This window comes from Chanos chanos, chromosome 3 (genome assembly GCF_902362185.1).
Source record: "Chanos chanos chromosome 3, fChaCha1.1, whole genome shotgun sequence".
In the NCBI taxonomy this organism is placed as follows: domain Eukaryota; kingdom Metazoa; phylum Chordata; class Actinopteri; order Gonorynchiformes; family Chanidae; genus Chanos; species Chanos chanos.
The window spans coordinates 14,736,752-14,808,840 of record NC_044497.1 but is presented as its reverse complement, the minus strand read 5'-3'; the positions used below and the strand labels follow the sequence as shown (position 1 = coordinate 14,808,840).

At 40.4% G+C, this 72,089-nt stretch overlaps 3 protein-coding genes across 7 annotated transcripts in view; 1 reads left to right on the top strand and 2 right to left on the bottom strand.

Annotated features, from left to right (window-relative positions):
- Positions 1–25,263: 25,263 nt before the first annotated feature.
- LOC115806640 (pancreatic alpha-amylase-like) lies at positions 25,264–33,067 on the bottom strand. The gene is made up of 11 exons (XM_030767477.1): positions 32,985–33,067; positions 32,455–32,631; positions 29,223–29,369; positions 28,704–28,901; positions 28,287–28,517; positions 27,946–28,079; positions 27,654–27,776; positions 27,462–27,561; positions 25,978–26,099; positions 25,713–25,838; positions 25,264–25,524 (listed from the first exon to the last, which is right to left on the bottom strand). The coding sequence occupies exons 1-11, from the start codon at positions 32,988–32,990 to the stop codon at positions 25,335–25,337; spliced, it is 1,554 nt and encodes a 517-aa protein (XP_030623337.1). The 5' UTR covers positions 32,991–33,067; the 3' UTR covers positions 25,264–25,334.
- A 1,230-nt stretch (positions 33,068–34,297) lies between these two features.
- On the bottom strand, positions 34,298–43,164 carry rnpc3 (RNA-binding region (RNP1, RRM) containing 3). 2 transcript variants are annotated; one of them, XR_004025204.1, is made up of 16 exons: positions 43,009–43,164; positions 42,871–42,918; positions 42,642–42,751; positions 41,824–41,910; positions 40,580–40,691; positions 39,308–39,376; positions 38,967–39,112; positions 38,439–38,564; positions 37,909–38,063; positions 36,542–36,709; positions 36,047–36,141; positions 35,791–35,849; positions 35,468–35,600; positions 35,091–35,163; positions 34,508–34,839; positions 34,300–34,362 (listed from the first exon to the last, which is right to left on the bottom strand). XR_004025204.1 is itself a non-coding variant. In XM_030768797.1 (15 exons), exons 1-14 carry the CDS (start codon positions 43,162–43,164, stop codon positions 35,095–35,097), a joined length of 1,533 nt encoding a protein of 510 aa, XP_030624657.1. In that variant the 3' UTR covers positions 34,298–34,839; positions 35,091–35,094. The 2 variants fall into 2 exon arrangements, 1 of the variants encoding a protein (XP_030624657.1); XM_030768797.1 differs by having other exon boundaries at positions 34,298–34,839.
- A 21,684-nt stretch (positions 43,165–64,848) lies between these two features.
- The window catches only part of col11a1a (collagen, type XI, alpha 1a), a 68,105-nt gene continuing 60,864 nt past the window's right edge, over positions 64,849–72,089 (top strand). For 3 of the 4 annotated variants that reach the window (XM_030768582.1, XM_030768583.1, XM_030768580.1), the window contains exons 1-3: positions 64,855–64,969; positions 70,747–70,911; positions 71,854–72,067. In XM_030768582.1, the coding sequence (XP_030624442.1) occupies positions 64,855–64,969; positions 70,747–70,911; positions 71,854–72,067 (494 nt within the window). Of the gene's footprint in view, positions 64,970–70,746; positions 70,912–71,853; positions 72,068–72,089 lie in introns of all 4 variants that reach the window. The other variant, XM_030768581.1, reaches the window with a different exon arrangement.

The following is a 72,089-nucleotide window of genomic DNA, read 5'->3' as shown; positions in this document are numbered from 1 at the left end:
ACAGGCATTTGTAGAGAGATTAATATTGAATAGAACTGTTTGAAAGGCATCTCAAAAAATATCCTGTAATTCACACTGACAACAGAGAATAGACCCATTGTTTGTGTGACCTTGTCAGACAGGCTTGTAGCGTTGTCGCCAACACAGAAGGAAACACAAGTGAAACTTTTCTTACGTCTGAAAGTATGATTCATTCTACGAGACTCTAGTCATCTAGGACAGGCAGTGACTAAGGAGGTAATTGAATATTTCAGGATGTTAAAGACATCGTGCGGCATGCCGTTCATCATGTCTGCGCTGAGATGTTTCTGGGATATGAAGATGTATCTATGACCCATAATACTCAAACAAACGGACACTAAATATAGAGCAGTAAATGACTGCGGAGAGAAAAACAGCTTTTTAAATATTTTATCGATATATTTCAAGCCTTTGACTGGAGCAGACTGAAAGAATCTGGCTCTTGTCCTGAATTAGTGGTAAGATGAACTCTAAGACACTGGATCAATTTGATACTTTCTGATCTTGCTCTCCTTATTTCTTTTGCTTGCAGCTGAACACCAGAAAAGTTGCCCAGAACATCAGATGCTTCAGACCCACTTTTTATCAAGCAGACATAATTCAGGAGAACTTACTCGTGAACTGAATAAGAAGGTATACTGTGAGGGCTTTAAATGTATTTATTCATATAGAATGATAAAGGCAGTAAAGCTTGAGTAGATACACATATGCTAACACTGAGCATAACCCTAACCATAATCATATAAATGATATAATCATAATTCTGACTATAACCCTAACCATAACACAGTCACACACATTTCAAATGTTTATTTACATAAACCTTTTTTTCTTTTTTTTTGAACCAGTGTTTACCTATAGAGGGGTCACATTGTACCTTAATGTACATATGCATTTCACGCGTTACAAGTTTCAATCTGCAGGAGTTATGTCTATGTAATATTAAGGGATGTGATATTTCAGATGCTTTGGGGACAATGTGTCAGAGAGATGATGTTTCAGATTTTTTTGAAGTCTCTGTGTTTACTCTTTTGTTTGTCTGCTTAATTAGTTTATTTATTTTGTTTTGGGGCTGGGGGCGGGGTTTCTTACCATGTGTTGAATGGCAATGACAAAGTGTTCTCATATCTGATTTTTGGCACTTCATTATCTTCCCAAAATGAGCAATTATCATTTTCACTGAGTATTAATTTATTTTATCACTGATTTTGTCATCTTTGTCACCCATTAAATGCACTGAAACAGATTTTCTCAAAAACAATGTCAAGTGCCTCTACATATGCAACATATGGTAATTTTTTTTTACATTCATTAAACATTCCTAATTAATTCTTGTCATTAAAAGTGAGTCGTCAGTCTTGATTTATAACTGGTTTTTAACACAATAGTTTATGCTCAGGAAACTATTCTTATTGTTAAAACTAAATCACCTGTTACATTTGCTTATGTGCCAATCTCTAATGCAAACAAGTCTGCTGTTGTCTTAACATTGATATCCTGATAAGAGTAACAATGGATGGGCCTTTAGTCCACAATGAAGTACACCGCAAAAATGTTCAACTACTTATTTTTATCATTTTTTTAAAGTATAATCTTCCCCGTTACGGAGTGTAGAAGCAGGAAGAGTATGTGGAAGGGAGTGAATTAAGAGAATGTTTGACTCGGACTTTGTCCAACTTGGATAATGAAGCCAGGACTCCCTACAGCTACCTGAGCAGGTCCTATTATGCAACTGGAGGGCTGTGGACAGAGACAGTCTGGAGCCAGGGTGGGAATTACACCGGATCACACTCTCCAGACACAGTGCCTGATTTTCCGTGCGTTCCCCTTGCCTCAATTACAGCTAACCGCACCTTAGTGAAACACCCCCTTGTGCTGTGCTCTCATTATGCCGGCTCTCTCCCAGAACAGAACAGCAGGAGAAACTACTGCACCACTGCTGCAAATGAACTGACTGGTCTTAGCCATCAATCACCTGTCCAGTACTATGTAACATTTTCAGCCACTGCTGCATTTCAGCATCAACAGTTTCAGCCATCACATGGGTTTGTCCACCCCCCCCCCCCCCCCACACACACACACACACTCACTGACAAAAGAGAAAAGGAATGTTTTACTTGGAAAGTTGTAATTATGCAGATAACTTGATTTATCTGGATCATAACTTTGTTATGTGTTTTATTAAAGCATAACTTTTGGAAGCAAGAATTTTTTCATACCCAAATTTATTAAATAATCAGACGAATAAATAGACAATGAAAGGTCTTGTATCTGTTTATTCAGTGAAACAAAGCTGCTGATTGTTTTAACTCACTTTTTAACATCTGTTATCTTATTAATGCAACATTGTTGAATAGTTTCATGTTAACAGATTTGATTAGTATCCCTGTCTTAATAACTGTGTTACATGACGTTTTACTGGTCTGTTGCCACTCCACTACAGACAGAGTGACAGCTTAATGAACAGAACAAAGTAATCATGGCTTTATGAGTTTAATTTTATTGGTCTCCAAACTGAGTTGATTTTGGATACAAAAATTAGCTCACGAGAACAAGTGTGACACGGTGTGTCTCTCAAACTCTCTGAATGCGTGTCATATCTGACTCATCCAGGCAGTGAATCAGCACACGTATGTGTCAGCCCTGCAGGAGCTGTTTCATTAAAGCTGACCACTGTGTCGTTGTCACACATGCACACATAAACACACACATGAACACACACAGACATACAAACACAGACACACACACACACACAAACAGACACACACACACACTCCCTCTCTCCACAGGCTCCTGGCAGCCACCATATGGACCACACACTACCTTGCATCATGTAGCTTGGAGTAATGTGCTAACTCCCACTCATACCAGAGATGAAATTCACTCTCCCACAGTGAGGTAAGTACCCCCTCCATCCAACAACAATTAAATAACAAATAAAAAATATTCAAATAACATTGTGAAATCAAGGGTCACCACAATGCTTAGTGAGAAACACATCTATCTGTCTATCTATCTGTCTATCTATCTATCTATCTTATGCATTTTTGTTCAAAAAGGCAATTATGATACTGAAAAATAACATGCTTTAATAATCAGAATGCAGTTATTCTCAGTGGATTACGTTCTTTGACATCCACTATTATTCATTCATAAAGGTCAAACATTTTTCTCATGAATCCTATTTTTTTTTCCTCATAGATGCATGTTCGTTGTGTTGTGGTCTCTGGATGACCGCCTGACCTAGAATATGATGACCTCTGGCAATTTCCCTCCTGCAGAGTGTCAACATCAAACAAATTAAGCAGTGAAAGCCATGTTCATGCATTCAGTTCAATTACAGCATGTAGAAGCTGTACAAGTCAAATCACGATCAAATCACATTTTCATGCTGAATCTCTACTCAGCTCTATATCAGCTTTATCCAGAGGTTTCGGACTCTAAAAGGTGGATCGTGTTTGAAAGTCATGTAAGTGATCCCATGGAGATTTGGCGAGTTAATTACAATCTCACCCTATGACGAGTCATATGGAAGTCAATATGTCTCAGGCTAATACTCTGGCATCTCCTCTCTCTCGTTCATCCGTCCTGAGAAAAAGAAATAATTATTTTCAGTGTGTTTATTTTGTCAGTTCGTGTGAAATTTCTGTTCATGTCTTCATATGAGCTGAACATGGGGCCAGACAGGATTTACAGAGCAGTCAGACGGAAAGCAAACCAAGAAACTCTAAGGTTTGGTAATGGAGTGTGATCAATAGTCAGGATGGCTTGTTTGCAACGAGTGATGGGAGCTGCAGCATCATCAGTGTAACAGGATAAGATAATATTTCTAGCTCAAAATCATATGCTCAACATTGGGTCAGTTAAGCTTCCTCAGCTTGTGTTTGATTTTTCAGGCTAAAATCCATACTTTGATAGAACTGAAGAATACATCTTGTTACTCTGACAGAGGTTTACAGGTTCTTCTGGGCTGTGAGAGACCTGTCTTTTCTTTTCTTTTCTTTTCTTTTTTCTTTTTAAATCTGTTTATTTTGGATAACTGCTTTCTTATCAGTTCAAAGAAATAATTCTATTTACACGATCAGAGCTCAATGCAGATCACTCTCTCTTTCTGTGCAGACATTCAAAAAGATGCAGTTTATCACAGAGCAATCTTCGGTAAATGTACCCCAGGTTACATCCATACTGAATTAGTCCACATCAAAGAGATTCTGAATGACTGTAATGATTAAATTGCCTTTAATCTTGTGATTACATGAAAAGCCAGCATAAATAAAACCAATTGCGCTTTGTGGACTACACTGGGAGTGAAGTATGAGAGGCATCATCTATACAGACATAAACCTTGATTCAGCATGAAACATGTGCGATCAAGTGTGAGTTTTCAATAGAGTGCTTTGACACAGACATTTGCCACAATGATGCACAGATGCACAGATAATATAGATGGGCAAGTGAAAGTATAGCACTCTTTTTATTTTTCCAAACTGTTTTACAACTAAGAATTGTTTATCAAGGCAGGTAGTACTTAACAACAGTCAGTACCTGTATGTGATGGGGCAGAAAGGAAGTGAAGAAAGTCCTTTATGGTTTCTCAGCTGTCAAGGACAAACAAAAGACAAGCTAAGAAGGAGGAATGAAGGGAAAAAAAAACAGCTGTTGTTGTCATGCTCAAATGCTCTGGGGTAGCTTTGGACCTCACTGCACGCAAATCACGACGGTCCAAACCTGTGCACAAAGCTGACAAACTGTTTTGGCTTTGATTTATTATTCCACGAGGCAGGATTCACACAACCCTGAGGGCAGATGGGCCTACTCAAAGACTAATGCAATTACCTGCCTCTATGGGAGAAACACTGATACAGCTGTACAACAGAACATACATTCATCTTAAAGTTGGAACAGTTAACCTTCTAACTGAGTTCTTTTAGAATCTGTGAATAGTAACCATGACTCTATTTTTGATAGGTGTGCTGTTACATCTATGTAGATCATCACTATCCTGTGTTTGTATGTATATTCAGGGTTAGACTAGCTACTTATTAAAGACTTATAAATAAATGGATGCTTTGAGTTAAGCCTCAGAGATGAGCCCAGAGAATTCTAATGAATTACCCCTCTTTGATGCTAACAAAGACTTTTAAAGGGGAACCAAATTAAACATTGTACCACACTCACAAGAGAGAGAGAGAGAGAGAGAGAGAGAGAGAAAGAGAGCCGTTTTGGGCATCAGCTATCTGTGTTAAGATGTGGGCCTGAGTTAGCTTCTTTTCCATGCCGCTGTCATTAACATGCCAATCAGCTTGGCAGACTGCATCCAAAGACCTAATCAATCAATCTGATTGGTTGTGTCACAAAGTGGCTACAATCAGCACACAGGCCACACCTGTTGCTGTCCCTGGATCGACAAAACGTTGTAGCTGACGTTATTATGAGGTGTATGTCTGCATGCATCTAATACAACGAAACACACAAAGCCAATTCAGCAACATTTAACTGCATGGCAGACACAAAGGAGAAAGAGATAAAGAAAGTTTTTGCGAGGAGAAAGACTATACATTTATATTATTCATCCTTTTATAGGGGTTTGTGAGGCTCCTTGTACAATGTGTACTCTATGTAAAATAGTCAAGCGAGGCTCTTGCTCTCCCAAGGTGATGTAAAAGTGTTACTTATTCATATGTCTCTTTCTCTGGGCCATCCCAGGAGAGAGTAGAGCAGCAGTGGCCCAAATAGCAGACATGAGCATGGGGGGAGAGAGAGAGAGAAACAGGGTGATTCTAGAAAAGTCAGCCTGGTCCAGGAAAAGTGTGTCCTTAAAAATTGAACACACACACACACGCACATATACACACACACACACACACACACACACACACACACACACACACACAAACACTCCGTTTCTTTCAAGAAATCCTTTGACAAATGGCTGACAGGCACACATATGCTATGCTACTATGCTTCTCTCTGAAATACTCTCCAAACACCTCACCCAACAAAATGTACCTGCACTGAATCTGAAACAATATATTACTACCCACTAAGCACTATAAGTTAGTAGCTTGTCTTTGGAAAATGACAACACATCTATGCACAAACGGGAAAAAATGCAAACAAAGGTTCATTTGAATATAAATGGAAAGAATCTCAGCATGCCAGATGTTGAATTGTATGCCATCTTTACAAGGATTTGTGTTTAATGAGGTTCCATAGTTTACACTCAGCATAATATGAATAAAACATATGAACAGCCTTGTATGTACTGGTTTGCAGGAGGTCTACTCTTTCAGCTGATGATGTCAATGACCAATAGAAAGGAACTAAAAAGAACCATTCTTTCAACAAGGTAGAGCACTACGGTCCAGGAAAAAAAAAAGAAAAGATTGAGATGGAACGTGGCTGTTCAAAACATACTTGAATTCAAATCTTAACCAAACGAATTTAATGACTTGTAAAAAAAAAAAAAATCCTGCTGATTTCATATATTGTGATCTGGAATGAACAACATCTGCCAGAATGGTAGCATGCTTTGGTGGGGCTACATTTTGGCCAGAGTTGTCCCTCTTTTCACAATCCACCCACTGTTCAGATCAGGGATAGTATCCCCACCCTGAGTACACTGAAAACTTTCTCAAAGTGTTGGTTTGATTGATTGATTGATCGACTGATTGTTTGTATGGGGGGGGGGGGGGGGGGGGGTGGTACTCAGGGTGCAGTTTATTATAGGTTTAATTACAAGTGTTCAAAGTAAAGACCCATAAAGGAAACATTTTAGATCATGCTGGTGAAGCAATATTTTAGATCATACTGGTGAAGCAACGAGATAAATCAAGCGAGTTAGCTGGGATGGGATGTTGTCTTAACCCTTCATCTGCTAAAAGTGTCACAGTTTTATATATTGACTGCATAACACATATATCTTCATCCAAAAATGTAATCATTCAAATGTACAGGCCACAACCAGACATGCTTATTCACTACAACAACTCAACATTTATTGATTCGTGCAGTGAAAATTCTCCTAGACAGTGTGACAATCAAAGAAAAAAAAAATAGGCAGTAATAATTTTGAATATACATTGTATCTCTCATTTACTGACAGAGTTCAAGTGAGAATGGTGTCTACTCTTGTCTCCCACTTAGAGTGCAATTTGTTTAGCTATACTCCTCATCTGTCATTAGTTGTACCTTTATATATGACAAGTGCAAGAAAAATGTTAGACTGACTAAGAAAATTGCCTGAGCTAGAAAGGGACTCACAGTCCTTACATGAGATGAGAGAACTAGAATAGACTTTCTTTTAGGGTCATTTTAAGTGGTGTTTCAGAAGTAGCTAATGCTAAACACTCCCCCAGTTTATTTCTGGCAGTGGAGCTTTCACAGGCAGCCAAACTGGTGATGATTCAGCAGTCTTGTCATAAACCTCCATCACGTGGGCTCCAACAATTCACATTACCAACAGGTTCTCCCCATGCAGTGACTCAGCCACAGAGTGACCTCTTGAAAGATCTTTGGTAATTGGCCATCGTATTTTAAGAAACGTAAAGATACCAACATCAGTGACCATAGTTCAAGGTATGCCATGTGTCAGAATAACCAATGTCACAGCAAATTTAAGAGTTCTAAATATACTGTAACTTGACAACCATAACTATGCTTCAGCCCAGTCTGAATTCGGCAAGATAACAAAATGTATATCTGAACATCATGACTAAACTGTTAGCTGTCTGAGCGATGCCCTGAAAACAGTGTGGGTTATATTAATAATTAGGAAAGTTTCTGTGGTAGGCTTGGAGTTTTGAGGAGAGATGTTATTCACCCTTCCCAGGAGGGTGCAGTCAGAAATTTGCCCTGTAGTCTTAACAAACCAAATTATTGTCTCAGTGGAGCCAAGTCCAGAAAGCAAATAGACTTGCTAAACCAACTGTCTAGAGGTAAAGAGTTATTACCTAGGTGTTATTGAGACTCTGTCTATTTACCTTTCAATGCAAAAATAACAGCCATGAGTCTTACAGTAAGTGTTTGACAACATAATTAACACTAGTATAGCACAAACTGCAGATAAAACTAGTGCTCATACTAAGTTAAAGTTAGGATTACTTCATGTTACATCCGGATGCTCAGAAGGCAAATACAGACTAAATAAACTTTAAATAAACTCATCACTCTCATACAAGATACTGCAATAAGCATAACCCCTCTCTGACCCCCACCTCTCCACCCCCAGTCTCAGTTGTTGAGGGGGTGGTGTTGCTGCCATTTATGAATCTAGCTTTAGCATTACACCAAACTCTGACACTCATTTGAAGTACTTCTTTTCAGTGTTGCTGACTTAGCTGCTAATAGGGTACCTTGTGGTTGTTAGTACTGACAGGCCAGTGATTGATAGAGACTAACATTCAGATGGATGATAAAAAGTGACTTACCCAGAAAAGCCTTTTTTCTCTTCTCCTCTGTTTGGGACATTCAGGATATCCCAGGGCCCAAACATCACTGTATTCATACTCTAGACTAAATTTTAAGCCTTGGTGTTTGTGTGGAAAATGTAACTGTCTTTCCAGAGAACCCTATTATCTCAGATCACTACCTTATCACTTATGAAAAGGCATTTGCATCCCTTGCAGCATCAGCCCCCAAATATCAGTTGCTCTTGATGACAGATGACTGAAGGCCTAAATGCTACCTTACGTGATACCCTAGACACTGTTGCACCACTTTGGCAGAAAAGAATGAGGGAAAGGAGGATGTGTGCTCCCTGGTATACCAACCAAACTCAATCTCTTTAACATGCTTCATGAAAGCTGGAACAGAGGTGTCATGCAACTAAACTGAAAGCATTTCATACTGTCGAAAAAGAAAGTCTCTTAGAATACAAACAAGCCCTTGCTAAAGCTTGGTCGTCATATCGGTCTAATCTGACTGAAAACAAAAAGAACAACCATTGATTCTTATTCGATACAGTTTCAGAACTAATCAGGATTTAGAAAACAGCTAAGCCTCCTGGTCCACTGGGATTTAGCAATGACTACACAATTTTTTGAGTCTTCAAAAAATTCAGGTTTTCAGGTCTTCAACTTGTTTCTTGGATCCAATCCCCACAATACTATTTGAAAAAAACTGTTACCTTCAATTGGCAAACCGCTGTTATATTTGATTAATACCTCTCCTGGCCAGTGGTTCCCAGACTGCAATGACGTCTGTCGAGGGGTGACGCACAATCTATTTGTTTCAGAATTAGAGTCCTATTCAAAATTAATAGGCCCATCACAAACTTAATTCAATTCAATGATAAGCATTAAGAAGATGGACAGTGCACCTAAAAAATTTTGTGACATGATTGTCAAGGCAAACAATAAGCATGGCTTTACCTTACTTCCAGCGAGCCATTCACTTGCAAACTGTATAAATGGATAGCTTTGTAACAGTTCAAAGTACAAATTACTTAACCATCAACACCACCAACAGAACTGAGGCAGCCAATGGCATCAGACAATACAATGATAGCTACCTCCAGTACAGCCTCACATGCAGAGGTATTGTGATTTCTATGTGTGCCGCAATGGTGTCAAATGCAGCAAGTGGTGCCTAGCTAGGCGTACTAAAACAAAGCAACCAGGATGTAACACTACAGACACTGAATATTTCAAGAGACTGAAATCCCCAAATGAGAAATAGAGCAAATGTATGCTTTCATCTGGTTGTGTGTCTGACAAAGCACAAGAGGCTAGTGTTTAGGGGGTTTTTTTGGTCTCCAAAGTGACGAAGCTGAATCACTCATTCTACTGGCATGCAAGAAAGTTGCGGGGGCAATGATGAAATAGAGTCTGTCCTCAGCGAAAAACTACAGCTGAGTGGTGAATTTGCTCTGCCAATTGATGATTCAACTAACCCCAATGGCCACTGACAAACCCATTGCCAATGTGAAATAGTAGTAGTAGTAGTAGTAGTGGCACTAGTAGTAGTTGTAGTGGTAGTAGTAATAGTAGTAAAGGTAATATAAATACAAGGTGTTGCAAACCATGAATGCAGTTTAGGGGTGGCATGGACAGGAAAATTATTTACATGGTGCTCAGATTCTGAAAAGTTTGGGCAAAACTGCTCTAGGCCTTGAGCATGTGTGTAGAGTGCTTGAACTGGCTGTTATGAAATCACTTACAGAAAGCAGATCTTGACCCAAATTATCTTTCCAGCTAGAGGTGTATTTCAAATCTTCCTCTTGTTTCTAAATCTTAGAGAGAACTGTGACCAAGCAATTCATTCTTGCCACTATATATTTTTTTTTACAAAGTTTATCAGTCAGGCCTTGGAGTGTACTATAGAACAGAAACTGCTCTAGTTAAGGCCTTGAATGACTCACTCCTCACTTCGGATTGCTGTTGTGTGTGTTTGCTTGCGTTGTTAGATTTAGGTGGAGCTTATGATACTATAGATCATGATATCCCTCTTGACAGCCTGGAAAACCTCATTTACATAAGTGAGGTGGCACTTTCCTCCTCTTATCCAGCTGACTACTGGCAATTTGTTCATATAAATGAGACACAGCTGTATATATCAGTCAAGCCAGAGGAAATCTCTCGGTTCTAAAGTATAGAAGACTAGTTAAAGGACATCAGAAATTGCATTACTTGTAATTTCCTCCTGTTAATTTCTGAAAAGATGGAAGTACTGCTACTCAGTCTTAAGGCTGCGAGAAGTACAGTAACTTCCGTGTCCTATACAAAAGTTACAAGAATTTCAAAAGTTACTGCCGGCAGTAGACCATTCTAATTTAGAACTCAGAAATGCTCTCAATTTTTAAATCGAAGTGGAAGACGTAGGCTACTTGTTTAGACTAGCCTGAAACTAAATATGCTTACATCAGAAATTCTTCCTCAGTTAAAATTCTTCCATATAGCCAAAAGAGTGTAACAGGGGGTTGCTGAGTTTTCTTCAGTGAACTGGACTGTTATTGCTGTCACTCTTCAGTTGCATGTCATCGCTCCTTTTATTTGACTGCGTGTTGGTGGGGTATATGCATCTCAGGAAGCCATCATGTCTGTGTCACCCTCTGACTCCTCTTTTTAGCTGTGCTGTCGTACCAAGGTCTGCCAGAGTCCCATACTGCACTCAGTCAAGCATGCAACTCATACACCCCCTGCCTTACACAATCACTAATGCTCTTGTTTTTTCTCTTACCACCTCTGAGGGATAGGTCTTCCCTTAGACCCAGCCACACCCATTCCACCTCATCCCTCTCTGCATGTCCAGTCAGGACAACTGGGATCTCTGCCAGCCGCAATACCTACTTTTTGAAATCTGCCATTCATACCTATCTGTCATCTTTGACCGTGTACCGGCTGGCACCAGTATATACGTATGTGCAACTGTCCGTGTATTTCAGCCAACCCATCACACTAGATTATGTTATCAGATATACTGAATAACAGCACTGCTGCCTGTCTCTCTCTTCTATACCGCTGTGGCTCCCAGTTTGAGCCCCAGTCAGGAGGATGATGAACATTCCACCAAGGATGGCTGACCACAATCCTGGACCGACCTTATTAATCTGTGTGCCATCTTGCTTGCCAGCCTTCCTATATGTCTGCTTGTGAATCTGACCCTTCCTCTGTCAAACAACTTCATAAATGTTGCGATCCAACATGATCCCCACAAACTGTCATTCCTCTCAGCCCTCTTTGTCATCTCTCTTACGTTTTACATTTAATCTCACTCATAAAACCATTGTCCAATACTGTTCTTGTAATGTCTGCAAATATATGTCCTTCCTATCCTCTATGTCTTTTTTGCTTTCTGTTTCTTTCCATGTAGTAATCTATCAACCAATCTCACTCTCCTGGGCCAGCCGGAAGAGGATGGGCTCCCCCTCTTGAGGATTGTTTCCTCTCGAGGTTTCCTCCTATCACACAGTGTTTTTCCTTGCCACTGTCACTGCAGGCTTGCTCGCTGGTGGGTATCAGGTCTGGCATCCTATACAGCTGCTTTGTGGCAAAGTCCATTATGGAAAAGGCCCTACACTGAATCAAACTGATTACATTTGTTCCTATTTTCATTAGAAATGTGGTGTTAGACTCACTCATGTAGCCAATCACACCTTCAAACAACATAACTGAAAACATATTTCTTCCCAAACTCAAGCTTTAAATGGACAGTCGGTCTGTTTGATTGGCTATCCATGAAGCTGGCTTGTTTATCAGTGAGCATACTGTCAGGAATTCACTTCATCCACTCACGTTTGAGAAAGATCTGTGTTGGATTACAATGAGGTCTTTCAAACCCAAGCTTCGCCATCTCTTATTTCAAGCTTTAATGACTTTGTAAGTAAACAGCCATCAACTTGATAGTGACTATTGGTGTTTACTTTTCTTATTGTTGATTAGCAAACATACCTCTGTGTTTCCTCAATGAAGCTGTTGTAAACCTGAGTTGTAATGCTTGCAACCCATTAAATGGCCAGTAAACATTTGACAGAATTGAGAACCACAAATGAAAACCACTCTCTCATTCAGTTTTCTCCATTGTATCAATTAATATTGACCTGTTCCAGTTATTATAACACAAACATCCTGGTAACTATTAGAGGGCCTTGAAAAAGCCCATAAATTTCATTTATCTCGGTTGCTGACTGTTGACTTGACATATTCTATACAAATGTCTGTCGGTTCACATTTTGCAAGAGAACATCTCAAGTACACTAAATCCATAAAGAGCACTTTACATGTTTTGCATCTCCTCTAAACAATGCTGTACCACACCATTTTTATACCCTGGCCCTGCTACTGATTGCTCCTAGTTTGCATTCCACTGCACTCTCCATAAAACCCTATGTAATGAATTGATGAAAGTAGTTGTCGGATGCAGCAGTGACAGGCAGACTAAGTTACTCCCACCATGCTGACAGAGTAAAGGGCAGCTGGCATTGATCCTATTCTGGAACCAGCCACTGCAGGGGAGCCAACATTGCCTGTGCCATCCTCCTCTCCATCACTCTTCCTCTCTCTTTTCCCCTAAAAAACAATGCTGTCCATCTCCCACTATTGCCAATATAGCCTGATGGACCTCTTAGTCTCTCATCAATATTTAACCACCCCAGCCATTGACTCAGCAATTATGTCCTAATTGATATCAGATTGATCATCATCAGCCCGTGCCAATGATTGTGTAAAATGCCACTTAAAAAAAAAAGAAGAAAAAGATTGCTTAAAACAACATTATTGCCTTATCATGCATGTACTTACATATGCTTATTTGTGAAATTGATCTGTTTGTGCAGGAGGTAGGGACTGATAGTGTTTACATATGGAATTATGCGTGGTAGATGAGTCAGGTGGTTGAGCTGTTTGTTCTGAGGAGAGATATGTGCACTTTTTTGCACATGAAACAGGGAAAGCACTTCTGGGGGCAGATACAATTGCACTGGTATCTCCAAAGAATAAAAATAAAACAAGAGGCAAAATGAAAACAGTGTAACTGCGAGACCTGGAGGATTCACAACTCACCGGTTTCTCTTGAAGATTGTCGGCTATGGTATGTTGGTTGGTAAAGGGCTGTCAGTATGGATCATAACCATAATATTAAAAAATAACATCAGCATCCATCAGTAGCAAACATATCGTAAAGCCCTGCGGCACCAATGCTCCTCACAGGACCAGAGACAGAGATGGCAACAGAATGCTGTCCAGCCCGACCAATCAAAGCATGTTCTGCAGAGTCCTGTACAAAGAGGCTGAGCTTATGAGGCAAAACTCCTCTAGACAAGCAGCTTCCTACATCAGTCAAGCCCAGATTGGTCACTGTTGCTTCACTGAGACTGTGACATTCCTCTCAAATCCTCTAAAAAAAATGCAACATTGCCGCTTTATTTAGTCTTTTGAGGGTGTTTTTTTGTTGTTGTTGTTTTTTTTTTCATGATTACTGCCTGCGATATGAAGACATCGCTTGACACATCATCCTAGCACAACATGACATCCTCAGAGACTGGCTTTATTACATGGCCAGCTTCTGAATGATAAATCTGTCAAACTTTCAGATAGAATGGTCAAGAAAGTTTGTCTGAAACATATTGGATTGCAATTATAGTCACAAGATCAGTGCTGTCTATGTTTTTCACAGATTTTCCCCACAATTCAGCTTTCTAATACCAAGAGCAACTTCCCAAGTGAATTTGGAACACTTTGCTTTTCTTGGACCCTTATCCCCTCTATGTCTGCAGTAAAACCCTTCTTCACTTCCTTTCCCATCCCTTCTTCTTTTCCTCCTTTTCCCTCTTAACTGTCAGACAGCATCTCTAACCCATCATGAAAGCTTTGTTTCAAAGAATAATCTGATAATGAGGATTAGGGTCATCTCTAAAATAGATAAATGCTTCACAGTTGCAGGAAAGGGCATTACCACTACACAGAGCCCGTGTTTAGCCAGCCAGTGCCGTCAGATGAAAAATATCATATTTATTTCTCAAAGTATGCTGGTACAGAGGTTAAGAGCAGGACAGAAGCTATTCAATGCTCCACTTTGAACATGACAGCTTTGGAGAGGAGGGCGGCTGGGTGGACGGCATCGGTTCATTACTTCACTAAAATACCCATGGCTTAATTTGTTTCAGAAGTGATTATGGTTTCACGATTGGCTAATTAGGAACTCTCATTAAAATTTCCTGAGACTGTTTGTAAAGCATTAAGTCACAGATTGAATACAGGATCCAAGATGAGAGCTTGTTCGAGTAGCGATGGATTTGAAAGGAAACGTTTTTCTTGCAGCATGCAAATTCTACCACTGCATTTTCTTGTTCAATTAAATGAAGCGTGACAGAGTGAATGTGGTTTTTAGTGTGTGGATGTGTGTCTCAATTACAGTGCACAAAGCTGTGTTTTTCCCTCTTAGACATTTTGTAGACTGATGGCCCCTCAGTGCGTGTGTGTATGTGTATGTGAACGTGTGTGTGTGTGTGCGTGTGTGTGTGTGTGTGTGTGTGTGTGTGTGTGCGCGCTCGCACGCGCGTGTGTGTGTGTGTGAGTGTGTGTGTTTGTTTTCTTTGAATGACTGGGCGCAGGTTTACCCTGAGCAGTGTGAAGTCATGCAAAAATTGATCCCAGAGAACTTCCCTTTTTTCCTCTCCAGAGAGAAAACAAAGAAACAGACCTTTATTTATTTATTTTCTTGTTTATTTTCAGATTTCACATTGTGCACAACCTTTAAGTTATTGTGCTCTGGTTGATTGAATTTGTTTCTTTTACTTTCCTTATATTCTCTGCTTCGGTGCTATCGGTTACATGTCCCTTTGTTTTAATCATAGATTGTTGTGGACCTTCAGGGTCTGGACTCCAGAGTTTGCCTGTGTTACTTAGGGGTCATGGGCATTTATCAGCCTAAAACAATGAAGGTGCATTGTGAAGAAAGGAAGCACATAAAAAAAAAAAACTCTCTCTGTATGTGTATGTGTATGTTTGTGTGTGTGTGTGTGTATGTCTGTGTGTGTCTCTGTGTGCCTGTGTGTGTGTGTGTATAATATCCTACATTTCCACTGAGAGTGTGTAATTTGCCCCTTTGCGGGTCAAGCCTGGTTAATGTCGGCTACATTCTGTCCAGTGGCCTTGCTCGCTGGAGCTTGTAGGCCAGTTCCTGCGGGTGTTCATGAGTGATGACTTTACTAAGCCAATGAAATGATTCCAGTGCATGTGCATGGAAGCTAGCCCAGCCCCTCACTGAAACTCAGAGGGCAGTGCACAACAGTTAGGGAGAGCTCAGACTTGGTCATCTACTGTATATTTGGGCCATTGGGCCCAGAGGGGGTGTGTGTGCTATCCATCTATCATTGAGTTTGTGTTGAAATAATTGCTGTGACTGGCATCATCAGTGGGTGGGATGTAAAATTATAGAAATGAAATCATGGTGCAAATAGCCATGAACATCTTAGATGCATTTCTCTCGTGTTTATGTAATAAAATTAGGACACATTTATGTAAGACTCAGTACAATGTATAGAGGATGAGAAGTGGCATACCATTATCTTACAGCATTACGGTGCACTTGTCATTAAAGGAGAGGCATTGCTGAGAGCATCTGGGAACTGCAGAGCATATGCCCCAACCCAAAGCTGGAGTTAAACAAGTGACCACAGTGTTTCACTCAAACGTGTGTTCATTAAGCACAAATCTGACCGTGCAGCAGAAAACAAGTGCAGATCTCTTTTGGTGTTAAAGCAATCAGATTTAAGGAGGGGGGAGGGGTGGCTATTAAAAAAAAAAAAGGTTGGTTTGTAAGCAGAGCTAAAAGAGATGAAGAGAGGGAGGGGTTGATTGAGAAAGGAGAAGAGGCATATTTAGCTAGGAGACAGTTAGCCTGATTCAGCTTGGCTGGAGACCGGCCCTGGCTGTCTTGCACTATGTACCTCATCAATCACTGACTATTTCTGGAGACTCACCCTTTTTTTTCCTCAGTGCAGAAAAGAGAGAATTCAATCTTTCCCTGCCTTCCAGTCATTTCCACAAATGCATTTGTTTGCCCTTCACGCAGGGGCCTGCACCTGCCAATAATGGTGGGCTATGACAAAATGAATAGCCAGCAGAAGCCAGAGCCTTCTACGTGTATTCTGATTTCAATCTTTTTACCCTCCAGCGCAGGAGAAGAAGTTTCTCCGGGAGCTTTGGTATGTGCTTACTGGAGGTACGTAAAGAGTGTTAGTGAGAAATGGAGCATAATTATTCATACATCCACAGTTCAACATGTCACATTTATATGCGATTAATTCTTACCGCTGTTGGCTTCTGTTCCGCTCCTGTTGCTAGAAAAGATAAGAATAAATTTTGACTCCCCAACAAAACATGCAAAATCTGCATTTACTTTGGGCACTGGTCAGTTTACAATGACCAAAAAAAAAAAAAAAATTTCCTCCCACACATATATTCCTTTTTGGGGTCATAAACATTCTGCATGAACTCACTATTGTGCCTTGTGGAGGAGATACAAGCACCACAATAGAAATCATCTATGTGAAAAATTATACAGATTCTTAAAATATCTGAAACACGGTTCAATAGTGTGTGCTGTAGTGAAAAATTTGTGTATATTACAAACACGTTGTATGAAACATTTGGTTGTTTAGTCAGTTAAAAGATTACATTTAGTCTCTTATGGTCATTATTTCCATGCTACAGATGTATTTTTAAAGTCAAAAATGGTTATTCAAAGAAACTACTGAGTGAGGTTTGTGAAAATTTGCTACGAGTCCAACTGTTTTATAACCGAGGACAATATTTTATCATTCTGAGCTTCTTGGCACAAATGCAATACATTTTTTTTTGGTTTAATGTTAAAGAGTTTAGATAATCCAATATCAGATACAACAGCATTCATGCTGTTGAAACTGGTTACCAATAAAAGTTGAACTGTTGGACAATCAAGTTCATAAAAGCCAGTTTTTTTCTTTAGTTGTCATACAGCTCCTAAATATCATTAAAGAGTAAGAGCTCACTCTTGAGATAATGATGGATTTTGAGTTGTATAAGATGGTGAAACTGCAAAAACTTCATCTTGAATCTGGACACTGTCAACTGAATGTGGAAAACTAACTTTAAATTAACCAAACAACACGTTTTGTTCATGCTTTGCTCAGACATACACACACACACACATGCACACGCACATTCATACACACGCACGCAAATTCCTCTGGTCCAAAATTACCTAGACATCCAGTCAAAACATAACATGTCTGGGAAATAAGGTAGCCTGAGGTACAGAGTGTTCCTCTGTGGCAAACAACAGATTCAGAAAGTCTAAACCGAAATTACAAACCAAAAACCATGCTCAAGTCACACATTTCTCTATCCAGCACCAACAAGACTAGGTCTTTGTTTGCTTCAACACTGCCCCCAAGTGGAGTTTAGATGATCAGTTATAGATATGATGTGCAAAAATTTCTTTTTTCATCTCTTTTTAGTGATTTCTGTAATTCTATGTAATTATCATAAGTGATTGAGAGTTTGAGAGAACTTAAGGCCACAGTGACAGCAACATTATATGAAGGAAAGTAGATATTTAATTTCTTTTTCTTTGAATAACTGGAAAGGTTTGCAATGTCATGGAAACTCTCTCCTGCTGCATGAAAAAAAACAAAAAACATATTTGTACGGACCGTGACAGAATGGTGAAATTAAACCATGTTACAGGTTAGAACTGATAACATGTCTTTTGTTTTCATTGTGCCAAAGAAACGTAAGACTGCTTTCAATCCCTTTCCATGACTCACAATTTCTGAGTGACAGAGTTAGGAGACTGACCTCACCTCTGGAGTCAGTGATAAGAGGCTGTTTATTCCCCTGTGAGCCTGTGACCCAGCCCCCCCCCCCCCCCTCCCTTTTTCAGAGAGCTTAAGAGTGTTTTCTACTGCATGCACACTCCCACTCACACTCCGAGAGATAAAATAAACTCTGCTCTAGATCCGGAGTCTTTGTGATGAGGTCATTAGAATGGCTTAGGATGTGGCAGGGCTGTAAGGTAAGTGACAGAAGTTTGAGTCTGACCTGCTATGGTGACAAGCTGGGCTCTAATCGGTAGGTACAGCATTCGTTACGCTTCAGAACCCAGCCACAGAGTGGCAGCTAAATTATTTAGCGAGTGCAATATGTTCAGGCAAGAGAAACTTTCTTTAAAATGGCTGCCTTGTCCTCCGGTCCGTAGGAGTCATCAGACGTTGGTGGAAATGTTGAAGTGCTGCCCTACTCACCAGCAGTTCTTACTCTCAACTCCCCATGGTGAGTGGCAGTGATTTTTCCTCTCCCGTGTTAATCCGCCCCCCCCCCCCCCTCTCCCCACAACCCCACCTTCTTCAATTCTTCGCCTTTTTTTTTTTTTTCTGAGAAGATGTTTTATTGTTTTCCAGCTTTTCATCAAGATGAGGTTGCCATGACAACAAAGTGGAATGTCATGCTGCATTTCACCTTTGCTGTCTCACCTCATGTGGTGTTCCATGCTCAGTGCAAACACAGAGTGCGCGGCTGCAATACAGATGCCTGATTTCACAGAGGCTGTGGCTGGGGACTGACCTTGAGAGAGGTGGCCCTCCCGAGGTCTGGGGAGGAAGGGGGGGGGGGGGGGCACTTAAATCACAATCTGCCCCGCTCCCACCCCAACTGGTGGATGCCATGGCAGCACTCAAGTGAAACTGACAGTGCTTCGCCGTCATAGCCAACGGCTGTCTAGTAGGTAGAGGGAAAAAAAAAAGACAAAGGCTCCCTAATGCCACTCTACTTGACAATGTTTCACATCAAAAGGTTAGCCGCACGGGGACCAACAAGTCTGAAGTTCCTGTTCCTCACAGACCCGCAATTGACAAACTCTAAATGAACACATCAAACAGCCACGGACCTTCACTTTAAAATTTCTAAGGTATCATAAATGGAAACGAACAAAAAAAGAAAGAAAAAAAAGGCTATTTGGGGCACATCCTTGATTGAACTTCATTCAAAATAGCATTGTGCTAAAACGTCGGCACAAACGGCAGACGCTATTGTGTTCTGTCACTGCTGAGTGGCAGCGCGAATGAATAAGGCCCTCCAGAGAACGATGACAAAAAAAAAAAAAGGTAGGTTTGGGTCCAGTTTCTACAATGAGGAAAATCAGCAGAAGGCTGTCAATCCTCCCTGACAATGGCAGCAGATCAACGTGAGGTCTTAAGTGACAATACCGGGCAGGGCTGTCACGGCTGACGGCTGTGTTATTCACCTTGACTAATGTGTTTGAATAGGAAGAAGAGAGGGAGCCATGGATCAAACCATCCTGTAATCTAAATGGGCCACTCTAATCCTTACACTCTCAAAAAGTGATGGACAAGTTCATTATGGTCCTCCAGAGGCAGGGTCCCACTCATAAGAGAGTACGTTTGGCAGCAATGCTGAAAAATCTGTGCCTGAGCGTGGTAAAAAGGAGTCCTTGACATTTTTGACATCAATTGTTAAAAATTGGTTAAAAGAGGAAAAAAATCTGGGAGTTGGAAGAATCAGAAGGACAAACGTAACAATGAAATCCATTCTCTTGAGAAACGCTATGTTAAGTGACAAGTAGTTGGAATGTGAATTATTTTTTATTTTCACAATGTCACAGAAATTAACCACAGCCAACTCAGATGTTTGGAAAGGTTTTATTAACTAAACCACAGCATTTTGTACAGATGAATGGGTTCAGTCATACTTATTTAAAAGGGAGAAATTTCAATAGCTTGAGATAGTAAAATGGTTTTCTGTGTTGCTCTTATGTTTTCATATTTGCTGCATTTAGACACATAAACAAATCAAATCAAATGTTTTATCATTATGATCAACACTCAGTGGCAACAATAGCAGTATGATACTTCTCTGAGATTTTAGTTTCTGTTGGAGGGTGTGGCCTGTTTGAAGTGACCTGTGACCTCATTGCAATTGATGTCATCATGTCACTCATAAACTCGAGGATGACCTATTCCTGCCAAGTGTAGAGACAATCTCTTTCTTTCAGTCATTGCTCTGGAGACAGCAAAGAGTCAAATGCCGCTACCTCCAATGATAAAAAAACAACACACTGTCTTTCTCTGTTCTCCAGACATCTCGGTGTCTCCACATTTTAAACCCTTTTTAGCTGCAATCCAATTTCTCAACAGTGACTTCAACAATAAGTAAAAGAAAAAGAACCATGAGCATAGCTTTCTTACATTCAGTAGGCCTATAAGATCAGTACTTTGCAGTAATATATTTCTGTCAGTTTCGATAAAACAGAGGGAATAGATTATGTGTTAGGTGAGGCCCTCAGGGTAAACTAGCTCCTGTTAGAATTGGTTAAGTCAGATAGCCCCTATGGATTATCTATGTTTCCTGGACTGCCGCTCAGCCTGCCACCCTGACAGGTCATTACTGTGCCTCAAGCTGGTACTGACTGCAGGGTGAGCCACGAGAGCATGGCTTGCATATCATACTCCCTTGCCTCCCCACCAGCATCCTGGACTAAAGGGGAACTCAGCCTTCTCACCTTAGTCAGGATATCCAGCAGAGGAACCCTGTAGGAGCTTTAGACCTTCTCTATTTAGACCTTAACTATTTTCCCAGAACAAGATCAAGCTACTCCTCATGCTGTGTTCTGATATGTTGTAATAATTCAGCCGGTTTAAATGCTGCCAAGGCATTGGAGTGACTGAGGTGGTATGTTCATAAATCCAACAGTGCTGGGCGCAGTGCACCAGCTTCACTTAAGAGCTTCATCTCTGCACTAGATCAATGAACTTCATCCTGTAGCTGGAGTTTTGATAACAAAACTTGTGTTAGTGGGTTTGGCTGTGCTGTGCTCAGATGCTATCTGCCACCTCACGGGGACAAAGGATACACTGGAAAAAACACAGAGAAGATAATAAATGCCCACATACGTGGACAATCGATAGGACCTGTGTGTGGGTTAATATTAACAATTGACAATGTCAGGGAGCAGGTTGTGGTGTTGGGGGGGGGGGGCAGACTAGAGTGGGATGAAGGCAGATGGTATTGATTTGCTCTCCTGTTTAAACAAAGCTCTGTAATACAATTCCAAAAGGCAACTGACGAGCTCAGAAAAGCTATTATTTCTCTATATTGCAAAACAAATTGTAATTAGACTTTGGGGCTATGGACTGGGTTGAGAGACACCTCACTAGGAATTGATCAGCTCTATTTCACTTGACCCTTCATAAACGGTCTAGATTAGCAGGGACGTTAAACTATAAACCCAGGCCCCTTGATGCATTTGATTGACAGGCCTCGTGTAAAGGGACACTGGACCTAAAGAAATGAAAAAAAAAAAAAAAGACAGCTTAAGCCAAAGACTGATATCAGCTTCTGTTCATCCCAATAGCTGCAGTGGTCCCTTTCTAGAGCTGACTGCCCAGCACTTCAATAATAAAACAGAAAAGACCAGGATTTATGTGCCGGTCATTTGGAGTACAGCAGAAACCAGCTCTCTCAATCAGACAATAGTGAAGAGGGGATTAGTGATGAAGTTGCTCCCCTCTGAGACTCACCAGATGAAATTTCCACAGGAGCACACTGTTCATATTCATTGCAAATTAGCTAACATAGGATGCCTGTCAGTCAGGTTGATGAGTTATGAAGTTAAATCACCAGAAGAATTCAATGAGATAATGCCACCAGAATTGATTAAACCCTCTAAAATAAAGTGGGCCCACTGTTGATGTTAAAATCCATCAGCAGGTAAGTATCTTTTCAACAGATCTGTGTGGCAGGCATTTTGCATCCACGGAATTTGTATTAGGACATTTAATATTAGCATGCAAGCTGGAGTGCATCTGCTAACAATAGAAATGACTCACAAGACACGAACAGGATACTGTCTAAGATTTTAAAGCTCAAGGTCACCATTGAAGTTTGACTTTAATTGTTCCTGATTTAAGGATCAAAAACCTAATTCTGCCATGTGTTTTACATGATTTCCTTGATATATACTTTATTGAAACACTGGGGATTACAATCATTTAAGCATTTAGCTCTTGGATTACGGCTGATTGCACACAGACCTACTGAGTTTACTCATTGCATGGACTCCCTGGACAATATCTGAATGAAGAATGTCCAACATTCCCAATCTTCACAGCCAAAACTCTATTAAAGTTTGACCAACCATATTCCTGTGGAAGATGGGATGAAACAGTCGATGGGAAAAAGGTAAAAAAAAAAAAAAAAAGTACTTCTTGGGTGTGTTAACATGCTTAACATAGTCTGTGGCATTTGTGATTTTGCAGCTATGGTCATAAATTGTGGTAATCAGGAACTTAAAGAAAAAATGATTATTGAGTTATTGGGGGACAAAAACGCAAATGGAGGACATTTCTATGAATTCTGGATCTGTTACATTCCAGTTTGTCAACTCTGTTGGACATTAAGGCCACATTGCCCGTCTGCCGGATCATTTTAATGCTGGAAAACTAGTGTGATCAATTTTACATGAAGCCATGTCAATAAAAATTTTATCATAATTACTGATGTGACTTCAATATTAAACCTCTTTCTTTTGATGGACTGGTTACTCTTTTAAGACTAGTCAGCCAAGAGGACTGCTGGTTCAGGTGTTATGTACAACATACACCATCTCATCTCTGGAACACAAACATACACACACACACACACACACACTCAAAATTTACCTTAATCCTGTTGGTACGCTACAAACTTAGTTTTTCCTAGGAGAATACCTCCCACACTTTGAAGGAGAACGACTAGAGATTAGGAGGCACACTGCATTCTATAATTTATTGCATTAATAATGAAAGCTGGGGTTGTTTTAGAGGAGGAAAAACATCATCTCTTTAAACTCAAGGATATCATGAGACTGTCACGCAACTTGAATATGCATTTATTGAATCATATTACATCCATAACATGGGTCCTTATCCCAAATAAATAATAAAAATCAAATCCAAAAATATAGCTAAGGTAATTATAAGCCAATATGCAACATAAATTCAAAAAGCACCCCTAAGCAATCAGCTTCACCCGAACCCACAAGAAGAAAACCATCAGAAGTAATCAGCCTGGTTAATAAGATGATTTGATCCTTCCTCGGGAACATGCTACATACACCACTGACGACAGACAACTAGAGTTGGGCCAGAGAGATGTCTTTGGCTGGACAGCTAGTCACCACATGGGCTCACCGTCTGGTATTCTGTGTACACCGTAAACACCCTCTAGCCTCATGACGCCTGAGAGCCCAGGCTGGGTTTACAGACGCCGGGCAAAAGGGGAAAAGCTAGATCCCCTCCCAGCTGCAGACTCAATACTTAACACCCTTCCTCCCTATCCACCTCCCCCTTTCCAAACCCACCACCCTGGCTCAGACCTCAGTCAGGCTTTGGACATGAACATACACTCAGATGAGAGGGATCATTGCATGCACACACACAAAGCATCATGTCTCCAGAGGGGGGGGGGGGGGGGGGGGGGGGCTGTTTCAGTAGTATCATAGTCACAATGCCAGTGCTGTAGGTCTGTTTGACATACAGTGGTGAGGTGTGACAGCAGTATAAGTCACAGTAGGTCCCTCCGGGAGATCTTCTCTCGCACATCGTGATCACTTTTCAAAAAAAGGCCTGGAGAGAGACAAACCTTGAGACTTCTGTATTTTTCTCAGAACATCTCCGGTTCAGGTTTTACGGCCATAAATTCTTCACAGCTACTAAAATGGTACTGTGGGAAATAAGGAAGGTTAGTGGAAGTAAGAGGGAACTGAGGTTCAGCCAATGCGTTCAGAGAGAAGAAAAAAAGAGTGAGAGAAATGAGATCAAGTTTAGGGTAGTCATGGATCTCACTACACTAAACTAGATGTGAATCCTCTTTGAAAGGGAACCATATGGAATGGAGGGCTTCACAGATGTCCTATGTGTACATGCTGGGGTACGCATAAGTTTTAATATGAAACAGACCAAACATTCAACACAAATATGTTTATTAATGCCTAATTTGCCATAGCAGCTGGAGAAGTATGTTATATAGACTTCATGACATATTGTAGTTTGCTTTTTTCCCCACTCCCCCCCCCCAAACATGAGGTCAATGTAATGCCCTTTCCCTTACACTAATGCCATTATCACAGCGTAGGCATTTTACTACAGAGAGGCAACACGATTACCACTGGCTCCCAGGTCAGAACAGACCGATGACCTTCGTGGTAACTCTTATCAAAGACATTAAACATCAATTATTCAAATGAATTGCTTCAGTTCAGTTCTAAATGTTACTCATTTGGACAACTTCATAAAACTTGCAAGATTTTCAGGCATGAAATATGTATAGTAAAGCCATCTCTCACTCTATAATGAATAAGCACACCTTAGGACTGACACATTTATTCTTGGAAAAAGAAGGGAAGTGATTACCCAAATGACATTTATTTGAAAGGATATTGCAAAACTTCAGATATGTTTTCACCTGTACACTGACTTATTCTTTACAGAGGACAGAAAAAAATTACACAACATGAGAACATTCCACATTTTATAACCATTATTCATCCAAATGAATGGCAGTTCTGCATCTTTCAGAACAAATGTTTCAATTCCAACAAGTGCTACTGTACATAATATGCAATATATGTACACATATACTATATATATATATATATATACACACACACACACATACACACACACAATCACGTCTAAATACATTGACTGAATGTACATTGATTGTACATTTAAGAAAAGAAATTTGTATTCACCATTTTTCTGTCAGTATCCTTTCATATGGCACAAAAGACACATTAGTTCCTATCACAAATATCCGATTCCGAGTTTCATAGTATGCTCATAATTTCGACTGTGTGTGAATAGCAATGACAGGGTCAGGATCGGCATTGCTGATGCTGAAATGTGCCTTTCCATCTGCATGAACTCTGATTGTCTTCCCTGTGCAACGCCCTCTCGTCTTTAGGCCAGAGATCACGTCGCAGTAGGTCCCAGCAGGCATGCCAGTGCTCAATGTGACGTCTAATGGACTGGCAATGAGAAAGCCATTGGCACCACCATAAGAATGAGAGAAAATTGCATGGGAGAGAACAGAAGCTATCACTTCCCGTAAAGATATTTGGAAGACACTAATCACCAAAGGCCACGACCACAGTTTAAACTGCATTTTCATGTTCAAACACGTTTAGGGCAATTCGCGAGGCCATGATGTCCTTACCATTCATCATTATTGATGACTACGAAGCCCTGGCCACCTCTTCCAAAAGCGATTTGGTTTGCTCTGTTGTCCCACCAGTTTGTCAATGGCTGACCGCTGACAACTTTACGAAAGGTGACCATATTTCTGAATGGCATGGGACAAAGGAGTATTACAAGGCTTAGCAAGTGATTTTCTTACGATAAATAAAACAAGAAATTGTCTACAAATGAGAAGAGAACATTTAAAGACATTAGCTGCAATTTCAGTGCAGAGACTCACCCACCTTATTAGGGGCCATCTATGTTCACACACCCACCCGTCTCCACAGGTCCCATCTGGACTGATGGGAACAGACTTGGTAGAACCATCCGGATAGCTAGGAGGCCCCATCCAGTCATTCTGATCCTGGGCATAGAGAGGGTGTGTATGGGGAAAAGAGCACAGGGGAGGAACCATGACATGAACCATGACACGAGTTCTACATGTCTCACTTAACAGTGGTCAATAAAAATGACATTATCATATTGGTTTTACAGTGTATCATGTGCTGTATGTTTCCATACAACGCGAAAAGCACCCAGAAACTGTGTAATGACAAAATATAATTCTTCTGTCAGAAGCAGCACAATGTCTTCTGAAATAAATGTTGATAACACCATTATTCACAGCTCGAAGTCAAAATGAGAGTAATATAAAAGAAATAAAAAAGTTCTTGAGAGCATTGACAATGACTTTTGTCAATGTCAATGACAAAAGTCATTGTCAATGATTTTGGATGGATGAAATTTTGGATGAATGAAATTTTAACTTTGGATGGAAAATTTTTGAATTTTTTGAAATTTTACATTTTTGAACAGATATTGTATATCATCAATAATACTGGTGTTTACAAGTCAGAGCAAACATATGAAATATATAGGGCAACCAATTTCAGTTTTCACAACAAATTATAGCAATGGAGACATATTCAGCCATTATGAACTACACTTTACCATGAGGACAAACAGGAAATGTTTTTTTTTTTTTCATTTTAGGATATGATTCATTTTCACTTTCAGTTTTGAATGTGTATGTATGATTTACTGAGAGATAGCAAGTGGTGCAAAATACACTGTGTGAGTAAAGTATCTAATGAGTACTGTTGCAATTTTTCTTTCCAATATATGATCTTAGGTAGGGATATTCTACAAGTCCTGAGTGGTGCACCCTACATCTGCAACTGTCAGCTATAACACACCTGCCCACTCTGGCTGTGTATCTTTGAATGGATATGTGGGGTCACGGACAATCCATCTACTTGTTATAGATCACTGATTGTCAAGCACCTATGTACTTGCAAGTATTGTCACGTAATTGGCATGTTTCTAGATGATTCTAGAGATGATACTGTTCTCTGATTGCACTCCTCTCGACTGAAGTGGTTGACAGTTGAGGGGCAGAGTTAATGGGTAATTGGGGACCATCTGAATTTGCCAGGTGGCTGCAGCAATAATTTAAATCAATGATCATTCAGAGTCCGTAGCTATGGACAGAGAATGGCTGAAAAGCAACAGCTGTGTAGTCTAAATAAAGCACAATTATGAAGTGAACAGGAAAAAATAAAAATGAAGGAAAAGGTTCATTAAAAACACTGTGGGATAAAATTCACACCAGTGGTGGCATATGGGTCAACTGTCTCAGGCTACTTTTCAACCTACTTTTAAATGTCATTTCACAGCTGTAACATTTTGCAACAGCGGACCCCATAGAATGCCCATGCCAACCCACCTTTCCGTCCACGATATGTCGGTCCCACCGGTAGCTCGACATTACTCTCGTCATTCCATACGGATGAGCAAGCATGAAGGCGGTAGCTATTTTGTACATTCTGGGTAAATCCATGTTTAACAGATTGGTTACATTCATAAAATTCTATTTGTAAAATTTATTAGCTTTAGCAACAAATTAGACAGCTCCTACCTGGGCTCCCAGAAAGTAAGAATGGATGCTCCACCGGCGCCATGGCCTCTTTGGTTGTCATGGTTATCGACAAACACCAGAGCTTTGTCAGAGGGCATCAAACCCCACCTCTCACCCAAGCTCCTAAAAAGAAAAAAAAAAAAAAAAAAAGGAAAAGCATAGCCTGTCACTTTCTTATAAACACAGGCAAACTCTTGAGAAGTCAAAAGAAGGGCAAACATCAAAAGTTCAGTAGTTCTGTGTTCTGTGTGTAGTCAGATGTTTGTTTTGATGCCCTTGGAGCATGCTTTACTTAAGGTCAGAGAGCTTGTATTCGTTCCATTTGCGAATGACAGAGCCCAGCTTAGCGCCATATTTGAACTCTGTGACACGGCCAAGCCCAAAGTATTCACTTGCTTTTATCGGCTCTCCACCCAGGTCAATGACCTTGAAAAGAAATTTTTCCAAAGTTATTTTCAGGTTTTGCAATATTTCACCAACCCAGTGATGACTATGTTATCTGAATCACTGTAAGCACTATGCATATATTTAACTGATTTTCAAGAAGGTACAAAAGTCAAAATGTATACAAAATGTATATCTCTAGAGGACCATTTCAATGTAATTGTTACAGAGAACAAAACAGATTCTTACTTCTTGGTAAATGAGTGGTTTAGAACCTTCTGGAAACCATTTGGTATTTAAGTTATGGAGCCTGCTGTAGATGGCTTTCAGGTCACTTGGCCACATATGTTTACAGGCATCCACCCTAAATCCAGCTACACCCATGTCCACTAGAGTGTTCATGTAATCTACCACTTTCCCCCTCACATGTTCCTTCTCCAAAGCCAGGTCCAGCAGACCAACCAGACGACAGTTTCGCACCTACAAGAACAACCTAATTAGTCATTCACATCTAAGATTTCACCAAAAAATGCTCATCATTGCCTAAAAAATATTTTTAAAAAAAACAAGACAAAACAAAACAAAACAAAAAAAACCCAAATCTATTTCCATCTGGGTCCTATGGTATTCACTGCTAGTGATCTTTCATCTCCTCCAAAATTGTACCTGATAAATGTCTTGGTAATTCTCAATATTTCCACTGCTGGTGGTGCATTTGTCATCATTGAAGTCGACGGCGGAGTAGGGCACAGATGGGAACTCCTCTCGGCTGGCATTGAAGTATGATCCACAGGTCGAGTGTCTGCCCTCCCCTCCACCCGACGAACACATGTGATTGATGACAACGTCTGCGTAGATCTTCACCTGCAGGAGAAACACTCGCTTCATTTCCATAACCATACAGTCTCGCTCTGTCTACCTTCAGATATCAAAGGGCACTTTTGTTACAATTGCTTTGTCTCAGCAGAATAAAATTGCATCATCTACTGATCTATTCCTCAGGGTTTTTTTTCTCCCAAGCAAACACAAAGAAGAAAGGGGGGGGGGGGGGGGTGCAGAAACACATACACCTGAAGTTTAAATGGTTTGAATTTTGGATGACGACTCGATTTTACTGTGTTTGAAACACGTTCCTTTCATAAACAGGCTGGGCTAATGATACTTCAGTATATCAAAACATGTTACCCCGACTTGGTTGCATCTGCAGATCATATCCCTGAGCTCTTCTTCAGTTCCTGATCTAGAGCAGAGATTGTAGCTAACAGGCTGGTACCTTTCCCACCAGGGCCTGTGAGGTTTGGACACAACTATGTGCTCGTTGGGAGGGGAGATCTAGGGGAATAATACACACATGAACAGATTAGATGACTTCAGTCGAGGCTGTGTCAGGGTTCATACACATTTTTACCAATAAATTTACATGACTTTTCCATGCATTTGAGACAAAAATTTCATGACTATACATTCTCTGAAAGGTCTGTGTATACATGAAAAATAAGGATAAAAATCCATGTAAAATGACCACAGCATATTTGAACTAAAATAGCTATGCGGTTTGAAGCCAGACATGATTAAATCGCAATTTTCCAGGCATTGCGCGAATTTCGTTAAGAACAAGCTGCAACTCAGGTCGGAGTCTGACGTTACCCCACGCAGAGAACAAAGTAAAGTGACGTACTAATATTACTGAAGTATTGTTTAACCTATAGAGATTTTTCTCTGTCGATCTTAACTGTACCATACTCTATGGTGCTCGGTCGCAGTTTTAAGGTTATTGCTACTGTAATACAAGAAATTTAGATGTCAAAGTGGCCTACTTTTATTATCATTTAAAATAAATAATTTTGCCAGTAAACACATTAACACTTTTTTGAATTTCAGTGACGGGATCCCCCTCCGTGTTGCCCTCCATCAAGGCGTCATAAATTCGCGCGTAAACTAGGAATAATGTTCGTGATTCTCAGTCCTGGACCAAAAAAAGTCCAAAAAACCCTGCTTTGGAAGTATTTTATAAGCTCACAGATGTTGAAAAAAAAGCGGATGCCAGATCAAACTCGTGTACCATCCATACCTCTCAACACTGGGCTTTGAAAATAAGGGAGGACCCCCCCCCCCCCTTTAAAATATCAACAAGGATTGGATTAACTAGTTCATACATTAACTAAGTGACTACAATTAGGTGGTCAGTCAGGTACCTGGTTGAAGGTGAAATGCGGTAAACACTGAATTCTGTAATTAAATATGTACACATTCCTCATCGCAGGAGGAGTCGTGAATACCTGTGGGTTTGAAACTTGTAGGTCAACTTCAACGGAAATACGAGGTAAAATCGCAACAAACGCCTTGCTGACGTTACTAAACCTGTGTCCATCAAACAGTAGCCTATAATTTTACCGGAGGCTAATCACCTCTTTCCGGCAAATAAATTCCTTTAGCCTTCCAGCGAAAAGTTTCCAAATGTGACTTAAAATATTTAATTAATGTGAAGTTTAAGCGTTAATTTGCATTAGGCCTAAATAGTTGGATGGTAATCCAGCTACTGTTGTGACAGCATTATATTGTGCGTTTGTTGTGACAGGGCATGCCTTTTACGCTACTTTTGGTTAAAGTGTGCTTGAGGAATACAAATGCGGCAGTATTTGGTGGATTACTACATATTCCGTTTCAGCGCATAGAAAGAACGGAAGACTGGACTGGCTAGTTGAGTACGCTACAGTTGCGATACGGGGTGTCTGACCTGTCATTTAGTGCAGTGGGTTACGAAGAATGTGTAGGCCAGTGGTGGACCGTGACTGAAAGTCACGCCAGCTCACTTTTGTCCGTCCGAAAATAAATTTCTAGCTACGCAACCGCCAGGCCCCAGCACGTAACGTTATGAACGGTTAAAAATACGGGAGATTCAAACGAAATTATTAAAACGGGAGCACTGCGGGAGAGAAGGCTATAATTGGCGAGAAACCCGGAATAAACGAGAGGGTTGACAGGTCTGGTACTCAAGAACAGATCTGGGAAACCATCTGAAAAGTGGAAGTCTACATCTGAATTCCTAAAGTGGCTATCTTAGTAAATTGAGGTCTACAATAAGTTTAATCACTGTATTATTTGTGAATAAAGGTGCGTCCTCAGCTAGGAATGCCAACCGTCGACACCGCAAAGACAGCCAACTCTGGATCAAATTATGCAAATAATGTCCATTAAAGGGTGTAAAACAAACAAAAAAAAGTATGATTTCCAGTTCCTCATATTCATCATCACTTTACTCATAATATTGAGCAGAAAGTAGAGTATTCCGAAACAACAGGCCAAAACGATGACGTCACGTCACAGACATTCGAAGCTTCGCTCGAAAAAGGTTGGCCAAAATTTATCAGGGGTGAAAGTAACAAAAATTAACTGATAAAATGGAGGTCACAAACCACGCCCACTGAACTTGCCGCCCTAATTTCAGCCCGTGAGGAGTGGCACAACGTCCCCAACTCCCTTCAAGTTGAGAGCCAAAAGACTCGATCAGTTTGTAAGTGGGCGTGGTTTGTGAACGGAAGTAACTAAATTACTTGCTGTAAACATAATTGTCAGTCGAGTTTATCAAATCACTTGACCATTTATCACTCTACGTACATCTTACCCCTCTATTTTTCCATTCACATGCATTTTCATCACCTCCATTTTTATCAATTAATTTTTGTTACTGCCACCCTTGAGGCTACTTTCCCTAAATGATAAATGGCAATTTTGTGTTGTGAATAATGAACGATGAATGAAAATAAAGAAACACGGCTCTGTTTTCATCATATCACGGCTGTTTAATCAAATTGGCTTTACATTAATCAAATCACTTGATAATTTATCACTCTTTTTTTCATTTCATATCCATTTTACTGCTCTTTTTCTTCCATTCACATGCATTTTCATCACCTCCATTTTTATCAGTTAATTTTTGTTACTTCCACCTCTGATAAAAATTCGACAGGCAAAAAGTGGCATTCCATACAACCCCATTGAACCACGTGTACTCTATAAAGCAGGTATCTGTGAAGCAAATTTCCATGACTTTTCCAAAACTGTCTGGCTTTATTTATTTTTCCAAAACTTTTCCAGGCCTGGAAATTGCTATTTTCAAATTCCATGACTTTTCCAGATTTTCATGACCATACGAACCCTGCTGTGTAATCATTCAGCAATTTTTAGGTGAAACAAACATGTTCAGTCCTTGTAATATGTTTGCTTCATGTTCTTACATTTCTGGTTCTAATAAGCCTTCTTGATATGAGTACACAAATGTGGGTTTATTTGATGTGTACTCTTTATTAGAGGTATGTTTGTGACATGAAAGCTAATGAAAAAGCAGCTGTTTAGAATTCAGAGAACAAACTGCGATTAACTCATGCTGAACAACAACATAACCTTGTCTATTTACCTGAACTCCATCAAAGCCATTGGGTCCCAAATACCGCTCACATTCCTCTGCTATGTCAGACCAACGCCATTCGAACAAATGGACAATTGTTGTGCCTCCATGGTGATATGCCTTTGATTTATACTGACAGAGCCCCAATCCAACACCCAGAGCCAGCAGGTACCATCTTGCCTTTACCTGGTTATTAGCAATAAAATGGTAAATTACACATTAGCCATTAGGAAATGGCAGGCAGGTTCCTGATTACTTCCAGTGCTGAAATACAAAATCTATCCATACCAAATGATTTTACCTCCATGATTAAGGACTGTTTTTCTGTTGAGGATGCATACTTCAGTCTGTCATGAAGTATAGCTAAAGGTTTCAATGAATTGTAAAACCTCTTAATTTGAATCAAAACCTGTTTTGTACAAATGAATGCATTTCAAGTCAGTACTGACAGCCTGAATGACAGCTAACAACAATGTCATGAGAATCTCCAACAACAGTGAAGCATAAAACCGTCCTATCAGTGCAGTTAAAACACCTACCTTCATCTTTACTTCAGCTTGGTATACACCTCCGTGTCCATGCAGAAGCACCAGGAAGTGCTCAGAACCTGAGCTGAGAGGAGTTGTAGCAGACCTGCCTCTCCTTTGCTTCAGTGGGGCTGTACCATTACAAGCCCTGAGCAGGGAACTAAAGTAGCTCACATGCCCGAAGAGCCTGAAAGACAACTGGGCTTGAACTGACTACGACACCCAGGCTTCACCAGGCTCAATCAGGAAGTGAAGTTAGCAACACTTTAGCAGATACAAATAACCTGGAAGAGGCTGGTCCCTTTAAATGAAAATACAGTAATCCCTCAGCATGATTATGAATCAGTGATGAGTTTTTGCAATTTACAAATATTCAACATGTATTCTGTTCATCATAGCCAGGTGGGGGATGAATCAGAACCTACATTTACTCTAAAGATGTGAAAGCACTAATGTCTTTATATCAGATTTCAGAGCAAACACCCAAATGTTACACCCTGGATTAAATTACATTTAAAACAAGCAGAAAGTTTCCAAGATGACTAATTTCTTCCTCTGTTATCTGGAGTATCCTAACTTGTTAGCTTTAAGTTTAAATTGTTACTCTTTCCTGATCTCTGTGGGGAATTTTTCTGTTCATTTAACCCATTCTAACTACTTAGGAGCAGTGGACAGCTGCCATACAGCACCTGTTTCTCAGATAATGGCCAGTTGCTCTGATAAGGATTACACCTGGACTGACATTATGAATGGATATTTCCCCCAATCCAGAATAAACTTTAAAAGAAACCCTCACCTCTGTTTAATCTCGTGTGGTTTATTCCATTTCCGGCAAGATACCACAATGGACTGTTGACGAAAGAGCTTCCAGTGCGGAGAGCAATTAAGAGCTTATTTCAATCACTGGTCTGAGTCATGGCCTGCTCAACACTGGCCATTTTTTACACATTGTTTGTTTGTTTGTTTGCTTGCCCGTGCTTTCTCTCAGTGTGGCCCAATAACGGAGTACTGAGGACACCATCTGTTGCTTTTCAGCTGATGAAAACTGAGATGGACATCTGATGGCTTCTAGTTTCTAAATTTACACTCCATCTCACAGTGCTTCACACAGAAAGCCACCGCACATAATGTTCTGAACACAATGTTCACAACTTTCTCAACACCATGTGCTGTATCTAAAAAGTTCAGCCGAATGTGTCAATGACACGAAGTGACAAGGATGGTGACTTGACATTTGAGGGAAGTTATGTTGAAGAACAGTGCTTTAATAAAAACAACACTTTGAAGGAAAACACTTTTATTTAGAAGAGGAAAAGGGAAAAAAAAAATAGAAATCAAACAGTCATTTGAAATGTTGATTTCTTCAGTCAGGGGCATCTTTATCCATTGTCTGAAACGAGATGTGGAAAAGATCACTTCCATGAACAGTACAAGATGATAAGGTCACAAACTCAACAAACTATATTGGTAAATGTAAATGTAAATACATGTAGCAAAATATTCTTGATAGAAATGAAGGCCAATTTCAGAATTACTTCATTGTTAACGAAGCACAAAACTTCAGTTTGTGAACGGGTTTAATCTCACAGGTTTTGCTGTGGGAAGCAGAGAATCTCCAAAAACGATTCGATCAAATAGTTTCAGATTAATTACATTCCTAATAAAATACCTGCATGCCAAAATCATATTGTCATAGCATTTTTGAAATCTTAACTCAATGTTTTGTAGACACATTTGCAAGAATGTTTAAGATGTTGTAATACAGTATGAATGAGATGACATTAGTGCCTCCTGAAAGGATATGCATGAGTAAGGATACACATGATCCTGCCGGTCACAACTGACGCTTGCAACATGACATCAAGATCTTAAACAAATACAAATAAAGTTAAAGTCTATCAGGCTGAAGTCAAACAAAATGACCAATACAGGAACATAACGAGCGTCCTGGAGGGAAGACACACATACATCAGTCCGTTCAGGACTCTCTCAGTCAACCTCAGTAACACTTCCGTCCACAGGAAAAAAAAACAAAACAAAAGGCATTCTAAAATTAACTTACAGTTACACCTTAAATCAGCTGGACAAACGCTACCGGTGACTCAGACCTTTACTCACCCGTTCAGCTCCTCTTTGCTCCTCTCTTTGCGTCACCGGCATCCTGTTTAGGTCTTGCTGACCGGGCAAATTGCTGCATTTTTAAGTTAAGGCTTTAAACTTGTAGAATGATAACTCTGCCTGAAGTTTACTGTATCAAAACCAAAGTGAAAATGTTCCTAAAACGGAAGTCTTAAATGCTTAACCATACTAAAATACGTTTGATTGATGGGTCATATTTCATACATCAGTTTGGTTCAAAACCCAAACTCATCCAACTGTCAAAATTCAAAACGAACGTAAGTATTCAATGTGTAAGTCACAAAAGCTCAGTCACATGGCTCCATCAGCCCAGTGACAGTGAGTGAGAGAGCTGACTTTGAGAGGTGAAAGGATACCACTACTAGAGGTTTGTCGTGCAGTACGTATCCGTTGGTGTCCCTCAAGGCCCGCTCTGCACTTTTCTCATTTGGCAGCCCGATGAAGGCTTGACCTTTCATTCTCCCCTCTTTCATTAAAACAATATCAAACCTGGAGGTAACAGATACAGGAAGCAATCATTTCCAAATCCACAAACTGTTCACTACAGTTTTGTTATGAAGTGTCTAAAAAGCTTGATTTTTTTTTTCTTTTCTATTTTTATTTTTACCCCCACTGTGAAAATGATTGGAATGACACAGTATCTGAACAAGAGCCCGGGGTCTAAGATCACGGAGCTTACATGTTTCTCTCTTCCTCGGATGAAACGTCAATGTACCTCCCATATATGTACTTCAGGTCCTGAAGAGAAAAGAGAAATGGATTATTTTTTCTGATTTGGTCGGTTATTAATTTAAGACCGACATGTTTCTAACAATATACTGTTTTTCATAGTTGGGGAATTTATCTGTTAATAATTTACGACGTGAAAGAATTTATCATTCCCCTCTTGCTCCCACACCCCCACCCCTACCCCCCCCCAAAGAGAATGTACTTACTTTTTCTTGAACTTGCTTTCCAATGTTCTTCACGTAAAGCCTGCAGGTTGGTTCTCCAGGCTCATAATTTTTAAAAACTGACATCCTCTTTATTTCTGAGGGCAAAAGAAAAAAAATCATCGAATCAAACCAAAAACTCTAAAACAGAGTGACAAACACTGCAAAATCCGAATCCAGAAATTAAACCTTAACATTTACAAAGAGTCTACAAATGATTGTAACCAGAGAGGTACACAGACCCATAGCACATTAGAGTGATGTGTGACACTGAATTAATGGCTACACCCCCGAGTTTCTTTCACACAGGTAAACAGGCCCCCCTACAGTGACAACCTTTTGTGTTTCCTAATCAAATATTCATTTCCTATTTAAACATCAGTACTAAGCCTGTGTGAGCTTTAAAATAAATGCTTTGGTAGAGATGCTGTATGCTATTTGATGTAACGCTGCACATCTGAGGGGGCTCAAACAGCGTGTCGTCTCTGAAGCCCGTACCGTCTCTAGAGAGCCTGCCTTTCTCCAGCTCTTTCCTGGAGATAAACTCGGAAGGAATATCTTCGTCCTCTTTGCCGTCCTCTTCCTCCTTGGAGACCGGAACGCTGGGGAAGATCTTCCCAAAGCCGTTCTCCATCTCATTGGCTCCGGCATCCAGCTCTGCTACGGCTGCAGTTTTAAGGACGACAGATCAGAGCACTTACCAACCAAACACAACCATCTCATAGTTTATGTGGAGTGCTCAATGCATCAGCTGTTAAAGCCTGAATTCCCAATTTTAAAAGCTTTAGACACATTTTCTGCCACGATCAAATATTTAACACCAACAACTAAACATCCTAAATGAGAAATCCAGGGAGAGAGAGAGAGACGGAAAGCATAAATCACTACATGCAAATTCATCACAACACACAATGCGTGAAATGTAGTGGGTTAATGGAACGTTACAGCTGGATGCTTTATGGAACTGTCTTTCGGTGTCAAATGCTTTTGATTGAAATGACATATACCAGAAGGTTCTATTTCATGGTCTTCACATTCAAACCTTCACAAATAGCAGGCACTGTCAAATGGTAGCAGCTGCGAAACTGTAAGCAAACCTGTGTGAGGAATTATGGAGGTCAGCCAGCCTGTACAAATCCTTTGGAAACTTGTCATACAGATCTAGTCTCGCATGTTCACTGGGGCAGAGAACTGGCTTTGCGCTGATAAATTCTCCTCAGAGTATTACATCCTTTTTTTTTTTTTTCTTCCCCTGAAATCATCCCTTCACCTTGTCTTCACCGACTTCCTCACTTCATTTAAATGTGTTGTCAGCTCAGAAACAAAGATAATGAGACGACCCCACATGCCTGAGCTGATCTGACAAGCTTTAGGAAAGCTATTGTGTCTGAAAGATTGTTAATCTTTTTTCCTCCTCTGAAATAAAAGCATTAATGGCAAACAAACAAACAGAAGGAGATGAAGCGACGTGAGAATGAGAGACAATGTTTTTAACCACACCAGTGTTCCTGTGACATAGGCTTACGTGAGTCTTTTGAATTTCTTGGACACACAGATCCAAGAATACCCTCCAAAATGAGTCACCATATGCCGAACAGCTGTGCAGATATATTAGTCTTTTGATTGGCCAAATTAACAGAAACAGACCAGAGCTAGCCAGGGGGAAAAGTTTAAAGCAAGTTTTTTTTTTTTTTTTAGCCTTCCTGCTGTACAATATAAGGACGTTGGCACAAGGGCTAATTGCTGTGTTAATTAAACTGGTCGTCTGAGGAGGAGTTCCAGGAATGTGGAGTCTCTTCCTCTGGAAAAACAAAAAACCCTGGGGAAGAGGCTGAATTGAGGGACAGACAGCCTGGAGTCTTTACCTGTGCTGTCATCCACGTGCTCTCTCTCTTGGGCCTGCATGGTCCCCTCCTGGATGGCAGACGCTTCTGTTGAAATATGGAACTCAATTTTTTTGGGTCCGACAGCCTGGGGCTGCTCGAACACGTCCGACGGCTGCAGGGCCGGAACCGGAGCACTGCGAAACAGAACCCCGAACAGACAGAACACGATCCAGGCGTCAGCGCCTCCAAATTCAGATCAACCCACTTTTTTGCTTTTCTCAGAGAGTTTAGGTATGGTTTAGATTTTTTTTTTTTTGTGGCAGATATATTTCCTATTTATATTCTTCCTATTGACTTGTTTTTCAAAACTTTTATTTCATTTTGCGGCCCAAAGCAGAACAGACAGATTCCGTATTTGGTTTTGCGGCAGAATAACATACAGCACTCTCCTGATTTCCTTTAAAGCTGCAGTTCTAATATGCTTTAATTCGGCAGGCAGATAAATAAAGCACGAAGCAACGGGTTTATTTTGGGAGCTGTGATTGATGAGAGGCAGAGCGTTTGTGTACCTGTGAGACTCTGCTTTCCGAACAAACAGGAGATCCTTCACTTTGGGCTTCTTGCGTTTAGATGATGCCTTCACTCTCAGGGGTCTTTTGCAAGGCTGGTTAACAAGTCCCATCAGTCTAATCATCCTTTTGTAAGATAAAAGAAAAAAAATAAGAAAAAGAAAAAAAGAAGAAGAGAGAGAGAGAGAGTACATCAAACGTCTGGCGTTTTTTTTTTTTGTAAAAAAACAAAAAAACAAGCTTTAACAAAACCCTAAAAGAAAACAATCAGAATATTTTGATAAGATCATCTTTAACCTTTTTTATTTTTATTTTTTTTAGATGAGGTCTATGGAGGCTATGAAGAACATCAAATCGGTAGTTTTGACTGTCAAGAAAATCTTATCAACGCCCACTGAGGCAAATTAATCTTTTTTTCCCCCTTTAGACATATGCTCAGAAATATTCCTAATCTGATATCCATGAATTAATATGATGACTTTGTTTAAAAGGAGGAGGGGAAAAAAAAAAAAAGAAAGAAGCACAAACCTCTCCTTCTCCTCGTCATCCCCGCTCTCATACTCTGACTCCTCGCTGGATCTGTCCATCTCCTCCTCAGGTAAAGGGGGATTCTCTGGAGGGAACGGAGGTGGCATGGGCTCCATTGGTGGAGCTGTAGCATGAACCAGATCAAACTGAAAGACCAACAAGGTCTGTTATTAAAACCAACACGAGCTGTAATTCAGTCTGTTTCATTTCAGCACTGACACAGGGTTGACCTCCACTCTGAGTGGCAGATCCTCGCCGCAGTGGAAGGAGAAATGGAAGAGGCAATGTGACTGTGAGCCTGTGTGTGTTTACTGTTTAATTAGGAGGTCGTGCTGTCTTACCACAGGTGGCCTGGCAGTGATGGGACCAAACGGACAAGGCAGGTTCATTTTGTTCATCAAGTGCAGGACCTGTGATGGAGAGTAAGTTCAGAACTCCGTTTCCGCAACGATGATATCAGAAGCCCTGTAACAAAATTTAGTGGAAAAGCTACCAACTGCAGCCAACCAGCCCATGTGTGCCTGCCGTCGCGCGCGCGCGCATGTGTGTGTGTGTCACCTCCACACATCTGCTACTGAACGTCTCGCAGACGAAAACAATAATTGTGACCTGGGCCCCATCTGCATCGCAGATTGCGGTGAGAAGATGTATCTGGAGTGCTGGGGAGATGACTGACAGCTTGAGGCAGAAAGCCGCTGCACTCTACCAAAGAGCTGTGAAGATCTCTTGACTGACACACTAGCACCACCATGAGCCGGCGGAATAAACATCGTGCCACACTGAAGTTCCCCTGTGCTAACAGACCGGGCAGACCCGCCAAATCCTAACTCCCTGGGTTTTGTTAATAAAACCACATTACAAAAGCGGGCATGAATACTGATCACTTAATGCCTCAGACAACAGACTTGTTTAAAGAGAACATCTCCACACAAGTCCACCAGATATGCCTGTGTCTGATTTTTCATTGCCGTTGACTGATCTGTGGCTGATATGACGGGTGTCGGATTAATCCGGCATGTTCCGACGAGCACGAAAACGTTAACGTGAAAGAGCATAACGATGTGCTCCGCTGAAAATCGGTCACTTTGTTTAAAAATCATACAATCTGTCCATTCTCAGATTTTGACTGTTACTGAAGCAATATGTATTTACAAGGGTTCCAAACTGCACACGAGAAAAAGTGAGCAGCAGGTGGTGCTTCCAGTTGACGTCAGTCCCTCGCTGATATCGCCCTTACTGAACCAATACAGTACCAATTAATTCACTTCTGTTTCAGTAAACACGTTTCTAACCATCCATCTCTCTCTGATGATTCAAATATTAACTCTGACCCACACCTTCTCCTCTCATTTTTCAATTCTTCTCTGTATAGTTCTGACACGACAGTACGTTCTGTCACACAGAATCCACGCTCTACCTCTGGTAAAATAAAAACACGTTAAAAAAAAAAAAAAGCCGCACACACACACACACACACACGAGAAAGACTCCTAACAGACACTTGAAAAAAGCGCGTGTGTGTGTGTGTGTGTGTGTGTGGGCATGAGAACATTCTCATGAGCTAATGAATAAAACAACACAGGAGAAATGATCGCTTTGCAGTACGTACTCACTTGAACATAAAACCTGGGTACACTCAAAAGTGTATGTGTAATGTTTGTCACTATTCCACTCGAAGGAGGGGGATATAAATATTTTAGGCCCGGATTTGTTTGAAACTTCAACCTGCAAGAAAAAGGAAAGAAGAAAAATATTGTATACATGATAAATCGCCAAGCGTGAGTATCTTCAAAGGAATCGGGGAGTGGGGGTGGGGTGCTGTCCCCCTCAAAATAATACCAATGACAAAATACATCTAAAAGGATAGTAAAGGCATAAATATGTAAGCAGCCTCCAAAGGTCTGGTGGGCTGTATTTTGGAAAATGTCAATCTGTCTATGCCTGGGCAGCACTCAATAGCAAAGTTCCATTCAGAGCCATGGGAACAGCATGCAATCTTAGCATCTATTCAAACATTTCTTAGTCACAAAAGCCTGCCTTGGCCACAACTAAGACACACACACACACACACACACACATATGAACAACTTTTTTTTTTATGGAAAAAGAAAAAAAGCTTTTTTTTCATAGCCTTTAAGGTTGTCACACGGAGTATCAGAGTATGAGCTCTAAGAATGTTTCTCCTACTGTGCTTGGTAAAAGCGCTTTTTATTCATAAAAAATGGCAAGAAACTGCATTATGCCACCATTGATTAAATTCCACTTATTTTTTACGAAATTAGAGAGATACAAATTGAGCTAACTGTTGTGTGGGCTGTCAATTCAGAAATGCCTCAGATGTGAATGAATGTAACTGAACGTCAAGCAATAACAGTCTGAGAAAAGACGTGCTTTTACACTTGCGTAAGTGCGGCTGTGAGCAAGGAGAGAAAGCAACGTGGAAAAGAAATAAATAAATAACGGTAGGATGTCAGACTCGTGTTTGATTGAAGTTGAGGTGACTACTACTCATGGAGAAATTATATCTTAGCCCTGAGCTTCTTTATCAAAGGCCACCTGGTGCCACCAAATGGCAGGAGCAGACGGCCTGTCAGCGCAAAGCAGCCACTTCAAGACATCAGCTCATAATTGGACAAGAGACTGCTGCTGACAGCCACTCACTACTACTGCCTCTCTCTCCCTCCATCACCGCTGGCCACTGTACAGACCAAAGGGTAACATGGACCTGTTCTGACAAGAGAGTACACAGTGCCCAGGGTGTGTGGCACAAAGCTCAGGCAGTGTGCGCGCATATACACACACATAGGTACACACACACAAGCAAATACACAAATTTTCTCTCACAAAGAGCACGTACCCCAGATTTGGAGCGACGCTGGTATCTATTAGAGGAATGTTTGGCTGCGGTTTGTCCTTTTTCTCTTTCACATCTCGGCTGTCAGCTCTATTTCAATGAGAAAACAAACAAACAGAAAAAAAGTTTAAACATAAACTTGTTAAACATCATTTGGATATTTCTGGATATGTGTAAAAAAAAGAAAAAAACAAAAAATACATCATAGGTTATTTAAGTCAGTGCTCATGGTGTGTGTGTCATATATGTTGAACACAATACAAACTGACAAAGTATTGCTTTAGATCAAAATTAAATAAAAATAATTCCATTTAAATGATGACAGAATATGGCTAATTGCTGAAAATGATGTTGTTACACCTCTGCACAGTGTAAATGAAACAGGAAACTGTTTCATTTATTACTTCACTACTTCAAGTATTCAAACATACCATGAACAGTCAAAGTAAATGCATTTAAAAAAAAAAAAAAAAAACCTTCATTAAATGATATTGAGCTTTCTTGGGAAAATTATTACAACCCTTATAAACTATTCTGTTACAATGAAAATCAATCCAGCAAAATTTGGGAAGGAAAAATTAGTTCAGGGCTTTCTAAAAAAGTGGATTCACGCAACACTCAGGTTACAGTTGCTGGCCTAAAACCTTTTTTTGTAAACATCAAAAACAGGTCATATGGAAAATGTCCCTGATTACAACAGGAGAAAAGGGCCTTTAGAAGAAGAGCACAAGTGAGTTAAGTTGTCCAGTTCACTGTCTGACAGAAGGGTGGCAGAATTAGGTTCAATTGATTTTCCTCTGTGGTTCACTGAGGACACCTACCTGTCAGAGACTGGAGGAGGTTTTAAAACCGTGGCATTATCTTGATCTTTGGCAAACTCAACCACGAGCGTATGGCCCAGAATCTTCAGCTGATGCAGTCTGGTCAGAGCCTTGAAATGCAGGGAAGGAACAGAGTCATTCAAACACAACAGCAAACAATTATTCTAGTCAATCAGATGAAGTATAAACGCAAAAAGAGAGACTCTGCATTAAGATGAAATTAGGCTACCTTTGACGCCGAGTTCTCACTGCTGAAAGACGCAAATGCTGTATGTTTCTGGAAATATAAAAACGTAATTAGTCAAGAGTGATAAATGCCAGGACGCATTTTTTGACCACAAAGGGAATGCAATAATGCTTGATATACCAGAGGTCCTTTGTCTGACAGAACTCTGACAGAAGCTGCCCCAAAATATTTAAGGAGGTCTTCCTTTTCTTCCCTAGTCAGTTCAGCAGGCAGATGTCGGACAATTAACGTCTTGGTTCTTTTTGTCTGCACCGGATCCTCCTCTGTTTCTGCCATGATGCTACTGAGGAGAGACATGCAATGATTATACAAACCTGATGAACAGAAACATCTGAACCACTCAAATGACTCATACAGACCATGTCTGTAAATCTCCTATGGCATGCGCAGCCAAGTCATAGAAGAAGTCAAATCATATAATTTCGTTCACAGAGCATACAAACAATATCCATCCATCCATCCATCCATTTTCTCCCGCTTATCCGGGACCGGGTCGCGGTGGCAGCAGGCTGAGGAGGGTCGCCCAGACATCCCTTTCCCCGGCTACATCCACCAGCTCCTCCTGGGGGATCCCAAGGCGTTCCCAGGCGAGCCGAGATATATATTTCTCCCAACGTGTCCTGGGTCTTCCCCGGGGTCTCCTCCCAGTTGGTCGCGCCCGGAACACCTCCATAGGGAGGCGCCCAGGAGGCATCCTGACGAGATGCCCGAACCACCTCAACTGACTCCTTTCAATGCGGAGGAGCAGCGGCTCTATTCCAAGCTCCTCCCGGGTGTCCGAGCTCCTCACCCTATCCCTAAGGGTGCGCCCAGCCACCCTGCGGAGGAAGCTCATTTCCGCCGCTTGTATCCGCGATCTCATTCTTTCGGTCACTACCCAGAGTTCGTGACCATAGGTGAGGGTTGGAACAAAGATCGACTGGTAAATTGAGAGCCTTGCCTTCTGACTCAGCTCCTTCTTCACCACGACGGTCCGGTACAACGACCGCATGACTGCCGCCGCCGCCCGATCCACCTGTCGATCTCCTGCTCCATTTTACCCTCACTCGTGAACAAGACCCCAAGATACTTGAACTCCTCCACCTGAGGCAGGAACTCAGTCCCAACTCGGAGGGGGCAAGCCACCTTTTTCCGGCATAGGACCATGGCCTCGGACTTGGAGGTGCTGATCCTCATCCCGACCGCTTCACACTCGGCTGCAAACCGCCCCAATGTGTGCTGGAGGTCACAGTTTGATGAGGCCAACAGAACCACATCATCTGCAAAAACCAGAGACGCAATCCTAAGGCCACCGTACTGGACACCCTCCTCACCCCGACTGCGCCTTGAGATCCTGTCCATGAAAATTAAGAACAAGATCGGAGACAAGGTACAGCCCTGGCGGAGTCCAACACTCACTGGGAATGAGCTTGACTTTGTGCCGAGAATACGGACACAGCTCTCACTGCGGCTGTACAGGGACAGAATGGCTCGCAGCAGCGAACCTGGGACCCCATACTCCCGCAGTACCCCCCACAGGACACCCCGGGGGACACGATCGTAAGCCTTCTCCAGGTCCACAAAACACATGTAGACTGGATTGGCAAATTCCCATGATCCCTCCAGTATCCGTGCGAGGGTGAACAGCTGGTCCGTTGTTCCACGGCCAGGACGGAATCCACATTGTTCCTCCTGTATCCGAGGTTCGACAATCGGCCGCAGTCTCCTTTCCAATACCCTAGAGTAGGCTTTCCCAGGGAGGCTGAGTAGTGTGATACCCCGATAGTTGGAGCACACTCTCCGGTCCCCTTTTTTAAAAATGGGGACCACCACCCCCGTCTGCCACTCCACAGGCACTGTCCCTGACTCCCACGCGACGTTGAAGAGGCGTGTCAGCCATGACAGCCCAACAACATCCAAAGCCTTCAGCATTTCAGGGCGGATCTCATCCACCCCTGGCGCCTTGCCACTGTGGAGTTTTCTAACTGCCTCAGTGACCTCTGCCAGAGAGATGGGTGACGACCCTCCTGAATCTTCTGGCCCTGCCTCCTCTATGGAGGGCGTGTCAGTCGGATTTAGGAGCTCCTCAAAGTGTTCCTTCCACCGTCCGACCACATCCTCAGTTGAGGTCAGGACCTCCCCGTCCCATACAAACAATAGGCAGTGGCAAATTTTAGAGACTTGCTTTTAGTCAGATAGTCTTGAGGACAACACATGGAACGACTCATACAAACACATACTCAAATACGGATTTTCATACCACGGAAGCTCTTTTGTTTGCTCTAAACAATATATAGGAAATTTGTATTTATTGCCTTTATTTTAGACACCTAGACTCCATCAGCGGTAACAGATATCTTGTCTCAGAAAACCATGTACATTCAATAGCAAGTATTACTGTATGGTTAACAAGCTGGTTTGGGGACTCAGGCTGTGCAAAAGCAACTGGTCTACAGGGAATGTCGTAACTTAAATTCTCTGTTAAACGTTGGTGTCGGAAATACATACGCTTCGATATGAAATTTCCCCACTCAAACAAACCGACGGCATAAGACTAGATAAGACTAGCACTAGATAAACTCTGTAGCTGATCAGCCGTTTCACGCTTACAGCTGATATGTCTGTCAACTGTCAAATAATGTCAATTATTTCGAACTACTCTTGTCAACTACTTCGAAGGACCAGTGCTTGCTAACTTGATCAGTCAAATTTTATGAAGGCGCTGTGCATGTTAGCTTGCCTGACCATCTAACAGCTAACTTCGTATAAGAGCAGTACGATATCAAAACCTTAATCAAAACGTATATTTTTGGTTATGTCTCACTGAACCTTCCTAACAAATGTATAAGTTCAGTGCATCGCAGAATTCAATTGCACCAATGTGTGGTCTTTGAAAAGTTAGCTAATGCTGAAAAGCAAGGTCTATTAGCCGGCTAACATTAGCAATGCTACCTGAGAACAGTGAAAAGTGTTAGAAGCACCATGCATCAAACTGTACTGCGAAATGTACGTAATTTTAATTCACAACGTCTTAAACGGAGATGGTTTGTCCACATCACCGGTGAAAAAAAGAAATGAACCAGTTTAACTTACATTTTTCAATTAAAAATTTAGTTACAGTTGATTGTAGAATTTATCCACATTTTGTGGGACTATCAGCAGAAACTTCCGCCTCCTCTGTTTGTTGGTTGGTTATCCAGAAAGCATCTTCCTCTTTGGACGGCAATTATAGGTTTGTTGTTCCTGTCAATCACGAGTGATCCAACCCGCCTGAACTAAAGTAAGATGCATTTTATTTTAACACCAATAGATGTCACTGTTGGTAATAAAATTATTCATCATCTTTTGACAAAAGTCTTAAACAGTTCTATTTTGGCACTCATCAAACACAACTGAAGAAAAATAATTATGACAAGTTTTCAAAAATAACAGAATTAAAAATGAATTGCATTACATAGGAAATTATGCTCGAGTTTTTTCAACAACAGACAGGAAAAGTATATTTGAAAATTAAGTATTATGAAAATCGTTATGAAGTATTCTGCTGTAGCATTACATTCCTTGGTATCAGTAAAATGTCAGAAATAAGGGGGGAGTATGCAGAAATCCCCTAGAGAATATAGATTCATACATTAAACCAGTGCATGTATAGAGGCTGCTCCTGACTCTCCCAGTCTGTCTCTTTCCGTTAAATATGCCCACAGTATGTGTGGATCAAATAGATGTGTGAGTCAACCTGGCTCCTGACCAAGCCAAATTTTGGTCACTTCTGTATTCTGCCTGGCTATACTGGCCCTCTGTTTCCCAGCCCACATTTATTTACACATGAATACATCCTTGATTTATAAGAATTCATTCACCCAAATTTTTACTGGGGTAGGGGGGCAGGGTACAGGGTTACCTAAAATGATTTTGTACTAATTGTTAGCCTGTGCATTACTTTCATGGAGAACTGAGTGGTTTATATATGTCCGTTTTATGTTCAGTTGATTAACGATTTTGGCTAGAGACATTAGGGACCCTGTATTAATTCGTGAGTGAGTGTATTAATGCATTATTATTTACCTCATAAGATTTTAAAATTGATTCTGGCATGTGCTCTCATCAGTATCGAGAGCAACCAGCCTCCAAAAATATCATGGGAATATCTGATTATTCAAAAATGGTCCTCTATTTATCAAAAAAAAAAAAAAGGTTCTCTGTGCTGTCAGGGAGCCTCCAAATTCCTTTGCAAATTAAGTCTTTTCTTTGCAGACAACATGGGCATTCCTTGCATGGGGAGACAATGCCCCCTTTCAGTGTGGCTGGCTCTGAAATTTCACAGGTGAGGGGAGGAACGGAAGACATTTGATCCCATCTGAGGGCTAGCTGCTGGGGTCTGAGTAGCAAAGAAAGACTGCCTGCGACCACCCCATCAGCTGGCTAAGCTAGTGACAGAAACACGTGAAAAAGGAAAGGTCTGCACCCCATTGGCAAGGCCTTGTGAAGTACAAATCAGTCACCATCTCCAGACCGCTCACAGTCGTATTGGATTGCGTTCTGTTTGCATTTATGAGCTGTAGTCATACTATGTTGCAGTGAAAAGGAACTTGCTAGTAAAAGGAACTGCATTCAGTGTGTTAAAATGGAGAAAGCATTGGATTTCATGACCTCTTGCGCACTCTGCAAGCTGTTGACCCAGTCAGTGACCGTACTGACCACAGTTTTAGCATATGAAAGACTAAAAGTCAGAAAGCCGTCTAATTTACCCTCTCATATGTCCACATGCAGGAGAACCCAACAAATATCTGTTTGTTCACAAAAAATTTCTGACCATCAAAGGAGACTTAACAAAAAGAATATTTTTGTTTTGTTTTGCTTTGTTTTTTTTTTCCCTAATGTTAAACATTCAGATAGTGTTTAGATCTGTGAGTGTGATAACTGCAGTATCATTTTCACTCATAAAGTTATTCATCCACAAGACATTCAGCACTGACACACTGATACGCAGTTCTATCGCTACTACTACCCTTACATCGCCCACTTACTCCTAGTACTACTACAAAAAAATTAGAGAATGTATTGAACCAGATGGTTGTATTTTAATTTGTCATCTGTTTAGCATTTAAAAAAGAATCAAGTGAATAATAACACCAAATACAATCAGAAAGTCAGTAATAGAAGCTAAGAGCTGTCTGATGGCTGTGATTGTTGAAATATGCATGGTCTTTGAAATTGTTAAATGTCTGAAAAAGTTTGGTGAAGAAATGGTATGTTTGGCCATACATGAGTCTACTGCAACGACAGGACGTGACTAGTGTCTCCTGAGAGACCAACCCAAGGTGGAAATGTTTGCCAAAAACAAACATCGATTTGGGAGAGGAAGGGCTGGACATCAGGGTAACGGCTGGCTGCGGCAAAAGCGCAATCCTGGATCAACAGAAACGTAAGGGCCACATTCCAGCAGCTGTAATTTATATGACAGCCCTAACACAGATCTTCTGCTCGCTAAAAGCAGCAAAAAAAAAAAAAAAAATCACAAATGCCGTTTGTTCCAAAACACTTGAGCAATTTTCTACTAAAAATGGATTTTTCCCCTTGCATGATCCTTCCTTCAGTTGCTGTTAAACATTGTAAAGACACAATCCCAATATCACCTATCCTACTACCCGGCGTAACATTTATCTGGCATACTTAACTTGCTAAACTAAGCATCTCATAGAGAAAAACTAGGCTATTGATAGCATCACACTTGGATTTGGCTATTTTAGGTGGATGCTTGAGGAGATTTCTCCGTGAAGTGTTTCAGAGAATGGAAACTCAGGAGGGAGTCCTGTGGGATACGGAGCTTATACTCTGAAATGACCGTTCTGAACACACTCACTGTCTTCAGTAGGAATGCCTTGGCTAAGGCCTGGTGCAGTCTATAAACCCAGGTCAGCTCCTGAGTCAGAGTACTAAATGGGCCTTTTCATAATGAGAGCAAGGCTAACATTCCACAGCAAGGCCCAGTGAGTTTGCACTGGCCCTAGTGGAAACCATCATTTTTATCTACAATATACAACCCTTTCATAAACCAAAGGGGACCTCTGATTTGTTGTTACACATAATGAAGTGTTAGTGTGTGTGTGTGTGTGTGTGTGTGTGTGTGTGCGTGTGTGTGCGCGTGCATGTGTGTGTGTGTGTGTGTGTGTAAATGTGTTTGTGTATTTGTAAATGTGTGTGTGCCAGTGTGTGTGTGTGTGTGTGTGTGTGTGTGTGTGTGTGTATGTGTTTGTGTTTGATAACAGCTCTCAGATAGGTGTGGAATGCCTGAGAATGGGGAATTTGCATTCTCACTGTCTGGGTCTTTTGCATTTTCCCTAAGAATACATAGCATAAGCAGAATGGCCATCCAAGTACACAACACAGTCACCCTACATTTCATGATGCAACACTGATTTAAACCCAAGACTGCTCTGTGGCCCTGATCTGATTGACATGGACAATGTACTAACTGCAGTAGTCTTAACATTGCTAAACTGACAGTTAGAAAACTTAGACCCATGAGAAAAGATGTTGTGTCTCCTCTCTTATTATGGTTTAGACCAGCATTGTAGCACATATAGTATTTCTTTAATTACATCACATGGATTATGTGGTTGGAGCAGCTATCTGCTGCCTGTCTCTCACCAAATGAAAGACAGCCTAAAAGTCAGTGTTGAATCTGTCTGAAGATCTGTGTGTGCTGCTCTAAAATCATATAAGACGATAATAGACAACGGCTGACATGTTAGGGCTAACAGCCGTTCCACATGTTCTCAGACTTCCCTCAGACTTTCTCTCTCTCTCTCTCTCTCTCTCTCGCTCTCTCTCTCTCTCTCTCCTTCATTCTTGTTTGTGTAATGACACACAGGTTGTAATTACATCAGATTAAACAGCCCGCTGGAGCGGCTTATTAGAGTTATCACTAGTTTAATTAGTCCCAGATCAGAAAGAAGCCATGTGCATATGAGAATGATATGAACTGAATTGGCATTCCACAGCAATGTGCCATGCAGATGTGTTCTTAGAATAGTGGGAACACTTTACTCCTGGTCCTCTTTAAAGCCTCTCTTTTTTTCTCCTCCTTTGCCCTTTCCCAGTATTCGAAAACCTTCCAAAAAGGTGTTATAGTTTTATGATTAATTTGACTCCAAGTCACGTCTCATGTTCTTTCCTTGTTTGAATAACAAATTTTGACAAGGAGTCTGAGGCTAAGAGCAACAAACAAATTTATAGTAACTCCAGCTTTACTAGATAGAATGAATGTGGGTTTAATTTGTGCTCATCTGGCTTGAATTTATTCTAGAATCTCATTTTTAGCATCGCGTTTATATCAAGAAATTTCAAAAAAAAGAATTTTATTGAAAGATACAGCGATATCATTTTCCTATAAAGTGATATAAAGGTCAAAGTGTTCAAAGTAAAATAAATTTGTTCTTTGTTTTGTTTTGTTTTTTTGTGTTTTTGTTTTGTTTTTTAAGCACATTTACCTTCCATTGTATGTGTGTTGTACCGTAACTGTAAAGGAGTGTCCAAGATTTGCTTCTAAAACAAATCAGTGGTTATAACTCTTAAGGGGATTATACAGCACAGTTTAGTCTGAACGTCTCTGTGTCTGGGCTTCTGTGATTATTAGTGAAGAGGACCCTCATGTTTTCATCTTTCTAGAATGATCTAGAATGTTTTGGTAGATTCAAGAGAATTGATCTGTTTTTCTATGTGTCTCCCTTTCTCTGGCCAGATGGGAGAGGATGAGTAGGTGGTAGCACTCACAGATTTCCTGGTGGGGATGAGCTCTTCACCAAGGTGAGGAGAGGTCAGGAATCCAGCATTCAGCAGAATTCAGGGAATGCGATCCAAAGTCCAGAAAAATAAAAAACTCACTGAGATTTGGATCCATCTCAGAGTTTGCTGTCATTCAGTTAATTCTTAATGTCTGACCAGCTTTCTCAGACCTGATCCCATTATCATATTTTTCCAGTAATGGCCAGATTTGCAAAGACAAAATGTTTAATATTCTGATAAACACGACCAAATCACATCTTTCAAGAAACAATTTAACAATTTAACAGCTTAACAAGTCCATCTTTTATTAAGCTGTATATATTTTTGCTAATGTTTACAACCTTACAACTTTAGAACATGAAACACGATGTGCACAGTAACAGGACATTTGAGAGACAGAATAAAAGTCTCCACGCCAAAACTCTTGCTGGAAATTCAAAAGTAGATCAAAGAATATGCGAAATTATGGCTATTTGTGCCAGAACTTCAAATTTTTAGCTGTAGTTCTCTCCAAATCCATCTGCCATGTTTCCTCTACATATTTTAGTTCAGCTGAAACTGAAAGACTGAAACACGAAGATGGGGTTGATACCATCAATTACTGCCATGTTGCATTCTGGGACATCCTGCCAAATGTAGTTAAAAAGAGTTTGGAGGATTCATGTCTGTTTCATGCCAGCTCATGGATTTGTCTTCATAAACCCTCTTTTGGAAGTACAGCTATGTTAGTTGTAGAGAAGTGCGGAGAGACAAATTTGAGATTCTTTTTCTTATTCTTTGTACATTTATCTCCAGCTTAATTCGGATAACTTCATACAAAGGTCATTTCACAGGGTCTTACTAGTGTCATATTTCACCATTGTATCAAAAATCCCCTAGTCTTTTCGAAAGTTCCAGATTGTATTTTCCGGTTCAGATGTACAGCTCTGTGAAACAAGCTTTCTTGTTGAGTGTGAAATGGAATGGAGTTATTCCCTCAAGCTTAGGTAGGGCTTCCTTTTTTTTTCAACGCGCCAAGAAGCATCACAAATCAAATTGCATCCTTGAGGCAGGGAGGTGTGATTACCGTGTTCTTTCTTTCTTTTTTTTCTTTTTTTTTTCTTTTTTGGAAAAAAATTAGCCCAGTTTAACTTTGTAGTCCATCTTTATTTCCATTAATGATGTTTTGAATGGTGTGTGTAAATCACTTGATTGGAGAGGAATTTCCTACCCAGACAAAAAGGCCTAATTGTTTTAGAGAGGGAAGGATATCGTCAGGCTGTGCTGGGTGGAGCTTTTTCCACTTGCTCTCAAGTAACTATGGAATGAGTAATTCACATGAAAACCCAAATCCTAACTCCAGCTGATTCCTTCATCCATCTAAGGCCCATTTTTAACAGCGAAAGACTTCTAAGTGACCATAATGTAAAAGTACGCCTACAGTTTTCTATTTTGGCTACAGGTCCCTGGTAATCAAGTAGAGCTGCAAAGATTGCTTCATGCTCTATACTCTTGGTCTGTGTTCTTTTGATGTGCTGTCTATGCATTTCACCCTCTCCACCAGGTCCCACCATACTGCCCCAAAAACTACCAATTATTTCTGTGATACTGGGCCTCTCCCACAGCGTTGTGTGGAGCACATGTCGGTGAAACCATCTGCCAGAACCACACTGGAGATCTAAACTTTAAAGGACGTATGGTAATAAGCAGTGGTATGTCATCAAGACCTCTCAGTAATATCCAAAGCCTGAATGCATAAATCAAAACGCTTTATACAGAACCACGAGTCACTGCTGAGCAACTCCATTTCCAACTGAACACTGAATGTTCACACTGCACTGTTTTATGGTGTCTGTAGTTTCGATGTATAATGAGTGCATTAGGAAGTACATAGAGAGTGCAAGTGTTTACGTATAGTTCCCACAAAAGCTGTAAAAGTGATCCAACACAAAACAGTCACTACTGAGCACAAGTGCTCTGAGTCTTCAGGGTAAGGTTTTGTCTTGTTCCTGACTCATCATTTCTCCTGAATCTGAGCAATGCCTTATTACATCTGTTATATTTGTATTGGAAGATATGCAGAAATAGCTATTTAATGTAACAACATCACATGTCTGCTTTGTTCATTGTGGAATTTTATGAAATAAAAGATGCTTGTTAAGGAGGCTTCTAATCAACATATACTGTCAGTGTGTAGGGAACTTTTAGGTATGCTTGAAACATTTGAACGATGTGAATGATTTTCCACTTGGAAAAGACAAGCAGAGGCAAGTAGGTTATTCATCTGTTTCATGAAAGATGGGGGTCCTGCCTTCTCGTCTTTTCTGTTTGTTTTAACGTTTGAGCGTTGTAAACATCAGAAAATTATGGTTTTGGGAGGAAATTCCCTCAGCACTTTAATGATTATTATTCCCTTCGTATAATTTCTCTTTTTTTTTTCTTTTTTTTTTTTTGCATGGGCTTGGATAATGCTGTTCCTGTTAAAGATAACACTGCAACAATTACAAAAAGAAAAAAAAAAAATTCAGCACACTTTTGCTCTTCTGCAAAGATAAGGGAGAGTTTGCTGACTGTGTACAGATTCCACCCTTTCTCCACCTCTTCAGTTCAAATGTTGTTGATAAAGAAACTCATGCCTCGGGCAAGAAAAAATAATTGTCAGTTGCCCTCGGTTGTTAGACAACTTCAGTCAACATGTACTTTCCTTTCCAGTCCTCTCTCTCATCTTGAGCGACTGAAAATAGACGAAGGATCAGTGGCTCTGTTCGGCAGTTCAACAGTTCCATAGAAATTCAGCATTTTTGGATCCACATTTAGCTCAGAAATAATAATGCTGACAATATTTTTTTTTCCTTCACATCCCAGTAATCTAAACGTCCATTATTTTCATAATACATTAAAGATACGCCCATATACAGTGTTTTGTCGTTAAATGCAAGTTGCTTAATCAGCTGTGTGTCCACTTCTCATCATATGGAGCTGATCAAAAGCTTCCTCCTACCACTAATTGCTGATTACAGATCCAACACAAATACAAGGTTGGTAAAGGGACCAACCGGTCATTATCTGCCTGCTAGAGAAGCTTCAGATGCCAAAACCTGAACCCTAAGCAGTAAATTATCTTGGTAAGCCTCTTTGTGATGTGTCTTTAATATCAGCAGCTATATTAGGATTATTTCCACATCGTGCTATTCCAGAAAATCAGAACGCTTTCGAGGACATTCCACGGGAGCAATGCGGTATGATGGTAATCCAGTAAGTCAGGGTGAAGATAGATCAGAATAAATTCAGTCATGAATATGTTCTAATGAAGGAGACAATGCTGGGCAAGCTGAAGCCTGCGACTTATCTAACCATGCACCTGCAAGAGTGAAGTTTTGCTCTCTTTCTCTCTCTCTCTTTCTCTCTCTCTCTCACCTCTCTCTCTCTCTCTCTCTCTCTCTCACTCTCTCTCTCTCTCTCTTTGTTTCTTTGTTTCTTTCTCTCTTTTCAGGAGGGATAAATAGACTTTTTTTCCCACCGTGGTTCACACTAACTCTAGTAAGTTGCTTGATGAAGCTTTTTATCACTGGCAGTCCTGAAGGTGTTTGTGGCCTGGAGCAGGTAGGGCATAGCTTGGATGACACAGGAGCCTGGGTGGATGTAGGGGAGCAGGTCTGAGCATAGCCAAGACAGGTTGGGAATGCAACGCCGGTGCACAGGGTCCGCAGTGAGCTGTCATCTCTGACCCTTCCATGTCCCTAAGAGAGAAATGAAGGTCCAACTGACAACAAATTTAAAAAACAAAAATTGTTAAAGAATAAAGCAGATTTATGATTGATGCTCTCTTTCACTGTCCTGTCTAAGCATTTGTAATTAAAAAAGACTTTCTGCAGTACGCAATCGTGGAAACTGCATTGGAGAAGCACAGCGTTTTGAGAAACCATGATTGCAGCAAACCGACTATCAAAGTGCGAGATTTGGTTTTATTTTAGTATCTCTCCAAGCAGCAGCATGTCATTACACAGCTCTGTGGGAGCACCTCCCAGTTCCTGTGTGTAGAATACTGTCTGTCAGGCTTGCCTCAGACGAAATGGACAAAACGGATATGTTTTCACTGCCTTGGTTCAAATTTATGAGTTTCATTTTTTTTTTTTTTTTTGAAAATTTGTATATTATAAATATACATAGTATAATTTATTTGTTTCTTTGTTTTAATTTTTTGTTTGTTTACTGTGTTTGTTTGAGCACTTCAACTACAACTGAGTGTTTAATTCAGTCGTCTTGCGGGAATTGGTTTTTAAGCTTGCTTAAAAATACAAAATATGGTTTAGCTTCCTACTCTGGCATCTAAACAGGCTTGTTTTACTGCATTAGAAAAATTACCACAGTTATTACTGATACTGTTATTCATTATAATCAGTAATGATTTCATGAGTTGACCAAATGTGATTCAGGCAATAGAAAAGCCTAGGTAGACCGGGCCATTAATTTTCAACCTGTCAAATATGTTATGATTTACTGAGATTCTTAATCTGCGGCATGTGTTTTTCCTGCATTCCTGCCAGAGCTGTCTCTTTGGTCTGCAGTGCTGGCTCGCAAGGGAAACCATACGGGTCAGCTTGTCTGGAGTGTGTACTGTACATGTGTGGTTTCTAAAATCAGGCATCGCGACATTGTCCCAGTGTCATCAAAGTATCCTTCATGATATAAGTCTAGACTGCCTTTACTTTATTAGCTGTTTCTTGTCACAAAGTGTATACTGTGTTTCGCAGTTTTACCAGATGTCATTATTTGAAGCACAATCATGAAGTGTTCCAGAGGGGTTTGCTCTGCCTTGAAATGATAGAAAAGAAAAACAACGGACATCCACACGTGCAAAGCGGAGGAGGAAAGACATCAGACAGCACTGGGGGATACACAATGGTGTCAAATACCATTGTCACAGTTGTAATAGCGCATATTAAAAAACATGATATTGCCGTCACTCACAACCGACGGCATGAGAAATGGACACAAGAAAGAATTGTGTCTGGAGGTTTTAATAGATAAAATCATGGATCTGAAATCATGGTTCAGATTGTCCAGACTGGATACTGCTCGTCTAAAATAATCAGAAGCAGAATTTAAGTTTTAAGCCAGTTTTAGCAACAGTCTAAGATTTTACTCTCTTTATCTAGATCCCCAAGTTAAAAATAAATAAATAAAAATGAAAAAACAGAGGTGGAGCAGCACACCTAGAGCTGAAAGCAAATTGAAGGGTTTTGTGCTGTCGTACTGTAATGTCTATTTCCAACATACTGTACTTTACAAATGCCCTGAGGGTTCAACAGAGGTATTACATTTGCAAGATACGATAAGAGTCATGCATTCATCCAAGCGTGCACTTTGACCGTAATCCCAGAATTTGTACTTAATCTGATGGCATTTTGTCCCGAGTACGAGAGTCTGTGATAAAGGTAATATTACCCAAATGAGTTTCACTGTATGATGGGGGCCAAAAGCATAATTATGAGCTATTTGATGATATGTAGCATTTTGAGAAGATCAGATATCCTCTTAAGGAGTTTACTTATGGAAAAGGAAAAAAAAAAATTCTCTGTTGGTCTAGTGCCTCAGCAACCTTTAACCAAATGTCACTCATTATAGTTCATCATAGCTGTGTGGTAGATTGCAATGCTCAGGGTGAAACACAAAGACCCCATTATTAATTCAGAGCCAGTGGGCATTCATGACTAAGGCCTTGTTGGAAAAGAAAACATTGATTTCTCATTAGGGACTAAACACGCCCTCACTGAAATAGACTTCAAGGGGAAAGAACCTTTATATCAGGGTCAAAGGATGGTGTGAAACAGTGTGCACACATAACACAAATGTAGGTATCAGTTTACCTGAACTGTCAAATGTCCATGCAGTTCTCTATTTAAGACTGTAAAACTGAGTGAAAATGGACCATAATTTAGACATGGGGCTTTCATAAAGTACACAAAATCAACATGCTGCGGAGTCTTGGACCGTTATGAATTTGTTAAACCTGAATCTAACTCACGGATCAAACATCAACTCTGTATCTCATATAATGAAATGTGTGGGTTAATTCCATTCTCTGTCTTCCTCTCTCTCTCTCTCTCTCTCTCTCTTATGGAGTCAGCATTAGTATAGAGAACTTCCTGGCATGAACCTATGACTCAGAGGTAAAGCCTTCATTAGCACTGTTTAAAATCTCAGACAAGAGTGAACTCAGTCCGACTTTTTGACTGAACATGAGCACCATTGTAGGTAGTATGATTCTGGAATATGCACTGATTTGGGTAATTCATTTTATGTGTTATCAATAGACAAAGACAGAAAATATCTCAACACTGTAAGAGTTGAGCAAGAGAAAAGTGAAGTGGAGTGAAGAGATAAAACATTTTCATATTGCGTTTCTTCAGCTTCATGAACTGCATACTCATTGTACAGTTATCCTAGGCAACTAAAATAAATTTTGTTTGATGTAAACAAATAAAAAATAGCACGGACCAAAGACTGGGTACACAGTGGAAACAAACAGAGGGAGTGTTTACCTAACTAACACAGCCAGAGGCTCGTCTGACTTTGGTGGATATGAAATTTGCCAAATTCAAAATTCTTTTCACCCACATGCATTCGTTATTTACTATTCCAACAACCCAGACCAAACAAGACAGACAAACCTACCAGGAGATTTAAAAAATATATATATATAAATAACTTGATTTCAATAGTACACAAATATTCAATTAGAGACTACATTAAGATGTCATGCTGGTGGTGTGGTGCAGGACCCAAGTGCAAGACACGAAGATCAAAGGTGACAAAAGGAGGACTTCACTGACAAACTGAAGATGAAAATACAGGTGCCAAACAGGAACAAAACCGATAACAAAAAGGTGCAGCATAACAGTGTGCTCTAAACCACAAACAACGATAGACAAAGGACAAGTGAAACACAAGGGTTTAAATACAGAGGAAAACTAAACAGGATTGGTTCAAATTAACAAGGTTAATAATGAGACAAACAGGAACAGGTGAGGGGCGGAGACAGACAGAACAAGAGCACAAAGACAGAACAAAACAAGAGTCCAAAATGGAAGTGCAGGCTGTGACATAAGATTAGCATTAAATGCATATTTGGAAATAATGTACAATCCTTGGTAAAGTAAAGAAAGTATTGGCATTATTTCACACATGGTTAAATATTTATTAGCATTGCACCACCTAGTTTTTGTAGGAAAAAGTGTTCAGCTGTATTGATTTGATAATAAATCAGTAAATTGGTGCATCAGTGTGATCCACTCCATAAACTCCAATCTTAACATGGAGCATGATAGAGGATATTAAACTGCTGATGGGCAGATATAGAGAAAGAAACTCTCTTGAGGCATTGGTGTTTTTAGGGCCTAGTCTAAAATACAAGACACACAGATAGATAGGCCTGACAGAGATGGCATACAATGGTCAAGACTGACAGGTTACCCTCATTCTGACGACCTGGTTTCACCCTATTAGTCTTTTTGGAGAACAATTCAACATATGCCTCTAATGTGTAGATTATATCTTCCTCTGAGCTCACAAGATGACTGCACAATCCAGTCTGATATGTGCCTTTAACACGATTTAGCAAGACAAAATTTAACAGTTTAACGGGAAAATTCACTGAACATAACAGTTTTTTTTGCTTTGGTTTGTAAATATTCATTTACGAGAAAGTAATTATCTGTAAAAATTAGAGCATCGATCACTGATACACTTTTAAATATGCAGACATGATATATTTATATAGTATCATCACCACACAGCAACGTTTACACATCCCTTGAGCAAGGTACACACAACTATGAAGAGACTCTTAGTTTTATTAGAAGAATTACTATGACCAGTCCACATACATGATCAGGCCTGGGGTCAAAATTCTGTTGTGTTTTGTTTATTTTTGTGTTTCTCATAGCTACTCGTAAAAGCCCTCAGTGTTTCTGACTCACTGAAATGTATTAGCACAAGCCTGAGCCAGATGGGCAGACAATGGGTGGTCCTTCTTTCTGTTTACTGAGGGAGTTATCTAAATAAATATTCACAGACAGATGAACTTTCATCTGTTGGATGTAGTAAAATAACACATAAAGTTTTAGGGGGGAAAAAAGCCTCTTTCCTTTAACTATTTAAAAGTAAAATTCATTCAAGTTTATCACAAGTAAGTGTCGTAAACTGTGTAAGTGGGAAACAACACTCAGATAAGAGAAAGAGAGACAGAGAGCTATTTTAGGCGAAGTCACTGAAAGTAATTGGCGAACAAATAACCTAATAATATGGCCATAAACAAAATGCATTTTTTGACCATGGACAAACAGTAATGCCCGGCCCTTTGGCTCCAGGCTGCCATTGGCAATCCAAACCATAAAGAGATCATATATCAGCCTTCACAGTCCCCTGACGAATGGAGTCTTCATTGCCGTGTCAGGACCAGCTCCTTTCAGGCCCTGTGAGGTCCTCCTCCCCCACAGAGACAGGCCACCCACCAACATTCTCACTGGACATCCTAATCACAAATCCGGGGTGCTCCCTGCTCACTCACCCCTCTTTTGGTCTCCAACAGCCATCTGGGATCGTTTGGAGATGACCTGCCAGGGCTGACTCATCATCCTTTTTTTAGTGTCTCTTGCTCTGTCCTTCAAGACAACTGGAGTTCACTGCACCAATTATGGCAACGCACGCCCACCATATATGCTTTACACTGACAAGCAAATTTCACCATGGCAACACATAAGTGTTTGTCTCTTAGTAACAGCATATGGTCTTCATCTGGTTGCATACCTTTTCAATGGCCATGGCATACCTTTCCAAGGGCCATGCTACGCCCTATTCCACACTTTTCCTCTGGGTTGTTGCGGTTCTGTTTTACATCCAGGTGGTGTGAACCAGCAGTAGACCTACGCCTTTGTTCTGATATGTCATAAAGAGTGAATCCAATCTGTCTCCGGTAGCTTTGGGTAAAAGTTAAGACACTGTCGCTATGGTGACGCTTCCAAAATAACATTTATGAAGAGCTCCAGTCACTGAGCTGTCCTCCATTATTTCTAAGGGAGGGAGATGCTTTACTTGAACATCTTGGGTTTATGAGCTCCTGAAACAAGACACCCAGTGTCTTTATGAGGTGGAGACGGAGTCAAAAACAAAACAAATGGAATCATTAGTTAGCTGGTGGCCCAGTGACCAGCATTACTGCTAACACAGTCACACTAATAAAGAGACACAGTTCACCGGTTGCCAAGTCTCCCTGCACAGTTACTTCTTCTTTTGTTCATGGTTCTTTTTCAAGGCTTTTCTTTGTCATACAATAAACAATGAACAATTGTTTGCATGATTACTAAGAGAAATTTTCTCTCTCTACAACTGCAAATCACAGAACATTTAAAGCAGCTCTTGACTGATGATTTTCATCATACAAGTAGTGCCTTTTGGCCAGATGCCTGCCCATATAAAAGGCATTTCTTTTCTGAGATACGGTGATCTGTGTGTTGGAAGGAAGCTGCTTTAGTCCAAGGCTTCAATTTACATGGTTTTGAGCAACAGTAGTGGCATGGTGTGGCCGTTTCAATAGCCCCCTCTAACATTTGTCATTTATACGGTTGCTTCAGGAACAGAACCTATATCATTTCGAGTTGTCATTGTAGACAAAGTGGTAAACCTTATGTGGAGAAAAACAATCCACATGACAAAAAGAAGTTTACAGTACTATACAGGGTTCAATCACAATTATGTGAAAGTCCTCAAAGGAAAAAAATAAAAGTTAGTAGCACTCTCTCTATTTGTTCCCTCTCTTCACCATGCATATAATGGATGTACATATGCGTTCCCAAAATGGAAGCTCCCTTTAACCAGTGTTAATTCTAGTGCCAAACATAGTAGACCACAATGAAAATAAAGGGTTTGCAGTGACAAAACGCACCCAGTGACAGGCGTGCCTGGTCTTTTCACTGTCTAGAGATCTACTGAAATCTCGAAAAACCTTTTCTGAAGCTGATTTTCATGGACATATGTGAACATAGAAGCTGCCTTTTAGTCCTTAAGTTTCAGCTTTCCACACATTCATATCACTACAGGGACTTTCGTATGAAGTACAGTACTGCTTGTGAAATGAGAGTAACTGCAGGCAGGGGCTGTGATGCCCCCTCAGCCTGGCTGAGAAAGACTCCTTTATACCCCTCTCCCACCCTGTGTGTCCAGACACTGACAGAGCCAAGCTGGAGTCTGGCTAGTGTGTGCCTGTGAAAAGTGCTCCTCTTTCAATAGCACACCGGGTCAAACACATACTGATGGGAGGAAGAAAGACACCACTCTAATATCAAAGAGTATTTCTACCAGCATCATGCCACCATGAGCAGAGCGCCGTAAAACTACTGGATTTGTTATAAACAATTCTATGTGAAAAAATTTTTCAAAAAAATGTCTTGAGACATGAGTGAGAAATGCACAAATTAAAAAAAAAAAAAATAAAAGAGGTCCCAAAAAGACAGACGTGATGCCTGGTTCATGGGAAGAATAATTCCCTTCGATCTTGATTCTGCATTAAAGATACCCTTGGTTGAATAATGTCTATCTTCCTGCTGCAAGGGTAGTTCCAAAAAAGCATGAATGAGTTCTCTCAGGTCAAAGGTCATCCTGTAAACAGCCAAGAATGATGACTGAGTCCATGCTGCCTTTACAGTCTGTGACAATAACAGAGAACCCATAAAAGATCATTTCCACTGAGCTCTCCACAGCCAAATAATGTGTGTGATAAAAAGATATGAAATATTAAAATAACTGGCAGAGTTCAAAGTATGCCACAGTCTAACCCAGAGTGTTGGTAGCAATATATATTGCATGCTCATTCAAAGAGTTGGTTCACAATATATATAGTCTTCTGAATTAAACATGAAAAACAATCTATAAATGTAATTAAGTTGTCCCACATCTTCTAGACATGTGTTGCTGGCAATGCGTGCTGGTAAAATTCTAAGAGACTTTCTTTTTTTGTTGCACTACATACATAGTGATAATTATAGCCTGTAGCTTCATATTTTCTCAAACCAGCCAATTCTCTGAATGCAAGCTGAATAGCCAATGACTCTAATAGTGCAGTTATTCAGAGAAATGACTAAATGCCCTGACAACAGTGATGATGTTTTCAGTCATTACCTACCAAATATAGGTGGAAGAAAGTATTATAATATAAATATAAATAATGCTCTTAATTCTGTCATTCTACTGAACTGATGAATGTTTCCTATAAATCATTTGTCATACATTACACCGATAATGAAACTTGTTAACAATCAAGAATATCATGATTATAACAATGTCCTTGTAGTTCTGAGGTAATTACATCACTGCATATAATGCTAGAAGACATTTAAAAAACATTAAAAAAAAAAGACATTTAAAAAACATTTAAAAAAAAACATTTTAATAAATGAACATTCTTTTGTCCAAAAAATCTCTTCCGCGCTACCTTGTCTAGACAGTGGTTAACAGAGGTGAAATCATGTTTCTTAGTCATAAGCATCATAATTTTCAATTTTTCATCTTTTCACCTTTGTGACTAAGCTTCTCTCTCATTCTGTTCCATCATTTATTCATGCATTTGTGACGGTAAGTGGTGGGAGGGGGCTTGAAGACCTAAGGGAGAGGAATCCTTTCATTATGCCAGAATAAGTACTTATTAATGGGACTAATGAGAGTAATCATTTTAGGCTTCTGTCCCACCAGGAAGCAAGAGCTGGAGAGCAGCCATTTTTCGTCTGACCTGAAATAATTGTGCTTTTTTATGCCTCCTTTGTTTCCTGGAATTAAGAAAGAAAACATACTTCAACTGTCTGCTGCATTAAAACTGCAATGTCCCTGTGGCCAATGTTAATTGTGAAACTGGGTTCATTCCAGGTCAAAACAGTTTTTTTAAAGGACATTGGAAGCCCCCATTTTAGATGTTGTTGAAATTGTCACTTCTAAGGAAAACAACTAGCTTTAAGCACAACATCTTACATCACTTTTTTAACCAACACCACAGACATCTGCCATTCTAAAGCTAAAAACTGTATAAGTAGGACAGGAATAACTGCTACACCAGCAGTAGACAGGGGGCACTGGGTCACTGTTAGACAAAACAGTGTGCATGTACACACAGACAAACACACACACACACACACACACACACAAACTCACGGACAGAAATTATGGGGTAATCCAGAGAAGCTGAAATCCTGCATTCCAAAGGAAAAGCTGATTTGTTGATCCTTTCATTCATAAAGTACTCACACTATGACTTATAAGTATGGGAGGAAAGCTTGAAAAGAAAAGAATATCAAAAGAATAATAACAATATAAGACTATAATACCTTTGAATAACTTTGTGATGAAAAACAGCTTTTGTAGTGTACCCGGTACTCCCCTGTAAGACTTACTCATTGATGAATTATATCTATAATCTTAGTAGATGTCTGAAGATTCACAAATATCTTTGGGATTACATGGTGTTTCACCTATTCTCAAACTGTTTTTGCTATCATAAATTACTTCAATGTTTCATGAACATGAACCGATAAAAAATGCAGTTTTGGACTGAATATGGGTCTAAATTTATTCATGAATGACCTGGTTTCTCTGAGTGGTCATTTATGGCAAGATGTCTTATCCTGTGTGAGCTCCTATATGAACCAAAATCACTGATTGCCACTCAGGTTAAAGGACTTAGTATATGCCTGTTCCAATGGAGCAATGTGGATATAGATATATAGATATGATTAGAGCACTATGTGCCAGTTATCCTGATATGTCATGATGACTGACCCTGTCAGAAAGCTTGGCAGCAGCTGCTTTGAGAGTGTTTTAGCTGAATAAAAGTCCTTGTCAAGTGGTTTTAGGAGTTGTAGATCATAATAAAAATAATAATTGTCCTGTGATATTACACAGTCTGAGTGTAATGAATAATGATGGTCTGAGAGTGGTAAGAGAATTTGTATGTTTCACATGTTTATAGTATATACGTCATAGTTAACCTATGTAAAAATTAATCATCCCTCATTTAAATTAGTCATATCCAATATTTCATATATTTTTTTCATAACATATTTGAACTTTTCGTGGAAAAAAAAAGTTGAAAAAGTCTTGGGGTAATGTGTATGGGCCAGACATATCTGAAAAGGAGAACCCGAGCGGACCAGGATCAGATCATGGTGGTAACTTAACCCACCAGTGCACTTTTTATGATGTCTGTCAGACAGGCAGCCGTTTGTAAGGAACTGAGGAACAAGAGCTATCTGGTTGCTCTAGAATTTATCAAGAGCCTTCTCTGGATTGGATCAAGGAATCAGCCCTCAGAATTTACAGAAGTGACAACTTCGCACTGCAACATCAACGCTGTCATTCATATAGTTGCAACTGGACCTGTGTGTTCTTCATTCATGCTGTAATGAAGACAGATAAGAAAACATGGGAAATTTGATCGAGAAGTTTTACTTTCTCTTCTCGTAATAAAATGGCAAAGAAATTTAAAGTATCGATGCTGTTGTACTGTTCCATGAACTTTAATATCCATAAGCTTTAAATACACCGGTATTCGTTGCGACTGTTTACATTGCCTTAATCCAATTCCACACCATTGCATACCAGGTGAAACCAAGTCGAACAAGCATAGGTAGACGGGACAAGGTGAACAATCCATTCTGGCGATTAACAAACATAGGGGATTGCTGACATGCTTTCCCGGTCACTCACTCTCATGTCATTCCGTTCATTCCCGGGCCACTTGAGGAAAACTGATGCCGGCAGTTTAGGGGGGACGCGCTGAACTAAGACTTGAGAGGCTGCGTAAAACTGATGGGTGGATCCCTAGGCAACTTTCAAGCCCCGTGATTTGCTAATCGGGGGATTTTTTCCCTTGTCATTTTCCTGTAATCGTGGGTCTGGTTTGTGGTGCTCGCCCAGCCCTCCTGACGGTGTGACTCGGAGGGTATCGAATGCTCTGTGCATTTTGATTAAAGCCCAAATACCTTCAGTTTGAAGGCTGGGCACAGGAAAGGAAGATCGAAGGGGCCTGGGCTGGCTGTGAGAAGAAACCAAATACTCCTCACTTATGGCTGTGTAGAGCAGATCCGTTACATTTGGGATTGTGGAAGGGACATCATTTAAAATTACTTGAGGTCGCCCTGTTTTGTTCACAATTGTGGGCGCCCGACTATGGAGATGCAAAGGTGCACCACAAGGTGGAAAACGAAAAGGTGGCTTTTGGATTCCACTGTAACCAAACTCATCACTTTATCCCTTGTCCTCCTTCTTCAGGCTCCAAATGTCAGAGCAGGTAAGAGAAGATAGGTTTCCAAGCTTTTCTGTGTAGTTGTAGGGTCAGGCGGTTCGCACCTCGGCTGCCTGTTCTTAAATTCATGGCAAAAACTATTAAAATGGTATTGACACGGTTGAATTAGAAGTAACCCAAATGTATTCGCGGTTATTCAAGAAAGAAGACCAACACAAAGTCCATTAGTCCAAATTAAGAGGACAAGGCTCACTAAATGCAGACCACCACTCAGTGGATGTCAAGCCTCGCAATACACCGAGGCGTCTCACAAGCGGAAAACGCTGTAAAATGTGGATGTCCAGCATAGGTTCTGATCAGGCAATCTATCTACTGATGAAACAGGTATTCCTCAGTTGCCCATGCAGCACTTTCATGGACAAGAGTGGCTTTGAGATAAGCTCTATTGGAGTTATGATAAGTGATTTATTTAAAATATATATATATATATATATATTTTGCTCATGCTGTTAATAAATTTATAGCATTGTAATTGCCCGTGTACTCATTGGTTGTGTAAGAACATGTGGCGCTTTGCACGGTAAAGTGCGGTCGTTGCGAGGGAACAGATAAAGAATGTGTCATAGAGACCTTTTTAGACAGTTCCTAAGATTTATTCTGGAAAAATACTCTCTTTGTTTGAACTGGTGGTCCGTTAGGTGTGTGTGGACACGGTTAGCGGGGTGGAATTCCTTAGAGGCTTTATATCGCTGCCTCAGAGTTTGATGAAGATTTCTGCACCCGCTGGAAAGTTATCTGGCGAAGGTTGCTGGGATAAAATATCCACCTATAGGCTTTGTCATTAGGTCCAACTTAGAAATTGGGACCATGTTTCAGCAATGGCAAATCTAGATACTGTCAAAACTGATAAGAAGAAAGGAATAAAAAGTAACTGTTGGTAAGGATGCGTAAATTCCATACTACATATGTAACTAGTAGAGATATATTTTTCTTCGTTCTTTGTAGGCACGAATTTGTATTACATGTCTGGGTTTTTAATTGTGACGAAAACATAATGTTAGGGAAATGTAAAGGTAATGTTGAAGATGGGCGTGACACGCTATGGATAATCTTTTTCAATCAACCATTCAACTTTGTGTGCTAATGGACCAGAACTCATATAAATGGAAAGCGACACTTCACTGACAGCAGTTCTAACAAGACGTAGACATCTGCATGGTATGTGGAGGGTTGAATGTAACTCCAAATTGATCTAAGGGTGCCTTAAATACATTAATGTCCATACATCAGTTTGCCTGGGTTTTTTTGTTTGTTTGTTTTTCAAGTTTTTTATTTCATTTGTTAATGAGTATTCACGTACTGAGCTCCATGGAACAATAACGCTGTGCTCTCAGCGTCCAAAGTGGCCGTGAATGCTGTGATACATAAGGATGATGAGTAGCAGCACCATCCAGAAAGAGCACCCTGTCTCCACACTGCCCTAGTCCGCACCGAAGTCCAAGAGGGGGTTTGTGCAACACAGTGCCCAACTTTTTTTCCCTCGTGGATTCTTACACTTGTGTGTCTTCAGACAAGGCTGCGTTGTGCTCGCTGAGTTTCTCTGAATCACGGTGGGAATGTTTCTCGTCTAAGTGCTGTGTAGTGATTTGATGATGGTCCTCTCTGCACGTCCCTATTATTTTAGATTCTTCAAAGGGTTAGGTTAGCAAAGGGGCCTTGCCTTGTCCCACAACAGTGTCTGTGTCTCTGAGTACAGGAACTGCTAAATGAATTCACTCAAAACATTGTTGCTGATATAATCTGGATTTGATCATTTAAAATAAGTGAAGTAAGAGAGAAGAAAAAAATACCTTGATTTGATCGCAAATATTATTTTTATATACATTACATGGACTTACATCTCACGATCATTTAAAACAACTTGGCTCTTTTTTATTTTATATACGTACATACATACATATATACATACATATATATGTATGTGTGTGTGTGTGTGTGTGTGTGTGTGTGTGTATATATATATATATATATTTTATGAGCGGATTATGGATTATGTCATGACACCTTCAATTTAGTAAGGCACTTTCCTCAAATCAAAGCTTACTTAAGCATAGTCTCATTCCATAGAAGATTTACGGGCTTTCTGTGTGTGTGTGTGTGTGTGTGTGTGTGTGTGTCTGTGCGATGTCTCTCTGGAGGTTTATGGTGCATGAAGGCGTTTCTGCAGGGTGCCCTCTTCAGCTGGCAGTGTACAGACACGTTTTCCCAGCCCCTGGGGCTTAGGCACCTCAGATGTGCATTCCTTCAAACAATGCTCACATTTCACAAACTTCGCCTCAGTCTTAGCTCTGTAGACATGGGAGGCCAGGTCTGAGTCACATTTTCACTTTCTTTTGCTCATCTCATGCCTCAAGCGACAGTGTCACTCTAAAATACATACAAAATGTGTACACTGGCACCTCCACATATGTGAAGGATATTCCATCAATGCTCAGTGCTCAGTGCTTTTCTTTTTTTTTTTTTTGGTTCTGAATTTACCATAATTACATATCATATGTGCATGTCTGACCTTGTATCCCTGGTATACATTGTCAGCTGTCTTTTTTTTATGAGTAAAGAGTACATACTCATTAGGTTACTTTTGATGTATTTTTTCCCTTTAGAATACAGTACTGACGGGAAAGAGAGAGACAGGGAGAAAGAGAGAGAGAGAGAGAGAAACGTTCCCAGTGTAGTTTCCTCAGTGTAACCCTGTGGCATAATGCAGTCTTGTTCAAGCAGCGAGTGTGTGTCAAAGGAGGGAGAGTTTGGGTAGGAAGAGAGAGTGAGAGAGAGAGAGAGAGAGAGAGAGAGAGAGAGAGGTGGGGGAGAGAAGGGGCAGAGAGATTCTAGCTGAATACATTACTGGAGTCTCAGGGAGCGGCAGGTGAAAGGGTCTTCTCTAGTTGTAACTAATGACATCTTCCAAAAGAAAAAAATTGACTGGCATAAAAAAAAAAAAAAAGCTGAAGTCAAAACTCCTAAACTAATTTTGGTGTATGGTTTTTTTTTTGAAGAGGTAGGTTTTTGAGCTGGCTTCACTTGGCCCAAATCTGTGGACTCACATGTTAGAGCTTGCCTTGCCTCTGGAGAGCCATCTATAATAATGCTTTTATGTCTCTGTGTTAACATGACAGGTATTAAATCAGATTGCACGCTGCATGAATTGCTTTATTCTAATTAGTATCCCCCCTCCCATTTTTTATATGTACTTTTGAGTGGCCAATAAATGAGACATGGAACAGATCTCTGTAGGATCATTGGTCCAATCTGTCACCACCCCATGACCCCCCCCCACCCCCCACCCCCCCCACCCTTCAAACTTCTTTACGTACTGTGAGGAAGGATGAGTGTGTATAAGTGTTTGCATGTTTCAGTGTGCTGATTAGAAAAGGGGGAAAATCACACCAGTTCATTAGCTGCACTGTTTTTGCTCTTTTAATTGGTTTGGGAGATAATCATGTTTTTTCAGCACCTTTGTGTTAGGGTCATACCCTGGTTGGATCAGCACATCTGGAATATTCCAGGCCTAAAGCTATGCAGGAAAGTCTCTCCAAGACTTTCAAATGCATAGTTCAGTTTGAAAAGATGTTGCTGCGTTAATCTCAGTCAGTATATATAGAACAAGTGGTCAGGGATTATATCCCTGTCTCGCCATTGTATGATATTCTATTCAGGCTCTATTCAGATTTTTTTTTCTTTTCTTAGACTGAGCTCTCTCATACGGGCAGAGTTTCTTGTTCAGTGTTTGGTAGAAAGCCTCTCTGATTGTAGCGGCTGGGGGGGGGGGGGGGGGGGGGGGGGGGGGTCACTTGCACATTAGGTACGCAGACCGGTCAACACAAAGACGTTTCCTTTTGGGGACGAAAGAATAGAAGTGACAGACCTTTGCTTCTTAGAGATTTAGAGGCTGTCATGAATGTGTTCTCCACCACAGGAATGTGGCACTTTGCAGTTTTTGTCTTCTATGTTAACCCAGCTCAAAGAACAGATTAGCTGACAGTTGTTTAACGAAACAATGTTTTTCTATTGGCAGTAGACTTGGACTGTTTCTTTCTTTCTGTTTTTTTTTCTCTCTCTGTCTGTGTGGTTGTTGTAAAGTCTTCCACCTATCCAGAAGGAGACACATGTGCACCATCCCTGTGAATGACTGTGTAAGGTACGGGAGTCATAGATGTTCTTGTGGCTGGTGCTCTAATGCATTCATTATGCGCTCAGAGGAAACTCCTCTGGGTGCTGGATTAAGGAATACAAATGGCCAGATCAGCAGTTTTGTCTGTCCTTTCTAAGGGTTCAATTTTAGATTAACAGACATCAAAACTTGGTCTAACCACCAGCTTTAAAATGAATTTATGATATAAATATATTACACACATCCATACACACATGCACACACACACATCCCTCTCTCTCTCTTTCTCTCTCTCTCTCTCTCTCTCTCTCTCTCTCTCGCTATACACACACACACACACACACACACACACACACACTCAAATGAACAGTACTTACTTTTCTACAAACTCGGCTGACCACCATGAAAAGGCTTGTTATAGTTTGCTTATCCCTGGTGAAGCTGGAATGTCCGCCACTGTGTGTTGAGGAAGAAACACACATTTATGTAAAATCCACATACAGTGAGGAGCTGAGGTAAAATTGGCCTGATTTTGCTTCTCTTGCCAAAACACACTTTTAGAAATCTCTAGCCAGCTTAACACTATTCAAAAACAGATTAGACTTCTAGATGTATAAAGTAGAATATTATATTGCTCATTCGGCAGGCATGATGGCACACTTTTGGCTTTTTCAAATAAGGTGCTTGTCTGATTCAGCCAAACTATGGCTTTTGTCCATATTCTATTCTCTCAAGCAGCACCAGTATTAAGAATTAACGTGTTTTGATAACCGCTTGAATTTGCTACATACCAGTTGGTCTCCATGGGAAGCAGGATGCTTCCCTGGGATCAGACAGAGGGGTCTTTATATGAGGTGAATCAGATTATGGAGAATTCAGACTCTTAAGTGGCTCTTTTTTACCCTCACCAAAGTAAACCTATCCACAAAATTGTTATAAGATTGGCCAGCTGTGGACACTGTTTATTATGCTGCTCACCAAGCTTTGATGGAGATATTTCCTGTCACGTGAAAGTGCAGACATTTTCAAGAAGGACCAGATTAGTGTTTCTCTCGGTTAAGGTCTTGACTGTGTTGTTTAAAACACTTTAAGTGGGTCATGTTCAGTTTATTGTATAAATACAGCATATTTGTATTTAAGTAAGTTAAACAGACACATGTCAGGATGAAAAGAGGACTACTGAAACAATAAAAATCACAGTTTGAAAAATGTCCTGGGTTACTAAAAGAAGAGCAGTGCAGCATTGCATTGCAGGAAAAGTTTTTAAGTGTCGTAACTGATGAATTCTAAACTGTTCTTATGTATATGATAACCAGTCTGTAATGCTGTATATGGCCAAAGTGCATTTCATGTGAAGCTCTGTCCCAAGTAAATGTCCTGTTAATATAAGGAGTTCTTGCCTAGTTTTGAAAAGTGTTTTCCTCTAAATACTGTATATCAACAAACTAACATTTACACCTAGGTAAATATGTTCAAATATGACTGAGCATTTTACTTTGCTAAATCCTGCTACCTTAATATATGACATGAATGCCATTTTTAACACACTTAAAAAATGAGGAAGAGAAGCAACGAAGAACACGCAACACTTTTAACTTTATATTAACCTCTTCATATATTTTATCCCTTTTTTTTTCTCTCCCACACGCAGCTGAACATGTGGACGTGCTAAAAGTATTAGAATTTCACAATACACCTGAAGGAGTGCGGAAAACATCAGGATTTTGCACACACAGAAAAGCATCGCAGCCAGACACAGCCTACAGGGTTGGAAAGCAGGCCCAAATCAGTGCCCCCACCAAGCAGCTTTTCCCAGGTAAGCTGAGGCTTTACTCCAGCCCTGTTTCCTGCTCATGTTCAGTTTCATGTAAATGTGCCCTTTGTTCAGCATTGCCAAGGCTTTTGACAGGAGATGCCATCTCTGATTGCGCTGTGCCATGTTTCACTCCGACGGTTTTATTGTTTTGCTGGAAGAGAGCTTGGCTCAAACCCCTTGAGCTTTGGATGGCCTCTGTCAAATGCACGCAGAATGAATAATTATTCATCATAAGAAGTTTAAATAGGCTGTGGCAAAATATACAAACTTGATGTAATCTAGTAACATTTCTTAGTAGTTTTTCAATGTGTTCATTAGTCATTAGTCATTAGTCATTAGTCACTATCACCTTAGGCATACCAAAGAGAAAAAAAAATACTCATCAATAAACATTTACGACTCCTAATTATGTAATATGGATATCTGAATTATTTTACTGAATATATAAAAAACCACTGATGGCCACAGTAAGGTTTAATGTGGCTGTGAGGGACTGAGTCATGTATCATCTGTTACACGTAAGTAAATATATTTTGCCTGAGGCCGGTATTATTGTTTGAACTTGTTTCCGTCGACTGCAAACTTTCTTTCCCCCTTAAAATAAAGAATTTCCAATCCCAGATAAAGTATTAAAGTGCGCCAGAAGCGATGTCTTGTTAAAATGTTTTCCTCATTGAATAGCTGTTGATTGTTCTCCAAGTTTTACTTGGTAACAATGTGCCCATGGACATGATAAAAATTAAAAACTCAAATCCATCTGAAAATAGTTTCCTTGAAGTGTGTTATTAATTCTGGAAAAAAATTTAGGACAGAAAAATAATTTAAAGTGAGGCAAATTAAATATTCTCTTATTTTCAGATAGCAGTATCCATTTGATCTGAGTCTGAATTAAAAAAAGGGCCTTTTTATATAATAACGTTTCTTTTGTTTGACCTCCCTCAGCTGGTGTGTTCCCTGAGGATTTCTCCATCCTTACCACCATCAAGCCCAAGGCTGGGATCCAGTCTTTCCTCCTGTCCATCTACAGTGAGAAAGGCATCCAGCAGCTGGGCGTGGAGCTGGGCCGCTCTCCTGTCTTTCTGTACGAGGACCAGACTGGCAAACCTGCCCCCGAGGATTACCCCCTGTTCCGCTCCCTTAACCTGGCTGATGGAAAGTAAGTGAGGCCTGACGGCCCC

What these genes read in the sequence shown, in the direction of transcription:
- rnpc3 (XM_030768797.1), bottom strand. Translation starts at nt 43,164, where the DNA reads ATGGCAGAAACAGAGGAGGATCCGGTGCAGACAAAAAGAACCAAGACG. An exon ending in GATGACGAGGAGAAGGAGAG is followed by an intron (nt 38,565 to 38,966) that starts GTTTGTGCTTCT and finishes ATCTTACAAAAG; the next exon opens with GATGATTAGACTGATGGGAC. An exon ending in CGGAAAGCAGAGTCTCACAG is followed by an intron (nt 38,064 to 38,438) that starts GTACACAAACGC and finishes TCTGTTTCGCAG; the next exon opens with TGCTCCGGTTCCGGCCCTGC.
- LOC115806640 (XM_030767477.1), bottom strand. An exon ending in AACCACTCATTTACCAAGAA is followed by an intron (nt 28,080 to 28,286) that starts GTAAGAATCTGT and finishes TTTCTTTTCAAG; the next exon opens with GTCATTGACCTGGGTGGAGA. An exon ending in CTTACTTTCTGGGAGCCCAG is followed by an intron (nt 27,562 to 27,653) that starts GTAGGAGCTGTC and finishes GGATTTACCCAG; the next exon opens with AATGTACAAAATAGCTACCG.